Source organism: Podarcis melisellensis (genome assembly GCF_964234715.1).
Source record: "Podarcis melisellensis genome assembly, chromosome: 8".
NCBI classification, from domain to species: Eukaryota; Metazoa; Chordata; class Lepidosauria; order Squamata; family Lacertidae; genus Podarcis; species Podarcis melisellensis.
In genome coordinates this window covers 79092188-79163653 of record NC_138540.1, presented here as the reverse complement: position 1 = coordinate 79163653, position 71466 = coordinate 79092188, and the positions used below count along the sequence as shown (strand labels likewise).

At 43.9% G+C, this 71466-nt stretch overlaps 3 protein-coding genes across 4 annotated transcripts; all 3 read right to left on the bottom strand.

The window, feature by feature from the left end:
- Positions 1–29825: 29825 nt before the first annotated feature.
- Positions 29826–37437, bottom strand: LOC309376171 (phospholipase A2 inhibitor NAI-like). The gene is made up of 5 exons (XM_081922406.1): positions 37165–37437; positions 35804–35926; positions 32832–32984; positions 30994–31140; positions 29826–30087 (listed from the first exon to the last, which is right to left on the bottom strand). Exons 1-5 carry the CDS (start codon positions 37214–37216, stop codon positions 29930–29932), a joined length of 633 nt encoding a protein of 210 aa, XP_081778532.1. The 5' UTR covers positions 37217–37437; the 3' UTR covers positions 29826–29929.
- Positions 37438–49190: 11753 nt separating this feature from the next.
- LOC309375873 (phospholipase A2 inhibitor NAI-like) lies at positions 49191–54671 on the bottom strand (the record flags this gene model as incomplete). The annotated part of the gene is made up of 5 exons (XM_081921791.1): positions 54493–54671; positions 53460–53582; positions 50312–50464; positions 49478–49624; positions 49191–49261 (listed from the first exon to the last, which is right to left on the bottom strand). The coding sequence occupies exons 1-5, from the start codon at positions 54542–54544 to the stop codon at positions 49191–49193; spliced, it is 546 nt and encodes a 181-aa protein (XP_081777917.1). The 5' UTR covers positions 54545–54671.
- Positions 54672–57334: 2663 nt separating this feature from the next.
- Positions 57335–60950, bottom strand: LOC309376522 (uncharacterized protein). 2 transcript variants are annotated; one of them, XM_081922922.1, is made up of 2 exons: positions 58321–60950; positions 57335–57975 (listed from the first exon to the last, which is right to left on the bottom strand). In XM_081922922.1, the coding sequence occupies exons 1-2, from the start codon at positions 58913–58915 to the stop codon at positions 57401–57403; spliced, it is 1170 nt and encodes a 389-aa protein (XP_081779048.1). In that variant the 5' UTR covers positions 58916–60950; the 3' UTR covers positions 57335–57400. The 2 variants fall into 2 exon arrangements, with proteins under 2 accessions (XP_081779048.1, XP_081779049.1); XM_081922923.1 differs by having other exon boundaries at positions 58357–60950.
- Between the last annotated feature and the right edge of the window lie 10516 nt (positions 60951–71466).

Here is a 71466-nt window from a genome sequence, read left to right as displayed (position 1 = left end):
TCTAAACTTCTTAAGTTGCCGACAGGCTTACCACTGGCCGGCTTTCCTGTCTGGGGGCAGCCCGTTTCCAGGTTTTAAGCAGCGGATATTAACCTTTTTACCCCCATTTCTTGCAGGTATATATTCTCAACTCTTTCCCCCTCCCCTCCTGCAATCTGGAGGGGAATCGACTTTCTTGATGTGAGGATTTACGTCTTTTAAAAAGTCTTTCAAAGTTTCCACTTTACAGTCTCTTTCCTTTGATCTATTTACAAGCCGGGAAGGCAGACTTCCTGTTTGTACCTTCCCGTTTCGGTGTCAAATTTACTCTAATTATCTCCAGGAAAAAGTCAGGGCTCTCTGATAACGGCTGTGCAGCTTCACTCTGCGGAAGAAGCAGTCGACTCTCAGCACCGCACCTCACCCCCGTCCTGCTCCAGAGCCCTTAAAAGGGTTCCTTGGCAACTTGGGGGGGGTTGCAAATGGTGCCCGCCGAGTCCCCTACGATTTTTGAAGGGTCCGCGCTTTACTGCAGCGGCAAGACCCGATCCCACGGAGCTGGTCCCTCCGAGACTCAGAGGGAATCCGCCATTAATTGTTGGCACTGACCCGGAAGTCATTCTGGGGCTCAGGTTGGTGCCTCTGGTCACAGGTGTCTCCTCCTCCTCCTGCAACAGGCTACTCCCCTTCTCTCCCCCCAAAAAAGAATCCCAGGAGGGGCATGATAAGGGATAGAGTTGAGATCAGCTGCACACAGTCTCAGTCATGGGAAAAGCCCTGGAGACGAGACTTAGACAGATGCGAGGTGTTTGGGGATCTTTTGTCTTGGTAACTGATTTCACATACAGTAGAGGTTTGAAATTAAACTGTGACTATTTCTATACCCCTTGGAGGATGATACCTTATAGCTCTATACCCATTGAAGTACGATAAGAGGAAAGAAGATAAAATGGGGAAAACATCCTATACTGCTACTTTGTGAGGATTAAGCCTCAGGTGGCTGGAAATTTACATTCTGATCCCCTGAGTGGATTACAGTGGACCACAGCTATATTTGGAGTTGTAAGGATTTTTATGGACCTGTTTGGTTTTTTATTTGAGCTTATATTGGAACCTATATTTGAACTTATATGTGGGAGTGAGTATATAAGAGATGGAATAAAAGAAGAGTACAGAAGAGGACCCCCAAACTGAATAGTATTTGATGGTCAATATATGAACTAAACATTTTGGACTGAGTTGTGAAGGTGACATCTAAATGGTAACACTACATGGGACAATGTTTATATATTTTTTATGTACATCACTCCCTGTTTCTCTCTGTCAGCATCGCCCTTAAGCCAGTGTACCAACTGGACTCATGCACTACAGCCCCGACTGGGCTAGGCGAGCTGGGTAGCACTGCCGGAGACCTCCTTTCTCACAGGAACTGGTCACAGTGCTGTGGACTCACAGCTTGGAGCTGAGAGCACCGGATTCACTGTCTCAATAATGCAGTCGTTGCGCAGCAGCGTTTTGCAGAGTCTTGCAGAGTATAAACCACTCGGAGAGCAGCTCTGTAAAATATCTTCTTTTATTCTATAACTACAGCTATAATACAAACTATATACAGAGCTAAGTATTCTGAGCATACATCAATGCTACTCTGAGTGCCTGCAGCTGCTCTTAGCAGCAATCTTATCTCTAAATACTATCTCTTGCACTCACTCTCCGACACACTGACTGACTGACTCTCTCTCTCTCACACACAGAGAGACTCACTCACTTGACTAATTAAGTAGAGAGCAGTACATTGCTCCTCCTCTCTGTAGAGTCAGCAGAGACCTCAGGAGATTATCAGGAGATTCTTGGGTATGGGAGGGGTGAAATCTCCTCACTCTCCCCTTTCCTTTCTTCAAAATAATATTTGAGTACAGTTGTCATATAGCTGATATATGTTTAAAGGGGTGAATTTTGGAGGGTTTGGTTAAGAAAAGAACTGAAAGTCACTGTGAGGAGAAGGGAAAGAAAGCCCCCTAGAGGCCATAGTTTAAATTTTAAGCTCTGATAAATACGATCTCTAGCTCTCTGGAGTAATTACCCCCCCCCCGGGTGGTGAAAGTACTTAATATTGATTTTCTTGTCTAAAAATGTCAGGGGAAAATGGGGAAAAAATTGGAGGAACTCCAGGTGATAGAAGACAGTCAAAACAGGAGGAAATTAAGAATTTAGATATTCTCTGGTTAAAAATAAAGGAAGAATTTAAACAAAATGAACAACATATGGAGAAAAAAATTGGTCGAAGTGCAAAAAACTCTGGATAAGAAAATAAAAGGAGTGGTGGGGGAATTGTCAAGTAAAATTAAAGATTTGATGGTTAGATCTAAAACAACAGAAGAGCTAGCCAAATGAACTCAGAAAGAAGTTAAGGAAAATAGAAAAGAGACAGATAGAATAAAAGAGGACCTGGTTGAGGTCAGTAAAATGCAAGAAGAGATCTGGGACAATATGGCTCTGATGGGTATGAGGCAGAAACAGAAAAATTTAAAATTCAGAGCCAAATGAGGATATTGAAACAAAAATGATTAAGGAATTGGCAAGATGGATGGATTTGAAGGAAAAAGAAATTGAGTACACAATAGAGAATGTGTTTAGAATTAAGGTGAGTTCTGTAAAAGCCAAAACCAAAAAATTACCTGGAGGCTATTTGATAATTTTTAACTCATTAGAGATGCAGAATGCAATTTTGAAAATGAGTTATAATAGCAGGTTATTAATTGATGGAAGACCTATTATCATATTTAAAGAGATCCCGATTAGATTCCTTCGAAAAAGAGATGGATACAAACAACTGGTGACTTCATTGAAGAAAAATGGAATCCAACATAGGTGGGAGTTCCCTGAAGGAATCTCTTTTTATTACAAGGATAAAAAATTCAGATGAACAGATCTACAAGAGGTGAAGAAATTCTCCAGAAGATATGAGAAGGAATTAGGCAAGATGGAAGGAAGCCTTGTTGAGCCCAGATTTACCAGAGCAGACCTCTATGGGGAAGCTGAAAACAAAAAGAAGAAAAATAAAGCACAAAATAAAGAAGAAGAGGAAGAAGAAGGGGAGGGAGAGGAAGGAGAAGGAGAAGGAGAAGAAGAGGGAGAAGAGGAAGAGGACGAACAGGACATTAGCAAAACCACTAGAATTTAACTTTCTCTCTCTACAAATTAAAGAGAGAAATGACGTTGAAACTGATTACTTGGAATATTCATGGGTTTAATGAAAAATCTAAACGAAATAAAGTCAAACACATTTTGAAAACAAAGAATGCTTTGTAATCTGTTTACAGGAAACTCACGTTGCTAAAAAACATAGACATGTCTTGATTAATAGAAGACGGTGAAAGAGTTTGTAACCTCCGATGTTAATAAGAAAAGAGGGGTGGTGTTATATATAAAGGAGAGATTACATACTAAATTGATTTCCAAAGATGATGAGGGGAGAGTAATTGTGGTGCAAATTTCATTACAGGATGAGAAGATAATTCTTGTGGGAATATATGCCCCTAATGGAAATAAAGCTGATTTTTTTGGAAAATTAGAGGAAAGATTGATGGAGTTTATAGATCAGAAAATAATTCTGATGGGGGATTGTAATGGGTTGGTTAAGCCAGAAATGGATAGAATGTCAAAGAGAAAATATATAAATGAGGGTAAACTCCCCCAAAATTTCTTTGAATTGGTTGAAAACTTTGGTTTAATAGATCCCTGGAGCATGGCAGCTGAGAAAACATCAAAGTCAAAATTTAATTAATAAAATCAGGATAGGGGAACAGCTGATGGAAGATCCAAAAGAAATAATAGCCTTTCAAGGATTCTATAAGGAACTTTACAGGAAAGAAAAAGAAGATATAAAAAAGATAGAAAGATATTTGGAAATTTATAAAGGAAAACAGATATCATTGGAGGAAAGAGAACAATTAAACACCCCAATAACTAATTAAGAAATCCAAAAGCCAATAAAGAAGATGAAACAAGGCAAAGCCCCAGGACCGAATGGGTTAACCTCTAAGTATTATAAATCACTTGGTGAGCAGCTAGTACTGGTTCTAGGGGAAGTAATGAATGCTATTTTACAAGGAAAAGGGAAAGTACCAAACTCCTGGAAGGCGGCTTATATAACATTGATCCCCAAACAAGATACGGACCATCAGAGTGTTAAAAATTTCAGACCGATATCATTGTTAAACAATGACTATAAACTTTTTGCGGCTATCTTGGCCAACAGATTGAAGACAATATTCAATGATTTAATTCATAAAGACCAGGGAAATTTCTTGCCAGGTAGGCAATTGAAGGATAATATGAGACATATTATTAATATATTGGAATACCTGGAAGTAAGAAATGATAAGCCAGCCGTACTGATGTTCATCGATGCTGAAAAAGCATTTGATAATGTATCCTGGTCATTTATGAAGAAGAGTATAGAAAAGATGGGGATCTGTGGCACCTTTTTAAAAGGAATTGAGGAAATTTACTCAGAGCAGAAAGCAAAATTAATTGTGATCAACACCTTAACAGACTCATTTGACATTACAAAGGGCACCAGACAAGGGTGCCCACTATCTCCGCTGCTTTTTATCAGTGTATTAGAAGTACTAATAAATTGCCTGAGAGGAAGAACAGAGATAAAAGGGGTCAAAATAGGCGCCAAAGAATTCAAACTTAAGGCCTACACGGATGACTTGGTATTAACCTTAGAAGAACCTCAAGAAAGTGTAAAAATAGCATTGGAAGAAATGGGAAAATTTGGGCAATTGGCAGGATTTAAATTGAATAAGACAAAGATGAAAATGTTAGGCAAAAATTTAGAAAAAAGTGAAGTAGAAAGGTTAGAACAAGAAACTGAAATCAAGGTGTTCAAAAAAGTTAAATATTTGGGAATTTGGATGACGGCAAAGAACATAAACTTATTCAGTGACAATTACCAACCAGTCTGGAAGGAGATTAAAAGAGATTTAGAAATATGGGACAGACTAAAGCTGTAAATGACTGGAAGAATGTCAGCGATCAAAATGAACTTATTACCGAAAATGGCATTTTTGTTCCAGACAATCCCGATAATAAGAGGTTTAAGACAATTTAAAGAGTGGCAAAAGATTCTCTCTCGCTTTATATGGCAAGGGAGAAGACCAAGGATCAAATTTAAAATATTGACAGATAAGAAAGAAAGGGGGGGGGGGTTCGCTGTACCTGATCTGAAACTCTATTATGAAGCGGTGTGTTTATGTTGGATAAAGGAGTGGATAACCCAGGAGAACCCAGATCTGTTAGATTTGGAGGGGCACAACAATAGATGGCACTCCTATCTTTGGTATGGTAAGGCAAAAGTGCATAAAGGGTTTAGAAATCATGTGATAAGGGGTGCTTTATTTGAAGTCTGGGGCAGAAACAAGAATTTGTTGGAAAGCAAAACACTGTGGTGGGTGTCACCAATTGATATGTTAACAGTTAAAAAATTGAACATAGAAGGGAGAGGGGCCACCTATGAGGAGATTCTGATGAAGGCCGAAAAAGGTTGGAAATTGAAGCCTTATGATTGTATTGCTGGAAAATTGACAGGATGGTTGCAATACCATCAAGTCAATGATGTTTTTAAAGATGACAAAAAATTAGGATTTGAAGACAAAGAAATCGAAATTTCAAATAGATATTATAGAAAGTAGGTCTAAGCTACTTTCAAAAATGTATAATCTCCTATTAGAATGGAATACAAAAGACGAACTTATAAAAGAAGCTATGATAAAATGAGCTATTGATCTAGGACACAACATAGACTATGATGTATGGGCCAAACTCTGGAATGAGAGTATAAAATTCACCGCTTGTTCTGCCTTAAAAGAGAATGTTATGAAGATGGTCTATCGTTGGTATCTTACTCCCACCAAATTGGCAAAAATGTACAGAACTAGTAGTAAAACTTGCTGGAAATGCAGGGAAAAGGATGGTGACTTCTATCATATGTGGTTGTCATGTAATAAATTAAAAGAGTTCTGGGAATCAATTTATAACGAGTTAAAAAAGATGTTTAAGTATTGTTGTTGTTGTTTAGTCGTTTAGTCATGACCGACTCTTCTTGACCCCATGGACCAGAACACATGTCTAAGTATAGCTTTCCCAAAAAGCCGGAAGAATTCTTGCTAGGTTTGGTGGGAGAAGATATGAAAGATTATATCTGTATGCAACAACAGCAGCCAGAGTTCTGATAGCTCAAATGTAGAAGCAACAGGAGATGCCGACAATAGGAGAATGGCATATAAAGCTGGTTAAATAGGTTGAGATGGCTAAATTGACACAGGGAATTCACAATCAGGAGGAGACAATATCTAATCAAAGAAACTGTGAATTATAGAATAGGAATAGGGAAAATGATGGAAGGGAAGGATGGAAGTCAACAGCTCTACGGTGCATAAAGTAGGATATATGTAATAAGATATGATGTTTTATTGGTGTTGGTGGGTGTTGGTGGGTAATCTTAAATCTCAATAAAAATTATTTAAAAAAGAAAAGAAAATTGCTGCCAAAGCTATTTCCCATCTCCAAGCACTATTATTTTGCCCAAGAAATGTTGCTTTTGGTAAAATAATACAACACACATGATTAACCATATATATTTATTTTGGACATGATTCAATGACCTCATTTGCACCTGAAAGTCAAGTACAGTCTTTCTTTAAGGAGGAGCTTCTAGGAGACCTCCCCTGCTTCACCCACTAGGCCTCCAATTTCCATAAATGGTGGGTTCTTCTGGGCGGTGGTGGTTTGCCTTCTCTCAGCTACAGCTCATTGGAATCCTCGTCCATTGCTTCAGTGCACTCAAATTGAGTGATCTCAATTCCTAATGATTCAAGATCAGTCTCCAGCAACCCCTGAGTGTAGTCACAGAAACTAGCTGTTCCACAGCCTCTGAGAGCGCCCAGGATGCTGCTTAACCCTGTTGGGGAAAACACACACACATATTTTTTGAATCCAAAACCCACTCCCTCAAACAGAAGAGTGGGCAGCTTTTCTCAGACCTAGAGTCTTTTTCCAGTCTGGGTGACCTTCTGGGAGGTCCACATGCCAATAGAAACATATGTAAAATTCACCTTTACACTGCAGGCTATTTTATACATACATTCAAACCCCCCTCTCTGTCCTCCCTCCAGGTAACCAAGATTCAGGGGCAACAATCCAGCCAGGCCAAAGCATACAGGTAGGGTATGAAGTGGGGCTTGTGAGGGGTGTGGCCTATGGAGAGGAGGTGTGGCTAAGGAGGATCCCAAAGGCCAGAGAGAGAAAGTCCCAGAGGAATGCCTTTGGCCCCTAGGCCATCCTACCCCTCTCCCCCAATTTAAAGTGCAAATTTAAAGATGTATTTTTATTTAACAAAATCTATGTTTTAAATGTATAGTACAGATGGGGAATTAGCTGCACTCCATCATACATGACTCACCGATGTTCAGGCGAGCCCCAATGTAGAAGCATTGATCCTCCTCATTTCTGCAGCTGACGGTCTTATTGCCCTCACACTTGTCTGAAGTGATGGAGAAGCAACTTGAGCACTTCAGCCCATTGGGCTCCCTCGTCTCACTCTCAGGCACTGGAAAACAATCACCACACCACACCAACATTGCAATTAGTCAATGTATTTCTTTTGCAGATGCAAACCACAACTTGCTGTATGTGAGGGGTGGGAATTGTGCTTCTTCTTCCAAGATGGATGCGTACCACCTTCTAGCACTTCTGCAAGTGGAGTGCTTCAGCCATGCTCCATTCATCCAGGGCTACATTAATGCATGGTGCAAGAGATTTCTGACAGGGGCCACATTCACAGCATACATTTCAAGCACAGGGATACCACTTTAAGCAATTGGGCTTAGCACTGAGCAGCATTGGGGGGCATTCTGAGAGACAAAATGGTAGCCTTGGATGCACACAAATGATGATAAAATTCTACAAAATGGCCCTCGTAGAGTGGTAAAGAGAAAGAAAGCTCTTATTAGTTTTATCCTTAAAAAACACTTCTGGGACAACATGTGCTTAGTTAAATGCCAGCTAATAAGAGCTATTGTGTGGGGTTTCTTTGCTAATCCATAGTTCTGTGAGGGGAATAGGGGTTTTCCAATTAACTCTCCTTTCCAGAGCTATGATGAGTGCCAACAAGTGCTGGACAAATCACCAACTAATATGTTCCACGATGGCTAGCTATCAAATTTTACCTCAACGCCGGCTTCAAGGAAGGAAACCAAGGCGCAAAATGAGCACTCAAGCCCTTCAAGATCTCATTAAGTGGGATTGCTTCCAAAGGACTCTTAAGGACCATCTGCTTTCAGAATTCCTTGATAAGATTGAGGAACACTGGACCAAGCTAAAAACATCCATTATTGTAGCCTGTGAACAAACTATTGGATGCCAAACCAAGGAACACCAGAACTGGTGTGCTGTTATTCCTGTCTTCCTCTGCACCTGAGGGTCTCAGGATGCAATTCATGCTAGCTCACTAAGCCAGGCTCCAGCTCAGCACAGCTTCCAGCTTTGGGGTTCTTGGTTCAAATCCCAACCCTAGCTTCTGTCTCTAGTTTGAAAAGGATGGTGATAGAGGCCTGCGTCATCAGCTGGTGTACGCCAGGAGCCTAGCCGGGGCTTACAGATTGAACCTTCGTATTAACTGTTTCAGTGAGAGCCACATTTCCTTCTAGGCAAGCTTCTCAGGGCCACATGCCAGTGACAGGGCCTGTTGTGAAAGTGAGTGGAGCAACAAATGTAATTTTTCAAACTTTTTATTCTTTGCACCACCTGGTTCTTCTCCCCTTTGTGTAGATAGTGTTCCTCTATAGCCTAGTAATTAGGTGGCACTGGAGTCCATTGCATCTAATACATCTTTCTTAGCATTTGCTTTAACCTGAAGATATTACCGTATTTTTCGCTCTATTGGACACAGTTTTTCCCCTCCAAAAATTGAGGGGAAATGTGTGTGTGTCCTATGGAGTGAATGCAGGATTGTGCCATAGCCGTGCGCAACCCCTCTGGCAGGGAGAGGTTGTGTGCAGCCTGTACGTTGCTCTTTGGGGCTGGGGGGGGAAAAATGTTTTTTCTTAATTCCCCCCACCAAAAAAACCTGGGTGCGCCCTATGGTCCGGTTGTTGCTACCAAAGGGTTAAGAGGTAGCAAGACGCTCTAATCACTGAGCAGCTGGAAGTCATTAAGCTTCCAGGAATGTGAGTTTGTATAAATAGCCAGTCACCCGTGTGTTTGTCCCCTTGGGCGTGTTTGCTGATATGTGTGGTTCGTCACCAGGGTTTTTTTCTTTTGTAAATAAACTTTTTGTTTGAGTTCCAAACCGCTTGCTCCAAGATTCCTCTTTGAAAAGATACTGCCTCTCCTGCCCTTCTTAAACCGCTGCGCGAAATGCTCTGCTTTAATGGGACTTGTGATGATGGAAGCGCACTGGACATTTACTTAGCATTAAACTAATTAAAGTTTAATGGGACAGGTTATGGCTGTTTGTACGTCAAGAAGGAGATAAAGAGTGCAGTTCAGAGTGATTTAAGCAAGGACTGGAGTGAAGACAGAAGCGGTTGCCGACAACGAAAGCCTTCAAAGCAGCTTGAGTCCTGCAACGTGCCTAGAAAAAGTTTTAAACAGGCACTGCGCAGTTTGTACTCGCTGGAAGACGTCTTATTCCTCAAGGAGCCACCTCAGCAGCTGGGAGATGGTCTATAGGTGTGTGAGTATCGTTCCTAAGCCCCAGGGAGGATGGCAGAGTCCCAGGAAAGATTTACTGTCCCGTTTACACGACTCAATGGGAAAAATTGGCAAGATTGGAAGGCTAGAGTAAGGGTTTGGTTGCAAGCAAAGGAGTTGTGGAGTTGTACTGAAGCACAGCCTTTACAGGCAGCTGCAGATGCGTCTGCAGAAGACAAAGCAGCAGCAGCAGCTTCACAGAAACGCGACAGGAAAGCCCAAGGTCTACTAGTTTTGGCAGTGGGACCAGAGCAAATGCCTTATGTTTCTGAGTTAAAGAACACGCATGAGGTCTAGATGGTTCTGCAGCGGCTAAATTCCAGAAACACTGCGGGGGCCAAGATCCATGCTACAAGATGTTTGTTTGATTTACGTCTCCAACCGGGAGCGTGTGTGAAAGAACATATTGGCAAAATGGTGTCTGCCTTTAATCAACTAAGACAGCTGGGCATTCCTTTCTCTATGGAGCAGCAGTCATACATATTGTTGTCTTCTCTTGATAAAAGCTATGAGACTCTAGCTCTAACTTTGGAAGCTATGCCTTCAACTGAATTAACCCTTGAATACATTTCTTCTCGGCTTGCAGACGAACAGGATAAAAGGCAAAGAGAAAGAGGTTTGTCTTCAAAGGGGAGTTATGTTGTGCCTAAGAGTGGGGATGCTGAGTTTGAGAACACAGTAAATGCTTTTGCAGCTAGACACTGTTTTCGCTGTGGTTCCCCTTCCCATTTAATTAGGAATTGCACACGTGAACCTAGTCAAGACAGCACCAAGGCCGTTACCCCTAGTTACCAGACAAGGAGTTCCAGGGGACATCGAAGAAGAGGAGGAGGTTGTGGCTACTCCCACAGCACACAGCACATGGCTTCAGCAATGGCGTTGCTGCAAGGGCGTGGCCAAGGCAACAATCTACGCTGGTTGATCGACAGTGGTGCATCTCACCACCTGGTGGCGCCATCTAGTGTCCGTTTGCAGAATTGCAGACATTTGCAAACCCTTAAAGTTGTGACAATGGCAGATTCAACTAAATGTTCCTTAGAGACCGTAGGCACAGTGTTCCTGAATTGTTTGCAAACAGAAATTGATGCCTACGTGCTAAAGGGAATGAAAGGGTGTATTTTGTCTGTGTCAGAACTTGATAGAGATGGGTTTAAAACTGTGTTTGAAAATGGGGTTTGCACTATTTCAAAGAATAACGTATCTCTTTTACAGGTGGAATGCAGAAATGGGTTCTGCATTCAGTCCAGATGAAGTTGAACAGGTTCATGCTGGTTGTGTGAACTCGCCTACCCATAATTCTTGTGTTCATTTATGGCACCGCCATCTGGGACATATTAATTTTCAGTATGTTAAAAGGCAACCTGAATTATCAGAAGGGTGCAAAATGAACGAATGTACTAAGTATTTGGATTGTACTGCATGCAAAAGGGCGAAGGTTCATAGATGCAGCTATCCCAGTTCAGATAGGAAATCGGACAAAGTATTCCAACTTGTGCATATGGACCTATGTGGCCCAATGCCTGTTGCTAGTATGGGAGGTTCGAGGTATGCACTGTGTCTCTCAGATGACAAAACAAAGGTTACATGGTTTTTTCCTCTCAAAACAAAAGCAGATACTGCAGAAACAGTTAAAAATTGGGTTCATGCAGTAGAACTTGAATTCGGTACTAAAGTACTTGCTTTTCAGACAGACAGAGGGTCAGAATTTACCGGGTCTGTGTTGCAGAATTTCTTTAAGAAAAAGGGAATTAAGCATCGTCTGTCTACACCTTATTCCCCCCAAGAAGGAGGCGTTGCCGAACGTAAAAACAGGGTTCTGCAAGAGTTGGCAAACTCTGTGTTGTTTGATGCTAAACTCCCTCAAAGTTACTGGGCGGAAGCCTGACAGGCGGCTACTCATATTCTGAACTGAGTATATAATTCAGTAATTGATACTACCCCATATTTTGCTTTATATGGGAAGAAGCCCAAAGTTAATTACTTTCGGGTGTTTGGATGTCAAGCCTATGTACTTATCCCAAAAGCGTTAAGGAAAAAGGGAAGTCCAAGGGCTAGGAAACTCATCTTTTGTGGGTACGAACCACACTCCAAATCTTGGAGGTTCGTGAACCCAAATGGGGATACTACAAGAGTGGTCCTCAGTAGGAGCGCTGAATTTTGTGAGCAGTCCAGATGGACTCACTTACATGCTAACCCTGACATTTTGAGAGATGATTTAGGCATTTATGCTGAGAATGAAAGTCCAGAGGGTGGTGAGCCAGAAGGGGATGGTGCACATGGTTCAGATGCAGATTCTGACCAGGCACTAGGTTCTTCTCCTAAGGTAGAAAAGCCAGAATCTAGGAGTGTTCCAACATCGCCAGTCAGTAGGCCTAGCAGACAGCAAAAGCGAAGCAGGTCACCTGCAACACCAAGCCCAAGGGAGGTATCTGAACGGAGGTCTTTATCCCTAGGGGCGCGTCCAGATATAAAGTCTGAGACAGATTCTGACAGCCAACGGTCAGAGGGAGCACAAGAGGAGCAATTGCGCAGGTCAAACATGCCACAAAGGGCAAGCCGCCAGAGCGGTTTAAGGTGACAAGTGTATACGTAAATATGGCACAGTGTGAGCCAGATAGCTATATGGAAGTACAACAGCTTCCAAGCTCAGAAGCCGTAAAGTGGCCGGAAGCAATGGAAATGGAGATGGCTTCAATGAAGTCTCTCGGTGTGTTTACAAGTACAGAGCTTCCGAAAGGGCAACAAGCTGTAGGTTGTCGATGGGTATATCGTTTAAAGCCCACAACTACTGAGGAGTTGCAATATAAAGCCCGACTAGTTGCAAAAGGGTTTTCGCAGCGCAAAGGTGTTCACTATTCTCAAATCTATGCCCCTACTTCAAGATCGGAGTCATTAAGAATGCTTTTAGCCTCTTCAGCTAAGAAGGGAAATAAGCTGTTTCATTTTGATGTCAATGTGGCTTATTTAAATGCAGACTTACAGGAGGAAGTCTATATGACACCACCACCAGGTTTTGAAGGAGACAAGACAAACCAGGTCTGGCGCCTACACAAATCCATTTATGGGTTGAAACAGTCCACCCGTAATTGGAATTCCTGCTTAAACAATGCTCTAGAGAGCATGGGGTTCAGAAAGAGCGCAGCAGATGCGTGTCTTTATCTAAAAGGCTCGGGATGTGAACAAGAAGCAGTCTTGATATTTGTTGACGATTTATTATACAGTGGAAAGGATGATAAACTTGCACAACAATTTGCCACAAAGCTTGGAGAAAGGTTTCAGATAAAATCACTAGGCAATGTATCTGTTTATCTAGGAGTTAAAATTCAGCAAGATGAAAATGGGAACTATTGGCTCAGCCAAGAAGCTAAGATCCAGCAGTTGCTGGAAAGGTTTAAAATGGACAACTTGCTGGTGTTAAAACCCCAATGGAGTTAAGTTACACAAAGGATGCTCAAGCCGAGCAACAGGCAGAGTTCTGTAATCCCGGGGTTTACCAGTCAGCGATAGGCAGTCTACTCCACATTGCACAGTGGACTCGGCCCGACATAACATATGCTGTCAACATGCTGTGTAGACAAGCTGAAAAACCATCAATGCATGCTTGGCAAGGAGTAAAAAGAGTTTTAAGGTATCTCCAAACTACCAAAAGGTTTCGCTTAAAACTATCAGCAGAGGGCAGCACACAACTTGAATGTTAGGCCGACAGCAGTTGGGCAGATGCTGGACCAGATAGAAAATCAGTGTCAGGAATGGCGATAAAATTTGGAAATGCACTAATTGGTTGGAGATCAAGAAAGCAATCACCTATAGCTTTAAGTTCAACTGAATCTGAGTTCAATGCATTATCAGATGTATGTAGAGAACTGGAATTTTATAAGCAACTGGTACAAGAATTGTTTGGAGAATGTTCCCTACCTATCAGAGTGTGGGAAGACAATCAACCTTGTATTAAACTAGCTAAATCAGGTCAATTCAAGGCACACACAAAACACTTGGATATCCGTTATCAAAATGTATGCCAAAGTGTAAAACAAGGTTTAATTGAACTAAAGTATTGTCCAAGCCAAGAAAATCTCGCAGACGGTTTTACAAAAGCTTTGAGTCCGCAATCTCATAAATGTTTCTGTTCAGGTTTAAATTTGAATTAAGGTTGGTACAGCTCAGTGTTACGAGCGAGAGGGGGTGTTGCTACCAAAGGGTTAAGAGGTAGCAAGACGCTCTAATCCCTGAGCAGCTGGAAGTCATTAAGCTTCCAGGAATGTGAGTTTGTATAAAAAGTCAGTCACCCGTGTGTTTGTCCCCTTGGGCGTGTTTGCTGATATGTGTGGTTCGTCACCAGGGTTTTTTTCTTTTGTAAATAAACTTTTTGTTTGAGTTCCAAACCGCTTGCTCCAAGATTCCTCTTTGAAAAGATACTGCCTCTCCTGCCCTTCTTAAACCGCTGCGCGAAATGCTCTGCTGTAATGGGACTTGTGACGATGGAAGCGCACTGGACATTTACTTAGCATTAAACTAATTAAAGTTTAATGGTCAAAACAAAAAAAAATCCTTCCAGTAGCACCTTAAAGACCAACTAAGTTAGTTCTTGGTATGAGCTTTCATGTGCATGCACACTTCTTCAGATACACTGGTTGATGGACTTCCATTTCATGTGGCTCAATGTGGTGCCTTCCATAGTTCCAGTTACAGATAGGTAGCCGTGTTGGTCTGCCATAGTCAAAACAAAAAAAATTCCTTCCAGTAGCACCTTAAAGACCAACTAAGTTAGTTCTTGGTATGAGCTTTCGTGTGCATGCACACTTCTTCAGATACACATGAAAGCTCATACCAAGAACTAACTTAGTTGGTCTTTAAGGTGCTACTGGAAGGATTTTGTTTTGTTTTGACTATGGCAGACCAATACGGCTACCTATCTGTAACTAAAGTTTAATGGGACAGTTTAATGCGTCCTATGGTGCGGAAAATACGGTTACATTAATGCATGGTGCAAGAGATTTCTGACAGGGGCCACATTCACAGCATACATTTCAAGCACAGGGATACCACTTTAAGCAATTGGGCTTAGCACTGAGCAGCATTGGGGGGCATTCTGAGAGACAAAATGGTAGCCACGGATGCACACAAATGATGATAAAATTCTACAAAATGGCCCCTGAATGCAAACATAAAATAAATCAGTTCCTTCCTCTACAAGAAGGACAGAGGCCTGTCCCACAAATATATCCCTACAAGTGCAAATGCATCAAAGAAAATGGGTCACTCTGGGTTTGGGGGCTAGAACTCTGGGAAACCAATGAGACAGTGAGTTGTAGTGGTTAGAGGTTTGGACTAGAATCTAGGAGACCAGGGTTCAAATTCCACTGTAGCCATGACACTTGCTGAGTGGCCTGGGGCCAGGAACCATCTCTCAGCTTAACCTATTTCACTGGATATTTTGAGGCTAAAAAGGTGAGCAGGAGCTAAAGCGTTTTGGAGGAAAGCATAGGATGTAAACACCAGAAGCTGCTGCAGGAGAGGAACTGTGAGTAACATTATGGGAGGGGTGTTTCTGGCACTAAGGTAAAACTGTGATGCTCCCTTGTAATTTTTGCTAATAGATGCTGTATGTTGTTCAGGTAATCTTCTATATGGGATTTTAGGTTTTCTTCTATTAGTTCCCGCCACCCCCATACTATGGCTCCAATGCTTCCCTGCTAGTTCCCTCTGTCAGTGGCTCCTCCCTGTCCCACCAGTCTGAATTAGGTTTGAAATCTTCTTTCTTAGTGTCACCCTCAGGCACCTCCTGGAGCGACTGGCTGCCACCGCTCCTCCTTGTCTAGCCAGTCCCTGACATCAAGATACTGCCAAAAACTTGTTTGTCTTTCTTTGATCTCTCTCATTGCTTGAGTTTTGTGAGACCAGCTTTCCTCATGATGGTACTTACATTCAGGAGGTCCAGTGTTGCACATATCTGTCTTGCAGCAGGAGAGCTTGCTCCGGGTGTACAGTGATGAGGTTATGGAGACACTTGCATAGTCTGCATCACACAACTCTGTATTGATGCAGGACTTGAGAACCAGTGTTGACCCCAAAAGTGCTATAAAAGAAAGAATTGGAATAGGAAATAACTAGACCTGGGGATAGGGCTGGTCCACCCATGAGGCTTCTGCCCACCTAGCAGTTTGAAAGCATGTCAAAGTGCAATTAGATAAACCATAGGTTTCTACCACCCTTCTCCTTATTGAATGGGATCAGTTCAGGAGGTTTCATGGGAAGGAATTCATCAATGAAATAAGTTTCGTGGCTGCCCAGGTAACTGGACAGGGTGGATTAAAATCAATTATTATTTTTTAAAAAATCAAAATAATCAGATTTTTAAATTTAAATTAGAATTTTTAAAATTTAAATTGGGCATTTAATATTTAAAATGTATTTTTTTTTAAAAAAATGTTGTTGGTGGAAAAATCTTTCTAAAGATAGTTTTCTATTTAAGTTACATTATAGTCTAAAGGCTATCCTCATCAGGAAATGTGTGCCATAACTCCCTCCAATGTATTTCTTAAAAAAACATTTAACCACATCAGTTAACAAGCATGGATACATATGCTGTAATGTTATTGTTTTAGTTAAATAAATTATTTAAATTGTTATTAATGAAATGATTATTTTTTCCTTCCAATAAAGTACAGCAGAAAAGTTGTCCTAATATAAACCGTTAATTTATTAAACCTCACAAAAATTTCATAATTATCTGTCAATGTATTTCTAATAGTATAAGCAAATCAGTATTTTTTGATATAACTGTAAAAACTGCTCTGAAAATTTATTATTCCAAAAAGGAAACCTTCATCTCGCTGTAAATATTAATATTATACCAGCAAGAATGAGTCTTTCTGTAAAAATAAATAAATTAAATCAAGTCTTACTGACTAGTAATTGAAATCGTGATTTAAATCAAATCCACCCTTAACTGGACCAATGAGAGTCGGTGATGGAGCTCATAAAGGGAGCATGTTGTTGTTGTTGTTTAGTCGTTTAGTCGTGTCCGACTCTTCGTGACCCCATGGACCAGAGAACGCCAGGCACCTCTGTCCTCTACTGCCTCCCGCAGTTTGGTCAAACTCATGCTGGTAGCCTCGAAAACACTATCCAACCATCTCGTCCTCTGTCGCCCCCTTCTCCTTGTGCCCTCCATCTTTCCCAACATCAGGGTCTTCTCCAGGGAGTCTTCTCTTCTCATGAGGTGGCCAAAGTACTGGAGCCTCAGCTTCACAATCTGTCCTTCCAGTGAGCACTCAGGGTTGATTTCCTTCAGTATGGAGAGGTTTGATCTTCTTGCAGTCCATGGGACTCTCAAGAGTCTCCTCCAGCACCATAATTCAAAAGCATCAATTCTTCGGCGATCAGCCTTCTTTATGGTCCAGCTCTCACTTCCATACATCACTACTGGGAAAACCATAGCTTTAACTATACGAACCTTTGTTGGCAAGGTGATGTCTCTACTTCTCAAGATGTTGTCTAGGCCTGTCATTGCCCTTCTCCCAAGAAGCAGGCGTCTTTTAATTTCGTGGCTGCTGTCACCATCTGCAGTGATCATTGAGCCCAAGAAGGTAAAATCTCTCACTACCTCCATTTCTTCCCCTTCTATTTGCCAGGAGGTGATGGGACCAGTGGCCACGATCTTCGTTTTTTTGATGTTGAGCTTCAGACCATATTTTGCGCTCTCCTCTTTCACCCTCATTAAAAGGTTCTTTAATTCCTCCTCACTTTCTGCCATCAAGGTTGTGTCATCTGCATATCTGAGGTTGTTGATATTTCTTCCGGCAATCTTAATTCCGGCTAGGGATTCATCCAGCCCAGCCTTTCGCATGATGAATTCTGCATATAAGTTAAATAAGCAGGGAGACAAAATACAGCCTTGTCGTACTCCTTCCCCAATTTTGAACCAATCAGTTGTTCCATATCCAGTTCTAACTGTAGCTTCTTGTCCCACATAGAGATTTCTCAGGAGACAGATGAGGTGATCTGGCACTCCCATTTCTTTAAGAACTTGCCATAGTTTGCCGTGGTCGACACAGTCAAAGGCTTTTGCATAGTCAATGAAGCAGAAGTAGATGTCTTTCTGGAACTCTCTAGCTTTCTCCATAATCCAGCGCATGTTTGCAATTTGGTCTCTGGTTCCTCTGCCTCTTCTAAATCCAGCTTGCACTTCTGGGAGTTCTCGGTCCACATACTGCTTGAGCCTTCCTTGTAGAATTTTAAGCATAACCTTGCTAGCGTGTGAAATGAGTGCAATTGTGCGGTAGTTGGAGCATTCTTTGGCACTGCCCTTCTTTGGGATTGGGATGTAGACTGATCTTCTCCAATCTTCTGGCCACTGCTGAGTTTTCCATATTGAGTGTAGCACCTTAACAGCATCATCTTTTAAAATTTTAAATAGTTCAGCTGGAATACCATCACTTCCACTGGCCTTGTTATTTGCAGTGCTTTCTAAGGCCCATTTGACTTCACTCTCCAGGATGTCTGGCTCAAGGTCAGCAACCACACTACCTGGGGTATATGGGGCATCCATTTCTTTCTGGAATAATTCCTCTGTGTATTCTTGCCACCTCTTCTTGATGTCTTCTGCTTCTGTTAGGTCCTTTCCACTTTTGTCCTTTATTATGGAAATCTTTGTACGAAATGTTCCTTTCATATCTCCAATTTTCTTGAACAGATCTCTGGTTCTTCCCATTCTATTGCTTTCTGTTGCTATCAAAGGGTTAAAAGAGTAGCAGAAACGCTCTAATCACTGAGCAGCTGGAGGTCATTAGGCTTCCAGGAACATGAGTCTGTATAAATAGTCCCCCTGTTTGTTTGTTCTCCCCCTTCTCCCTTTTGGGTGTGTGTTTTTGCTGAGATGTGTGGTTCGTCGCCAGGATTGTTTTTTGGTGTTTTGTAAATAAACCTTATTTTTGATTTACAAACCGCATGCTCCAGGACTCCTTTTTGGGAAGATGCTGCCTCTCCTGCCCTTCTTAGCTGCTGCGCGAAATCCTCTGCCGTGGTGAGACTTTTAAAGAAGGAAGTGCACTGGGCATTTACATTAAACTAATTAAAGTTTAATGGGACAGGTTATGGATGTTTGTACGTCAAGAAGGAGATAAGGAGAGCAGTTCAGAGTGATTTATGCAAGGACTGGAGTGAAGACAGAAGCGGTTGCCGACAACGAAAGCCTCCAAAGCAGCTTGAGTCCTGCAACGTGCCTAGAAAAGTTTTAAAGAGGCACTGCGCAGTTTGTACTCGCTGGAAGACGTCTGATTCCTCAAGGAGCCACCTCAGCAGCTGGGAGACGGTCTACAGGTGTGTGAGTATCGTTCCTAAGCCCCAGGGAGGATGGCAGAGTCCCAGGAAAGTTTTACTGTCCCGTTTACGCGACTCAATGGGAAAAATTGGCAAGATTGGAAGGCTAGAGTAAGGGTTTGGTTGCAAGCAAAAGAGTTGTGGAGCTGTACTGAAGCACCGCCTTTACAGGCAGCTGCAGACGCGTCTGCAGAAGCCAAAGCAGCAGCAGCAGCTTCACAGAAACGCGACAGGAAAGCCCAAGGTCTACTAGTTTTGGCAGTGGGACCAGAGCAAATGCCTTATGTTTCTGAGTTAAAGAACACGCATGAGGTCTGGACGGTTCTGCAGCGGTTAAATTCCAGAAACACTGCGGGGGCCAAGATCCATGCTACAAGATGTTTGTTTGATTTACGTCTCCAACCGGGAGCGTGTGTGAAAGAACATATTGCCAAAATGGTGTCTGCCTTTAATCAACTAAGGCAGCTGGGCATTCCTTTCTCTATGGAGCAGCAGTCATACATATTGCTGTCTTCTCTTGATAAAAGCTATGAGACTCTAGCTCTAACTTTGGAAGCTATGCCTTCAACTGAATTAACCCTTGAATACATTTCTTCTCGGCTTGCGGATGAACAGGATAAAAGGCAAAGAGAAAGAGGTTTGTCTTTAAAGGGGAGTTATGCTGTGCCTAAGAGTGTTGATGCTGAGTTTGAGCACACAGTAAATGCTTTTGCAGCTAGACACTGTTTTCGCTGTGGTTCCCCTTCCCATCTAATCAGGAATTGCACACGTGAACCTGGTCAAGACAGCACCAAGGCCGTTACCCCTAGTTACCAGACAAGGAGTTCCAGGGGACGTCGAAGAAGAGGAGGAGGTCGTGGCTACTCCCACAGCACACAGCACATGGCTTCAGCAATGGCGTTGATGCAAGGGCGTGGCCAAGGCAGCAATCTACGCTGGTTGATCGACAGTGGTGCATCTCACCACCTGGTGGCGCCATCTAGTGTACGTTTGCAGAATTGCAGACATTTGCAAACCCCTAAAGTTGTGACAATGGCAGATTCAACTAAACGTTCCTTAGAGACTGTAGGCACAGTGTTCTTGAATTGTTTGCAAACAGAAATTGATGCCTACGTGCTAAAGGGACTGAAGGGGTGTATTTTGTCTGTGTCAGAACTTGATAGAAATGGGTTTAAAACTGTGTTTGAAAATGGGGTTTGCACTATTTCAAAGAATAACGTATCTCTTTTGCAGGTGGAATGCAGAAATGGGTTATATTATTTTGAGACAAGTCCAGATGAAGTTGAACAGGTTCATGCTGGTTGTGTGAACACGCCTACCCATAATTCTTGTGTTCATTTATGGCACCGCCGTTTAGGGCATATTAATTTTCAGTATGTTAAAAGGCAACCTGAATTATCAGAAGGGTGCAAATTGAACAAATGTACTAAGTATTTGGATTGTACTGCATGCAAAAGTGCGAAGGTTCATAGATGCAGCTATCCCAGTTCAGATAGGAAATCTGACAAAGTATTCCAACTTGTGCATATGGACCTGTGTGGCCCAATGCCTGTTGCTAGCATGGGAGGTTCAAAGTATGCACTGTGTCTCTCGGATGACAAAACAAAGGTTACATGGTTTTTTCCTCTCAAAACAAAAGCAGATACTGCAGAAACAGTTAAAAATTGGGTTCATGCGGTAGAACTTGAATTCGGTACTAGAGTACTTGCTTTTCAGACAGACAGAGGGTCAGAATTTACCGGGTCTGTGTTGCAGAATTTCTTTAAGAAAAAGGGAATTAAGCATCGTCTGTCTACACCTTATTCCCCCCAAGAAGGAGGCGTGGCCGAACGTAAAAATAGGGTTCTGCAAGAGTTGGCAAACTCTATGTTGTTTGATGCTAAACTTCCTCAAAGTTACTGGGCGGAAGCCTGGCAGGCGGCTACTCATATTCTGAACCGAGTATATAATTCGGTAATTGATACTACGCCTTATTTTGCTCTATATGGGAAGAAGCCCAAAGTTAATTACTTTCGGGTGTTTGGATCTCAAGCCTATGTACTTATCCCAAAAGCGTTAAGGAAAAAGGGAAGTCCAAGGGCTAGGAAACTCATCTTTTGCGGGTACGAACCACATGCCAAATCTTGGAGGTTTGTGGACCCAGGTGGGGATACTACAAGAGTGGTCCTCAGTAGGAGCGCTGTTTTTTGTGAGCAGTCCGGATGGACTCACTTACACGCTAACCCTGACATTTTGAGAGATGATTTAGGCATTCATGCTGAGAAAGAAAGTCCAGAGAGTGATGAGCCAGAAGGGGATGGTGCACATGGTTCAGATGCAGATTCTGATCAGGCACGAGGTTCTTCTCCTAAGGTAGAAAAGCCAGAATCTAGGAGTGCTCCAACTTCGCCAGTCAGTAGGCCTAGCAGACAGCAAAAGCAAAGCAGGTCACCTGCAACACCAAGCCCAAGGGAGGTATCTAAACGGAGGTCTTTATCCCTAGAGGCACGTCCAGACATAAAGTCTGAGACAGATTCTGACAGCCAACGGTCAGAGGGGGCACAAGAGGAGCAATTGCGCAGGTCAAAACGCGCCACGAAGGGCAAGCCGCCAGAGCGGTTTAAGGTGACAAGTGTATACGTAAATATGGCACAGTGTGAGCCAGAAAGCTATATGGAAGTACAACAGCTTCCAAGCTCAGAAGCCGTAAAGTGGCAGGAAGCAATGGAAAAAGAGATGGCTTCAATGAAGTCTCTCGGTGTGTTTACAAGTACAGAGCTTCCGAAAGGGCAACAAGCTGTAGGTTGTCGATGGGTATATCGTTTAAAGCCCACAACTACTGAAGAGTTGCAATATAAAGCCCGACTAGTTGCAAAAGGGTTTTCGCAGCGCAAAGGTGTTCACTATTCTCAAATCTATGCCCCTACTTCAAGATCGGAGTCATTAAGAATGCTTCTAGCCTCTTCAGCTAAGAAGGGTAATAAGCTGTTTCATTTTGATGTCAATGTGGCTTATTTAAATGCAGACTTACAGGAGGAAGTCTATATGACACCACCACCAGGTTTTGAAGGAGACAAGCCAAACCAGGTCTGGCGCCTACACAAATCCATTTATGGGTTGAAACAGTCCGCCCGTAATTGGAATTCCTGCTTAAACGATGCTCTAGAGAGCATGGGGTTCAGAAAGAGCGCAGCAGATGCGTGTCTTTATCTAAAAGGCTCGGGATGTGAACAAGAAGCAGTTTTGATATTTGTTGACGATTTATTATACAGTGGAAAGGATGATAAACTTGCACAACAATTTGCCACAAAGCTTGGAGAAAGGTTTCAGTTAAAATCACTAGGCAATGTATCTGTTTATCTAGGAGTTAAAATTCAGCAAGATGAAAATGGTAACTATTGGCTTAGCCAAGAAGCTAAAATCCAGCAGTTGCTGGAAAGGTTTAAAATGAACAACTGTGCTGGTGTTAAAACCCCAATGGAGTTAAGTTACACAAAGGATGCTCAAACTGAGCAAAAGGCAGAGTTCTGTAATCCCGGGGTTTACCAGTCAGCGATAGGCAGTCTACTCCACATTGCACAGTGGACTCGGCCCGATATAACATATGCTGTCAACATGCTGTGTAGACAAGCTGAAAAACCATCAATGCATGCTTGGCAAGGAGTAAAAAGAGTTTTAAGGTATCTCCAAACTACCAAAAGCTTTCGCTTAAAACTATCAGCAGAGGGCAGCACACAACTTGAATGTTGGGCCGACAGCAGTTGGGCAGATGCTGGACCAGATAGAAAATCAGTGTCAGGAATAGCGATAAAATTTGGAAATGCACTAATTGGTTGGAGATCAAGAAAACAATCACTTATAGCTTTAAGTTCAACTGAATCTGAGTTCAATGCGTTATCAGATATATGTAGAGAACTGGAATTTTATAAGCAACTGGTACAAGAATTGTTTGGAGAATGTTCCCTACCTATCAGAGTGTGGGAAGACAATCAACCTTGTATTAAACTAGCTAAATCAGGTCAATTCAAGGCACACACAAAACACTTGGATATCCGTTATCAAAATGTATGCCAAAGTGTAAAACAAGGTTTAATTGAACTAAAGTATTGTCCAAGCCAAGAAAATCTCGCAGACGGTTTTACAAAAGCTTTGAGTCCGCAATCTCATAAATGTTTCTGTTCAGGTTTAAATTTGTATTAAGGTTGGTACAGCTCAGTGTTACGAGCGAGAGGGGGTGTTGCTATCAAAGGGTTAAAAGAGTAGCAGAAACGCTCTAATCACTGAGCAGCTGGAGGTCATTAGGCTTCCAGGAACATGAGTCTGTATAAATAGTCCCCCTGTTTGTTTGTTCTCCCCCTTCTCCCTTTTGGGTGTGTGTTTTTGCTGAGATGTGTGGTTCGTCGCCAGGATTGTTTTTTGGTGTTTTGTAAATAAACCTTATTTTTGATTTACAAACCGCATGCTCCAGGACTCCTTTTTGGGAAGATGCTGCCTCTCCTGCCCTTCTTAGCTGCTGCGCGAAATCCTCTGCCGTGGTGAGACTTTTAAAGAAGGAAGTGCACTGGGCATTTACATTAAACTAATTAAAGTTTAATGGGACACTTTCCTCTATTTCTTTGCATTGCAATGAAATGAACGAGCAATGCAAGGGAGCATGTACCACAGGCAATTAGGAATGGGCAACATGTCAGTGTCAGTTTCTCTTGGTTTCTTATTTTAAGTTCATTTCTCCACATTTTCATATCAGTTTCCAACTCCTCATCCCCACCATCAACATTTAGTGTGAATGTAATTTTTACTCTTAGGCCCTATCTGCAGGGTCATACTGATTTAAGTAGTCATGGTTTCACCCGGGGGGGGGGGGCAGGATGTTTGTTGACTATATTGGCTGTGAATCCTGGCAGACTAGCTCTCTCCCTTGCAGGTCATTTTTCACTTGGCCTGGGAGATGGGAACCTGACAGACTCACTCCAACTACAAAAGCTGTTGTAGGTTATTCTATGCACACTTTACCCTAGTATGTGCATTTGTCTATTGATTACATGGCTGGACAACTGAACTGCAAAAATGGGAGAAGGGCAGATTCTGAAGGATGGCTTTGTTTTGCTCTGCCAATTGAGTAAATGCACCTTTAAATATGAACTGACTTGAATTTCTTCCCTGCTCCTACAGGCAATGCAGAACCTAGAACACTACTTTATGAAAAGTCATGTTCCGTGCCTTGTGGCTAAGATATGGCCTTAGAAAGTGAGTCAGGTGGTTTACGTTTTGGTGATCAAAGAGGATGAAAGTTCTTCTCACTTACACAGTTTGCCTACTGCACTGGCAGACAAGCAGGACTGGTCACTGGAATCGTCACACTCCTCAGTGGTGGGATTTATGCAATCTTTTCCTTGATTGTAACAAGCCTCACATATCAGAGATGCCACTGCAGACAGGGGGGAAATGGGTTTAGAAAACATTAGTAACTGTGTAGGAGGAATAGGTATGCATCAAGGTACATGAACACAACACTTTCTGCTCCAAACTTGATCTTACGAGAGGCAGCAAAGGCCACTGACTTGGATAGCTTCAAAAGCGGACTAGATACATACATGGTTACCATCCTCAATTGATATTTCCCCCCCCTGCAATATTGTAGGCACTATTTGTCTGAATACTAGTTACTGGAAACCACAGAAAGGGAACTGTTGCACTCAGATCTTACTTAGGGGCTTCCCATAGGACCCATGGCAAGAACAAGAGGCTAGACTAGATGAACCATTGTTCAGCTGCATAATGCTTTCTATATATATTCCCTCTGCAGTTCTTAAACTCTGAATGGGGGTGGGCCTTGCACAGACCAGAGAATGATTGTCCAAGATGGCTCCTGCAGTCTGAGGGAGAGGACCAGTAGAGAAGGTGTGGGGAAACCTTTAACCCTCCCGAAGCTGTTGTACTACAACTCCCATCAGCACCAGCAAACATGGCAGACTCTGGTAAGCACATCTGGTACCCCTGTGACCTGACTCCACTCAGAGATTGGAGTGGCATTTAACACCAGGAAACGTAAAGTTTGCATGGGGGGGAGGGTAATTCCGCTCCAAAATATGAGAAGAATAGTGCCTATACATTGTCTCCTATCATAAATTTCTACAAATGCAAGAAACTTACTCTTTGCTTTAAATATGAGCTAGGATTCTGGTTCATCGAAGAGTGAACTACTGCCTTTCTCGCTCCCCCAATGTACTTGGGGATGCCACAGCTCTCTGTACGCATTTGGTTAAATAAAAATTGAATATTGGGAACAAAACAATATATCATTGAGAATCCTTTGTAATCTAGCCTTGTGCTTTATTCCTCTCCCTTTCAAATGAACCACAAGTCCTGGTTCCTTCCTCATCCTGCTTTAATGGCTGACCAATCCCCCCCACCGCTTCGTTCCTTCCTGGAAACATGATGAACAGCACAGCAGTTGTGGTTCTGCTCAACTGGAGGAAGCAGGGCCAAGAGGAGGCAGGAGATCAGGAGTGTCTTCATCACTCTAGAGAGCTGAAGAGCCAGGAAGGAGTTTGAGAACAGCACTGGGCCAAGCAAGGAACTGATGCATGAAGAGGCTTAGTTGGAGGAATTTGTAGAGGATTGCAAGGAGTACTTTGCCAGCACCCCAGAATAATGGATTCAGGACAGTGTCATAAATTGCTAGAATTCTAATTATGCTATACCATAATGTAAAGCACAGTGTTGAAAAGCAATTAAATCTCTTCCCCCTTCCAATAACTCCAAGGACACGTCCCTCCTAATCTGTGCCAGCCTCAATTTCTCAACCCTGGATGTGGGGAAACGGGTCCCATCAGGTTACAGCACTGAAATTGGATTAGGCTTCTGGAAGCCAAGGCAGTATCCCTGACAGTATGAACTTTTTTGAAAGGGGGACAAATGTCTGTCCACAGTTTCCTTTGTGGTACAGTAATAAAATGCACAGTGACCTGGATCCCCTCCATCCCATTAAATGCACTTGTTTGGGGTAAAGAATTGGTCCACTTGCTCTTTAAAATAAGTTGATAAGAGTTAAAAGAGTCCCATGGACTGCAAAAAGATCAAACCTCTCCATTCTGAAGAAATCAGCTCTGACTGCTCACTGGAAGGACAGATCCTGAAGCTGAGGCTCCGATACTTTGGCCACCTCATGAGAACAGAAGACTCCCTGGAAAAGACCCTGATGCTGGGAAAGATTGAGGGCAGGAGAAGGGTACGACAGAAGACGAGATTGTTGGACAGTGTTCTCGAAGCCATTAACATGAATTTGACCAAACTGTGGGAGGCAGTGGGTGACAGGAGTGCTTAGGGTGCTCTGGTCCAGGGGGTCATGAAGAGTCGGACACGACTAAACGACTAAACAACAACAGAGTTAAGAGCAGGTGGGGTTGCAGGCCTGTGTGCAGAGGAGATTGCAGATTTAAGGGACTATCTTTTACTGGGGTTGGATATATGCAAGCACAGCTCCATGTCCTTTGCTTTGGTTTCTCTTGTGATGCTGATGAAACTCAAAGACATTCCTAAAAGCATTCACATTTCAATGACCCTGGTCCTCCCCCCCATCCTTCTTAGGCAAGCCTGTGCCATTTGAAACTGCGTCATACAACCTTCCTCCGTTCTCCGATGTTTACCAATCCTCTCTTTGATCAATAATTCACTCCACACAGTTCTTGAATTCCTGCTTGTGATTAATAAATTGCAAAGATTCTTCTTTCTGGGGTGGAGGGTTATTAATACTCACATAAAGCAAAGAAAAAGAAAAGTTTTTTTCCTCCACCCCCTTTCCATTTCGCACCAAACATACCAGTCTTTTAATGGTGATTCATCACTTGATTTATTTGTCCCGCCCATCGCTCCGCTCCCAGAGATCCATTAATCAGCAGTCTTATCTCCCAATCTTCACTTGATCTATGTGCTTTTGCTTCTTTCCAATTATATATTTCCAATTATATGTTTCAAGCTAAATCAACCAGTGCGCTGATTGGAGACAGCGTCCGGGAAGAGCCGACTTCACACTAGGGCTTGTGCCAAGTGTCCGCACCCCCTTCTTTCGAATCCGAGGGTGAATTATGCACACCGCTGGCAATGCAGTCCCCCCCATCCCCTGGGTGGGGCCAGGAAGACTGCATACTTCCCATAGCAGCCTCTTAATTACCTCATGTGGGTCACAGAGATGTTATTGTCAGCCATCTTCCAATGCGCCCCTGGTGGCCCCCTTGAGGTTAGCTCAAATGTATAAGAATGTACCTAATAAGTGTTGTAAATGTAAATATTGCAAGGGGTCATTCTGTCACATGGGATGGACCTGCAAGGAGGATAAGGTCTTTTTGAGCATGTTATACAATGATTTTTTAAAAATCAGAAATCAGACTGACTTTTCCAAGAGTCCAGAACCCTTCTGGCTGGGGATATTGATCAGCAAAATTCCAAATCAAGGAATCTTTATGCTCACAGCTGGAAAATTGTGAGAATACCCTGAAGTATGTTTTTAACCTGAGGTACCACTGTATTATGTATATATTTGTGTAATATATAATGCTGCTATATAATTTACTGTCAGCATAGATTCTTCACATTGTTTCTTCTAAGAAGAATGGGAGTCTGAGATGTTAGTAATCACAATGGAGGGGGTGGGGAGAGTGACATTGGGCTCATGTCATCTTCCCTCACCATCTTCTTCTTCATATTATAAGAGGGAATTATTATAAGATGATGTACCGATGTTATTTAACTCTGAAGAGCTTAGATCAAATATATAAGAATGTACCAAGAAAATGCTGCCACATCACATTCAAGGTGCTTATGTTTATTTCCACTGATCCCTGAGGAATGTGAGCCAAAAGTGCCTTGAGGAATGCACAAACCCTTATGCTACACCTCAAGCACTGAGATCCTTTGGCTGGGGCAATTCTTGTAGCTCCCTACACACCTGAGGTTTAGTCAGCTTTCAATTCAGAGGAAGCCTTTAGTGCAACAGGAGAGAGAAAAGCTTTTATTCCTTTCTCACAGTACTAGAATTTGTGGGCAGCCAATGGCTTGAGTGGCAAACCCACTTCCTGGTTTGCTACGTCCTGAACCCAAAAGTTAAATTACCCAAGGGTCCACTGTAGTGTTTGAAATAGCATATGGTTAAACTCTGGAATTTGCTCTCAGGAAGTAAAGATGGGTAGCAACACGGATGTGTTTGATTGAGGATTAGAAGAAAATCATGGAGGATAAGGCTATCAATGGCTACTAACCAATTTGGCCATGTTCTTCCTCAAGTGTTGGAGACAGTATTCCTGTGAATGTCAGTTGGTGGGAATCACAAGCGGGGGGACGGGATGGGGACAACTGGTGTTGCTGTCCAGTCCTGCTTTGAGGCTTTGCACAGGCATCTTGCTGGCCATTGCGACAACAGGGTTCTGGAACAGCTGGACTGGTTCAGCAGGCTGATGCAAGCTGTGCCAGTTGAAGCTTGTGGGAAAGCTAACATTAGCCCAAATTTTGATTGCCTCAAAGTGGTGCTCACCCAATGTACCTGCTGAAGACGAGGGGATTCACAATGTACCTGCTGAAGAAACATGGTTTCACAATTTCTTTCTAAAATCACCAAGCTGTTCATTTGTCTGAGTAAGGGAAGCCAAAGGAGAATGAAAATTGGGAAACTGTGGAGGCCTTTAGTAATCTATACCAGGAGTGGGGAACCGCTGACCTGGGGGCCAAATGCAGCCACTGCCTGCCCCTCCACAGGGCCTATGGGGGGGAGGTAGTACGTCGTTCTTCTGTTTGGGATCACAAGGGGGACATCAGAAAATATTTGCCTATATTGTGTGAAGACTAGCATTTATATTTTTGTAAGACTACATAGAATTCCATGGGGCCTCTTCCTCCGTCTGCTTCCTCATCTGCTAGCATGCCCCTGCCTACTTCTCCCCATGGATCTAGAGATGTGGTGCTGAAGTCCTGGTGAAAGATAGTGTGAGTGCTCAGGGTGCTCAGGTTGAGAGGTGAATGAGAAGGCGGATTTTCCTTTCCTCTCCTGCGGGTGATGTGCTCTGCCTTCTGAGGGGACTGCCACCCACCTGTGAAGTGCGGGATATTTACCATGCAACCAAATCAACAATGAATGTTTGCTAGATAGGCAAATGACAGGAGCTGAAGCCCTCTGAGTTTATTCCTGTAAGATTCCAAGAATGAACTCTCACTGTTATGGACTGAGTTGAGTATGATCCAAAATAAAGCAGTCTGATTGGTCCTAGAACAATATTTACATGGTTTTGCAGAAGAAAATATGTTGTACTCATTGACTGAGTCTTAAAGAAATTCCTGAAGTGTTAGCTTTGGTGGGGGTTGCGCAGCACATCTGCTGTGGCACTCCCCATTTTACCTCTAGTGGCGAAATGGGATAGACCACTCTTGACAGCAAGGCAGCCCAAAGTCTGCCATTCTTCTCAGGTAGGGACTTTATCTTCCCTCCATTTCTTTTTTCTCCCCATTTTACCTTAAGTGGAGAAATGGGATGCACCACCCAAAGTCGGCTAATATTAATTGATTAAAATTGGACCTGAAAGTCTGGCCAGGGATTTCACCCCTGCCCGCTGCCAAAGCTATTTCCCACCTCCAAGCACTATTATTTTGCCCAAGAAATGTTGCTTTTGGTAAAATGATACAACACACATTATTAACCACATATATTTATTTTGGACATGATTCAATGACCTCATTTGCACCTGAAAGTCAAGTACAGTCTTTCTTTAAGGAGGAGCTTCTAGACTTCTGGAAAGACAGCCTGGGTGTCCTCAGGCTGAGACCTCCCCTGCTTCAACCACTAGGCCTCCAATTTCCATAGATGGTGGGTTCTTCTGGGCGGTGGTGGTTTGCCTTCTCTCAGCTACAGCTCATTGGAATCCTCGTCCATTGCTTCAGTGCACTCAAATTGAGTGATCTCAATTCCTAATGATTCAAGATCAGTCTCCAGCAACCCCTCATAGTAGTCACACAAACTAGCTGTTCCACAGCCTCGGATAGCGCCCCTCAGGCTGCTTCCCCCTGTTGGGAAAAACACACACATATTTTTTGAATCCAAAACCCTCTCCCTCAAACAGAAGGGTGGGCAACTTTTCTCAGACCAAGAGCCTTTTTCCAGTCTGGGTGACCTTCTGGGAGGTCCACATGCCAATGAAAACAGAAGTAAAATCCACCTTTACACGGCAGGCCATTTTATACATACATTCAAACCCCCCTCTCTGTTCTCCCTCCAGGTAACCAAGATTCAGGGGCAACAATCCAGCCAGGCCAAAGCATACAGGTAGGGTATGAAGTGGGGCTTGTGAGTGGTGTGGCCTAGGGAGAGGAGGTGTGGCTAAGTAGGATCCGAAGGGCCAGAGAGAAAGAGTCCAAGAGGAAAGCCTTTGGCCCCTGGGCCTGTGGGTCTCCATCCTGCCCCCCCCTCCAATTTAAAGTGCAATTTTTAAGATTTATTTTTATTTAACAAAATCTGTATACCGCTTGTTTGCAGTAAATACTGCTAGGGGTTAACAAGAAATATTTATATTAGCAGTTAAAACCATTAAAACATTTAAAACTCATTGGAATAAACAGCAAAAGGGAATAGAGAATGTGTCTATCTGAATGGGCTTTAAAGGTGTTGCTGGGGGGAAAATGGAATAAAGAGGCATAGGGTTCCAGACAAGAACCGCAGAAATCACTAGCCCCTTCCCTGTATTCTCCTCCTCCTCCCACCTCCCTGCGCACACATCCCTCCTCCTTGGGCTCCTGCCCATCCCATTACTCTGTGAAGGCAATGTAGGTCTCCTAATAACTTTCAGCACCCTTAATAAACAAAGTATTCTAGCATCTTTTAGAGGAAGCCATGACGGCTCAAAGTGGCGTGATACTGCTTTAACTGCATAGTACAGATGGGGCACTAGCTGCACTCCATCATACAAGACTCACCGAACTTCATGCGACCCCCAACGTAGAAGCATTGATCCTCCTCATTTCTGCAGCTGACGGTCTTCAAGCCCTCACACTCGTCTGACAAGATGTTGATGCAACTCGGGCACTTCAGCCCATTGGGCTCCCTCGTCTCACTCTCAGGCACTGGAAAACAATCACCACACCAACATTGCAGTTAGTCAATGTATTTCTTTTGCAGATGCAAACCACAACTTGCTGTATGTGAGGGGTGGGAATTGTATTCCTTCCAAGATGGATGCCTACTACCTTCCAGCACTTCAGCCATGCTCCATTCATCCAGGGCTACATTAATGCATGGTGCAAGAGATTTCTGACAGGGGCCACATTCACAGCATACATTTCAAGCACAGGGATACCACTTTAAGCAATTGGGCTTAGTACTGAGCAGCATTGGGGGGCATTCTGAGAGACAAATAAGAGCAATTGTGTGGGGTTTGTTTGCTAATCCATAGCTATGTGAGGGGAACAGGGGTTTCCAATTAACTCTCAACACCCTTAAAAATCTAACACTCCCAGAATTCTTTGTCCTAGTGTTGATATAGCTTTTACAAAAAAGCTTACACCAGGGTGTTGTGAATGCTAAGGCGAACCATAAAATGGTGCCTCCTCCCACCAAGGAAGGAGGGGTGGGTGAAGAGCTACATCAGGAACAAGGGAATGTGAACATCTGGTGATATATGAACATCTGTGAACATCTGGTGATGGTGATACAGGCCTGCGTCAGCAGCTGGTGTACGCCAGGAGCCTAGCCGAGGCTTACAGACTGAACCTTCGTATTAACTGTTTTCATTGAGGGCCACATTTCCTTCTAGGCAAGCTTCTCAAGGCCACATGCCAGTGGCAGGGCCTGTTGTGAAAGTGAGTGGAGCAACAAATGTAATTTTTCAAACTTTTTATTCTTTGCACCACCTGGTTCTTTTCCCCTTTGTGTAGATAGTGTTCCTCTATAGCTTAGTAATTAGGTGGCACTGGAGCCCATTGCATCTAATACATCTTTCTTAGCATTTGCTTAATTTGCTTAATAATTCCTTGAATGCTTAATTTGCTTAATAATTCCTTGAATGCAAACCTAAAAGAAATCAGTTCCTTCCCATACAAGAAGGACAGGGGCCTGTCCCACTCAAAATATCTCTACAAATGCAAATGCATAAAAGAAAATGGGTCACTCTAGGTTTGGGGGCTAGAACTCCGGGAAACCAATGAACCAGTGAAGTGTAGTGGTTAGAGGGTAGGAGACCAGGGTTTAAATTCCACTGTAGCCATGACACTTGCTGAGTGGCCTGGGGCCAGGAACCATCTCTGTTTAACCTATTTCACTGGATATTTTGAGGCTAAAATGGTGAGCAGGAGCTAAAGCGTTTTGGAGGAAAGCATAGGATGCAAATACCAGAAGCTGCTGTAGGAGAGGAACTGTGAGTAAAATTATGGGAGGGGTGTTTCTAGGACTAAGGTAAAACTGTGATGCTCCCTTGTAATTTTTGGTAATAGAGGCTGTATGTTGTTCAGGTAATCTTCTTATTGGGATTTTGAGTTTTGTTCTATTAGTTCCCGCTACCCCCATACTATGGCTCCAATGCTTCCCTTCTGGTTCCCTCTGTCAGTGGCTCCTCCCTGTCCCACCAGTCTGAATCAGGTTTGAAATATTCTTTTCTATTGTCACCCTCAGGCACCTCTTGGAGCGACTGGCTGCCACCACTCCTCCTTGTCTACCCAGTCCCTGACATCAGGATACTGCCAAAAACTTGTTTGTCTTTCTTTGACCTCTCTCATTGCTTGAGTTTTGTGAGACCATATTTCCTGATGATGATACTTACTTTCAGGAGGTCCGCTGTTGCACATATCTGTCTTGCAGCAGGATATCTTGCTGTGGATGTACATTGATGAGGTTATGGAGGAACTGGCATAGTCTGCATCGCACAACTCTGTATCGATGCAGGACTTGATAACCATTTTTGACCCCAAAAGTGCTATAAAAGGAAAAATTGGAAAAGGAAATAACTAGACCTGAAGATAGGGCTGGTCCACCCATGAGGCTCCTGCCCACCTAGCAGTTTGAAAGCATGTCAAAGTGCAATTAGATAAAAAGGTACCACTCCGGTGGGAAGGTAAACGGCATTTCCGTGCGCTGCTCTGGTACGCCAGAAGCGGCTTAGTCATGCTGGCACTTGAACCGGAAGCTGTACGCCGGCTCCCTCGGCCAATAAAGCGAGTTGAGCGCCGCAACCCCAGAGTTGGTCACAACTGGACCTAATGGACCCTTTACCTTTATGTAGCACGATCCATAGGGGCATGCGATCTGAGCACCAAGAAAAGCATTGCCTGATGCTGCTGCCTTTGAAGCTGTGGTGTGATCCTTGGAGGCAAGATCTGCCACCTCCTCGTCAGTTCCTCTCCCCCAGCTGAGCCGCCCCATGTCCCTGTTGTTCGTGACAGGGACCTTGGAGCTTCTTCCTTTTTCTTTTTTAATATGTTTATTAAAATTTCTTTTTTCCTTTATAACAACCAAATAAAATTTCCTCATCACATATATCTATGCTCAAATTGAGCTTTGACTTCCTCCCGTCCCCCTCCCTGACTTCCATATGCAATCACTTTTATCTTCTCATTTCTAAATCACCCTGTTTACTTTACCTCCATACTTAAAAGACTTACTTCTAATATTTATATCCAGGTATCAAATCATAACCTAACAAAATATTTTAAATCAATCCTGTAAATGTTTTAAAAAGTTTGTAATGTTCATTCATATATTGCACAAATTTACTCCAGTCCTTTTCAAACACTTTGTCTCGCTGGTTTCGGATTTCTCCCGTCAGTCTCGCCAGCTCAGCGTATTCAATCATCTTTGTCTGGCATTCTTCCAACGTTGGAAGTTCCTGCTGCTTCCATTTCTGGGCTAAAAGTATCCTTTCTGCTGTGGTAGCATACATAAATATATTTATGTCTTTTGGGGAATTTTTTCACCTATTATCCCTAATAAAAAAGCCTCTAGTTTTTTACAAAAATTATTTTTGAAAATCTTTTTCAGTTCATTATATATCAATTCCCAGTAGGCTTTAATCTTAGGACACATCCACCACATATGAAAGAAATTCTGTTCCCCCTCCTTACATTTTTAACATACCTTATCTTGAATTCTATGCATTTAAGCAAATTCCACCTCGGAGCTCCTTTCTGAGGCTCCCTCCGCCTTGCGGGTGTCCGTGCAGGCACAGTGCCTCTTTCTTTGTGGCGTGGTCATTCGCAAAGCGCAGGCTGCAAAGCCACCCTACCTATCCCTTGCAGGGCTGCCTGCACTGCTTGGCTGCCTTCGACTGGCAGAGTGTACTCCGTCTTTCCTCCTGTGCTGAAAAAGGCAGCCAGGTGGCAGCCAAGGCTGTCTCTGCCTGGAGCCTGCACTCCACCCAGGCTCTTGCAGCTGGGGAGGGAGAGCACTTTAACTGAGTCCCCGCCCCACTACTGGCTCATGTGAGCCAGTGGTCATTTGTGTTTTTTGCAAAATTGCTTGGCTGAGGCGAGGGTAGCGGTGTGCTCTTAACCCAAGCAGTTTAAGGAGGGAGGGAGGGAGGAATAACCTTTATAACCCTCGTCATGCAGCTTCTTTCTCCCACTTCCGGTATGAGAGACAGACCATGATGGTGATTTCACTTAGTGATATATCTTTAATGCAACTGCCACCCCTCCTGAGTCCCTCTGCCTCCAGCTCCAACCTGCAGCTTGCTTAGTTTTTCCTCAGCGTGCTAGGTGCTGGAGGCAGAGGGACTCAGGATAGGTGGGGTTTCCTCCACCGATTTACTGCTGAGTGAATCTGTCATCACGGTCTGCCCCTCATACCAGTCCTGGGGTGATATATCAATAAATCACCCAGGCCTAATTTTCAGTCACCCTTTCTTCCAGGTCTGCGGGGTGGGGAGCATTTTATGGTTTGCCTCAGGTATCCAGTTGTGTTGAGCAGGACCTGCTTGGAGCAGAAAGAGATTTCTCCAGTTTTATCTATTTGTTGAATGTATCAGGACAGGAGAACCTTTGGCTGTCCATAGGTTTCTACCACCCTTCTCCTAATTGAGTGGGACCAGTTGAGGAGGTTTCATGGGAAGTTCATTTCTCCACATTTTCATATCAGTTTCCAACTCCCCCCCCCATCAACATTTAGTGTGAATGTAATTTTTACTCTTAGGCCCTATCTGCAGGGTCATACTGATTTAAGAAGTCATGGTTTCCCCCATGGGGATGGGGGGATGTTTGTTGACCATATTGGCTGTGAATCCTGGCAGACTAGCTCTCTACCTTGCAGGTCATTTCTCACTTGGCCTGGGAGATGGGAAACAGACAGACTGACTACAACTACAAAAGCTGAGGCTGCTGAACGGAAACTTGGTTTGGGGTATTGGTTGGCTTGTATTGTTGCTGTTACTGATATCCATCTTTTCTCTCTTTTAGCTCTTATGAATTAGGTGACTGTTGCTTGATTTTGTTGTAGTTTCTTATATGCACACTTTACCCTAGTATGTGCATTTGATTACATGGCTGGACAACTGAATTGCAAAAATGGGAGAAGGGCAGATTCTGAAGGATGTTTTGTTTTGCTCTTCCAATTGAGTAAACACACCTTTAAATATGAACTGACTTGAATTTCTTCCCTGCTCCTACAGGCAATGCAGAACCTAGAACACTACTTTATGAAAAGTCATGTTCCGTGGCTTGGGGCGAAGATATGCCCTTAGAAAATGAGTCAGGGGGTTTGTTTATGTTTTGGTGCTCAAAGAGGTTGAAAGTTCTCACTTACACAGTTTGCCTACTCCAAGGGCAGACATGCAGGACTGATCACTGGACTCGTCACACTCCTCAGTGGTGGCGTTTTTGCAATCTTTTCCTTCATTCCAACAAGACTCACATGTCAGAGTTGCCACTGCAGACAAGGGAAAATGGGTTTAGAAAACTTTAGTAACTGTGTAGGAGGAATAGGTCTGCATCAGGGTACATGAACACAACACTTTCTGCCACAAACGCCATCTTGCGAGAGGCAGCAAGGGCCACAGACTTGGATAGCTTCAAAAGCAGACTAGATAAATACATGGTTACCATCCTCAATTGATATATTTTTTTTCTGGGACATTGGAGGCACTATTTGTCTGAATACTAGTTACTGGAAACCACAGAAAGTGTGCTGTTGCACTCAGATCCTGCTTTCGGGCTTCACCCATGGCACGAACAAGAGGCTAGACTAGATGGACCATTGCTCATCTACATAATGCTTCCTATATATATTCCTTCTTTAGTTCTTAAACTCTGTGAATAGGGGTGGGCCTTGCATAGACCAGAGAATGATTGTCCAAGATGGCTCCTGCAGGTTGAGGGAGAGGACCAGTAGAGAAGGTGTGGGAAAACCTTTAACCCTTCCGAAGTTGTTGCACTACAACTCCCATCAGACCAGCAAACATGACAGACTCTTGTAAGCACATCTGGTACCCCTGGAACCTGACTCCACTCAGAGATTGGGGTGGTGTGTAACACCAGGAAACTTAAAGTTTGCATGGGGGGGGGGCAGGATAATTCCGCTCTGAAATAAAAGGTTAACAACTTTGGTTTTTCTCTTCATCAAATCTGGCCCTCTTTGAAAAATTTTGGACACCACTTCTTTAAATTTAAGCTAGGTCTCTAGTTTATTGAAGAGTGAACTACTGCCTCTTTTGCTCCCCCAATGTACTTGGGGATGCCACACCTCTGTATGCATTTGGTAAAATTTAATATTGAGAACAAAGTTTCAGGAGGAAAGGGCAGAATTTGAGTGGACGATGAGGTAAGCAAACAGGAAAAAAGTTCAAGAAACATACTCTTTGTTGTAGATGAAACCTAGGATTCTGGTTTACCCAAGAGTGGGCAAATGCCCCCATTGCTCCCCCAATGGACTTGGGTTTACTGCACCTCTCAGTGTGTATTTGGTTAAAAAAAACAAATATTGGGAACAAACTATCCTGATTGAAGATCCCTTGTAGCTTGACCATATGCTTTATTCCTCTCCCTTTCAAAGGAAGCACAAGTCCTTGTTCCTTTCTTCTTCTGCTTTAATGGCTGACCCACCCCTCACTTACCATAATTCCTTCCTGGAAACATGATGAACAGCCCAGCAGCTGTGGTTCTGCTCACCTGGATTCAGAAGGGTCAAGAGAAGGCAGGAGATCAGGAGTGTCTTCATCATTCCTGAGAGGTGAAGAGCCAAGAAGGAGTTCGAGAACAGCACGGAACTGAGTTTGAGAACAAGCAAGGAACTGAGGCTTAGTTGGAGGAATTTGTAGAGGATTGCAAGAAGCACTTTGCCAGCACCCAGGAACAATGGATTCAGGGCAGTGCAACAAATTGCTAGAATTCTAATTGTGCTATACCATAATATAAAGCACAGTGTTGAAAAGCAATTAAATCTCTTCCCCCTTCCAATAACTCCAAGGACACGTCCCTCCTAATTCGTGCCAGCGTCAACTTCACCATCCTGGATGTGAGGAAACGAGTCCCATCAGGTTACAGCACTGAAATTGGATTAGGTTTCTGGAAGCCAAGGCAGTTTCCCTGACAGCATGAACTTTTTTGAAAGGGGGACAAATGTCTGTCATCAGTTTCCTTTTTGGTACAGTAATAAAATGCACAGTGACCCGGATCCCTTCACTCCCATTAAATTCAGTTGCATTTGGGGTAAATCAATCTCTTCCCCCTTCCAAGAGCTCCAAGGACATTTCCCCCCTTTAACCTGTGGCACCCTCAATTTCACCACCCCGGAAGTGAAGCCCCATCAGGTTACACCACAATCCATACCTCAGCAGTGAAATTGGATTAGATTTCCAGAAGTACAGGCAATTTTGCCAGATTTCTCTGATAGTCAGAACACGAATTTATTTATTTTTTGGTAAGTGTCTTTCCAGTTTCCTTTGTTGTACAGTAATAAAATCCACAGTGACTCACAATCTAGATTTCCTCTGTCCCATTAAATGCACTTGTTTTTGGGCTAAAGAATTGGTCCACTTGCTCTTTAAAATAAGTTGGTTACATTTAAGAGCAGATGGGATGGGGGAATGCAGGGCTTTGTCCAGAGTAGCTTGCATATTTAAGGGACTATCTTTTACTGGGGCTGGATATACACAAGCTCAGCTCCATGTCATTTGCCTTATATACGCAGCTGTATTTAGATATGCAGCGACAGTGGCAAGGGGTCTTTATGCTAAGAAGTGGAAAGTTGTGAGAATACCCTGAAAGGAAGAATGGATGGTGAAAGCCTTAGAATTGTGTTTTAATATTCTGCTGGAAGCCGCCCAGAGTGGCTGGGGAAACCCAGCCAAATGGGTGGGGTATAAATAATAAATGATTATTAAATTATTATTATTAATAATAATGATAATATTAATAATTGTGGGAGTTTACTATAGATCCCCAAGCCAAATGGAGGACATAGATGATGCCTTCCTGAAACAGATAGCCAAGCATGCAAAAGGAAGGAGGGATAGTAGTAATGGGGGACTTCAATTACCTGGATATTTGTTGGATGTCAAACTCAGCCAAGAGCATAAGGTCAAACAGATTCCTCACTGGCCTTGCAGACAACTTCATTGTCCAGAAAGTGGGAGAAGCAACAAGAGGAACAGCCATTTTAGATCTGGTCCTAACCAATGTTGATGACCTGGTTAGTGGGGTAGAAGTGGAAGGATCATTAGGCGCGAGTGATCATGCTCTTCTGAAGTTTACTATACAGCGGAAAAGAGCAGCCAAGCATACTAGGACTCAATTTCTTGACTTTAAGAAAGCCGACTTCATAAAACTTAGGGAAGTGCTGGGTGAGATCCCATGGACAGTAATACTAAAAGGAAAGGGAGTTCATGATGGCTGGGAGTTTGTTAAGAGGGAGATAGTAAAAGCACAACTTCAGGCAATACCAGTGAAACGGAAACAAGGAAGGTGCCTAAAGAAGCCAGGGTGGCTATCTAAAGAACTTTTAACTGAGTTAAGATTTAAAAAAGGATGTGTACAAAAAATGGAAAAGGGGGGAAACCACCAAAGAGAAATTCAAACAAATAGCCAGCACGTGTAGACACAAAGTCAGAAAAGCTAAAGCACAGAATGAACTCAGGCTTGCTAGAGAGGTTAAAAGCAACAAAAAAGGCTTTTATGGGTATGTTCGTAGCAAAAGAAAGAACAAAGAAACAGTGGGGTCACTCAGAGGAGAAGATGGTGAAATGCAAACAGGGGACACAGAAAGGGCTGAACTCCTCAATGCCTTCTTTGCCTCAGTCTTCTCCGATAAAGAAAACAATGCCCGACCTGAAGAATTTGGAGCAAATGATTCAGCATAGGAAACACAGCCCAGAATAACTAAGGAGATAGTACAAGAATACTTGGTGAGTTTAGATGTATTCAAGTCTCCAGGGCCAGATGAACTGCATCCAAGAGTATTAAAAGAACTGGCAGATGTGAACTGGCAGTCATCTTTGAGAATTCCTGGAGAACAGGCGAAGTTGTGGTAGACTGGAGGAGGGCAAATGTTGTCCCTATTTTCAAAAAGGGGGAAAGAGAGGACCCAAATAATTACCGCCCAGTCAGTCTGACATCAATACCAGGGAAGATTCTGGAGCAGATCATTAAGCAAACAGTCTGTGAGCACCTAGAAAGGAATGCTGTGATCACCAATAGTCAGCATGGATTTCTGAAAAATAAGTCATGTCAGACTGACCTGATCTCATTTTTTGACAGAATTACAAGCCTGGTAGATGAAGGGAATGCAGTGGATGTAGCCTACCTTGATTTCAGCAAGGCATTTGACAAGGTGCCCCATGATATTCTTGTAAAGAAGCTAGTAAAATGCGGTCTTGACTATGCTACCACTCAGTGGATTTGTAACTGGCTGACTGACCGAACCCAAAGGGTGCTCATCAACGGTTCCTCTTCATCCTGGAGAAGAGTGACTAGTGGGGTGCCACAGGGTTCTGTCTTGGGCCCAGTCTTATTCAACATCTTTATCAACGACTTGGATGATGGACTCAAGGGCATCCTGATCAAATTTGCAGATGACACCAAACTGGGAGGGGTGGCTAACACCCCAGAGGACAGGATCACACTTCAAAACGACCTTGACAGATTAGAGAACTGGGCCAAAACAAACAAGATGAATTGTAACAGGGAGAAATGTAAAGTATTGCACTTGGGCAAAAAAAATGAGAGGCACAAATACAAGATGGGTGACACCTGGCTTGAGAGCAGTACATGTGAAAAGGATCTAGGAGTCTTGGTTGACCACAAACTTGACATGAACCAACAGTGTGACGCGGCAGCTAAAAAAGCCAATGCAATTCTGGGCTGCATCAATAGGAGTATAGCATCTAGATCAAGGGAAGTAATAGTGCCACTGTATTCTGCTCTGGTCAGACCTCACCTGGAGTAGTGTGTCCAGTTCTGGGCACCACAGTTCAAGAAGGACACTGACAAACTGGAACATGTCCAGAGGAGGGCAACCAAAATGGTCAAAGGCCTGGAAACGATGCCTTATGAGGAACGGCTAAGGGAGCTGGGCATGTTTAGCCTGGAGAAGAGGAGGTTAAGGGGTGATATGATAGCCATGTTCAAATATATAAAAGGATGTCACATAGAGGAGGGAGAGAGGTTGTTTTCTGCTGCTCCAGAGAAGCGGACACGGAGCAATGGATCCAAACTACAAGAAAGAAGATTCCACCTAAACATTAGGAAGAACTTCCTGACAGTAAGAGCGGTTTGACAGTGGAATTTGCTGCCAAGGAGTGTGGTGGAGTCTCCTTCTTTGGAGGTCTTTAAGCAGAGGCTTGACAACCATATGTCAGGAGTGCTCTGATGGTGTTTCCTGCTTGGCAGGGGGTTGGACTCGATGGCCCTTGTGGTCTCTTCCAATTCTATGATTCTATTATTATTATTATTATTATTATTATTATTATTATTATTATTATTATTAGCAGAGATGGCAAAGGTAAAGGAGGAGAGGCTACTACAACTGAGGCCCTTCCCCACGTAATGCATTGGATCTGAGGGGTAGGCAGAGGGCAAAGCCTCCCTGGACGGCATGGAGGGGGGGTGAAAGGAGTCTAGATTCCCCCTCCCCCCCCACAGTGGTACCTCTGGTTACGTACTTAATTCGTTCCGGAGGTCCGTTCTTAACTTGGAACTGTTCTTAACCTGAAGCATCACTTTAGCTATGGAGCATTCTGCTGCTGCTGTTCTCATCCTGAAGCAAAGTTCTTAAACCGAGGTAATATTTATGGGTTAGCAGATTCTTTAACCTGAAGCGTATGTAACCTGAAGCATGTGTAACCCGAGGTACCACTGTGTGTGTGTGTGTATGTGTGTTTGTGTTTGTCTAATGTTGCCACCTTCTAAAAATTATTTATTAATGCATGCTTTTCTTTTTGTAAATGTACCAAAGCATGAAATAAAATAAAATTGGGATTATGAGGTTTTCTCTGGTCAGTGGAGGCTGTACGTGCTGTGTCCTGTGCATGATGTGGTTGTGGAACTTGCCATTCTTCTGACAGAAGATGCTGTATGTGGGCATGGGGGGACAAAAATGGTGGGAGTGTCAGTTGTGGGGAGTGAGAAATGTCCCTATTTTCATCTGAGGAATGCTGGAGGGTATGCAGTGGCTATTGAACATCAATATGAAGGTGTTGGGAACAGTCATTTGGAGTTCTGGAGTGAAGTGTCTTCCATATGTTGAAGATACCCAACTCTAGAAACTCTCTGTATCTAGAAACTCCATAACACAAACTCTGGATTGGTGCCTGGATGCCATGGTGCATAACAGCCTATAAACTGAGCTTGACCCATGAAAAACTAGAGGCTTATGACTAAGTGATTTCTGGGTCTTGGAGATAGGTCAATTGCTTGGCAGCCTGGACACAGGGGTTCATGCACTGGTAACCTAAAGACTTGACATTGGCAGTATGCAGCAGGCTACTGGCCACATGTCACTCTGTTGCTGAGAAATTGGCACTGGTTGCCAATTTGCTGCCAGGTCACATTGAAGGTGCATATGTCTATTTCCACAGATTCCCTGAGCAATGTGAGCCCAAAGGGCCTTGAGGAGTGTGCAAACCCTTATGCTACACCTCAAGCAGTGAGGTTTCTTTGATGGGGCAATTCTTGTAGTGAGGCATCTGATCAAGGCCTGTATTTAAAAATGAGCTTAAAGATGTTTTAATGCCAGGCAGAAGAACAGCTGTCTAAAAGACTTTTGGCAGATGTTTATCCTCCTGGACAAGGGGCCCCTGATTTATAGCAGGAGCCAAAATTCTCAAAGTTGTAAAAAGGGAATTACAGGCTGAGACCAAAGGTTATTAGGTTACTGACCCTACAGAATACAATCAAGCTGCAAAAGCACTAATTAAGAGTTGGTAAATAGTAGGATTCATTGTTTAACAAAATATAATACCATGTGTCTCCCATTAGAGACTTTAGCCACATTTTCATAAGGTTAAAGGGCAAGAGCTAATGGGAAAAGCAGCTGGCCAGGAAAGGGGGGTTGCTTTTGGAAAGTGTTTTTACTAAGTTCCCTTTTACTTAGAAAAGGCCTTTGCTTCTAAAAATCTATATATGTTATGTATGAAATATATTGGCTTAAATGTAATTATGCAAAGGATTTAGAAAGTAAGAAATGTTAGATTCTTATGTTAGATTCTTATTTCATAGAATCATAGAATCATAGAGTTGGAAGAGACCACAAGGGCCATCGAGTCCAACCCCCTGCCAAGCAGGAAACACCATCAGAGCACTCCTGACATATGGTTGTCAAGCCTCTGCTTAAAGACCTCCAAAGAAGGAGATCTTTCATTGATGGTGTGTGAGAATGTGAACCCAAGATCTCTGACCTCTGTTTAAGATAAAAATTTAAAACCATTAACCATCTGTTTTGGAGGGCAAAAGGGCAAGAAGGGGAAGAGGTGATCTGGTAATTAAGGTGCCTTGTTGAGGCAAATGTAAGATATATGGCTACTTGTTTGCGATTTATAGATAGAAGGAAATATAGCTCTTTGTCTCCCATAAAAGGTAATAGGAAATGGTTGTATCTTTTATGATTGGTTCTAGCAAACAGCCAATAGGAATTTCAACCAGGCTGATTGGACAGAGGCAGCCAAAGGAGGAGCAAGGGGGCTGGGCTGAAGAAATATAAGTGCTGACCATCAGGGCTGGAATGGGGAGAGCTTTGGTAACCATATACCACTGTGTCTCTCATTTATTTGTCTGACAAATATATTATTTTAATTTCTCTATTGCTGCATTGAATATTTCATTCCAGCTAAGCGTTAACCACAAGCAGGGTGCTACAGTAGCTCCATACACATCTGGGTTTTAGTCATCCTTCAATTCACAGGAAGCCATTAGTGCAACAGGACAGAGAAAAGCTGTTATTCCTTTCTTATAACACTAGAATTTGGGGGCAGGCAATGGCAGTGAATGCCTGAAGATTTGAGAAAGATGGAAGAAAGTACAGTGGTTACAAATGGGATCTTTTCCAGAGGCCTGGCCATATCCCCAAATCTTCATAACCTGAGGCCCCCTTTCTGCACATGCATGCGGTGCTGCGGAGCACTTCTGCTGAAGAAACATGGTTTCACAATTTCTTTCTAAAATCACCAAGCTGTTCATTTGTCTGAGTAAGGGAAGCCAAAGGAGAGAGAAAAACGGGAAACTATGGAGGCCTTGACTAATCTATACCAGGAGTGGGGAATCACTGACCTGGGGGCCAAATGCAGCCACTACATGCCCCTCCACAGGGCCTATGGGGGGGTGGAAGGTAGTACATCCCTGTTTGGGATCACAAGGGGGACATCAGAAAATGTTTGCATATATTGTATGAAGACTAGCATTTATATTTTGACTACATAAAATGCCACGGGGCCTCTTCCTCCCTCTGCTTCCTCTTCTGTCAACATGCCGCTGCTTTCTTGACCCCATGGAAATATAGAGTTGCCGCTGAAGTCCTGGTGAAAGGTAGCGTGACTGGGCATGGTGAGAGGTGAATGAGAAGGCGGACTTCCCTTGCCTCTCCTGTGGACTATGTGCTCTGCTCTGTGAGGGGACTGCCAGCCGCCTGTGAAGTGTGGGATATTTACCATGCAGCGAAACCAACAATGCATGTTTGCTAGATAGGCAAATGACAGGAGCTGAAGCCCTGTGAGTTTCTTCCTGTATGGTGTGTGTGTGTGTGTGAGTGCAGGTGGTACATTGTTTCTCGGCTTGGGGTCACAAGAGGGACCTCCGAAAATGTTTGCATATATTGTGTGAAGACTAGCATTAACATTTTGTGTAGAACTACATAAAATCCCATGACACTTCCTCTGTCTGCTTCCTCTTCTGCCAACATGCCCCTGCCTACTGGCCCCCATGGTGAAAGTGCACAAGGTGAGAGGTGAATGACAAGGCGAACCTTCCTTGCCTCTCCTGTGGGTGATGTGCTCCGCCTTTTGAGGGGACTGCCATCCGTCTGTGAAGTGTGGGATATGAACCATGCAGCCAAACCAACAATGCATTTTTGCTAGATAGGCACATGACCGGAGCTGAAGCCCTGTGAGTTTCTTCCTGTATGGTTCCTAGAAGGAACTCTGAAAGACACTCCCACTGTGCCCCATTTGTTGAGGGTGTGGGCACTTCCTTTTCCTTTTTGCTCTCTCATCATCATTCTTCCAGCAATGTAGAACCATTTGCTTGTCTGAGCTCCAAAGCTCAGACTCCACCATCAGCTTGACCAAAGTATGTCTTTGTAACTGGATCACCATTTTAAGCCTCTGGACAAAGCTGCTGTATCAGTTACTCTTCAACAAGTATTCTGAATGAGTATATGTTATATTTACCTATGGCAAGCAAGAATTTGTGTGATTATTGTTTTAAGTGGGGAGGGGAGGAAAGACTTTTTAAGCAGCAAGGGGATACACTCTGCCGAACTTACAAACGTGAGGAAGGGAGGATAATATCTAATAAATACAACTTTTCCGAGCATCAATACACATTTCTACTTGAAGGGCAGCAGGTGATGGCCTGACGTGATGTCATACCATCATGTTGTGCTTGTGTGTGGGGGGGCTCAGGTTGGTGTGGGGGAAACCACCAAAGAGGAATTCAAACAAATAGCCAGCACGTGTAGACACAAAGTCAGAAAAGCTAAAGCACAGAATGAACTCAGGCTTGCTAGAGAGGTTAAAAGCAACAAAAAAGGCTTTTATGGGTATGTTCGTAGCAAAAGAAAGAACAAAGAAACAGTGGGGTCACTCAGAGGAGAAGATGGTGAAATGCAAACAGGGGACACAGAAAGGGCTGAACTCCTCAATGCCTTCTTTGCCTCAGTCTTCTCCGATAAAGAAAACAATGCCCGACCTGAAGAATTTGGAGCAAATGATTCAGCATAGGAAACACAGCCCAGAATAACTAAGGAGATAGTACAAGAATACTTGGTGAGTTTAGATGTATTCAAGTCTCCAGGGCCAGATGAACTGCATCCAAGAGTATTAAAAGAACTGGCAGATGTGAACTGGCAGTCATCTTTGAGAATTCCTGGAGAACAGGCGAAGTTGTGGTAGACTGGAGGAGGGCAAATGTTGTCCCTATTTTCAAAAAGGGGGAAAGAGAGGACCCAAATAATTACCGCCCAGTCAGTCTGACATCAATACCAGGGAAGATTCTGGAGCAGATCATTAAGCAAACAGTCTGTGAGCACCTAGAAAGGAATGCTGTGATCACCAATAGTCAGCATGGATTTCTGAAAAATAAGTCATGTCAGACTGACCTGATCTCATTTTTTGACAGAATTACAAGCCTGGTAGATGAAGGGAATGCAGTGGATGTAGCCTACCTTGATTTCAGCAAGGCATTTGACAAGGTGCCCCATGATATTCTTGTAAAGAAGCTAGTAAAATGCGGTCTTGACTATGCTACTACTCAGTGGATTTGTAACTGGCTGACTGACCGAACCCAAAGGGTGCTCATCAACGGTTCCTCTTCATCCTGGAGAAGAGTGACTAGTGGGGTGCCACAGGGTTCTGTCTTGGACCCAGTCTTATTCAACATCTTTATCAACGACTTGGATGATGGACTCAAGGGCATCCTGATCAAATTTGCAGATGACACCAAACTGGGAGGGGTGGCTAACACCCCAGAGGACAGGATCACACTTCAAAACGACCTTGACAGATTAGAGAACTGGGCCAAAACAAACAAGATGAATTGTAACAGGGAGAAATGTAAAGTATTGCACTTGGGCAAAAAAAATGAGAGGCACAAATACAAGATGGGTGACACCTGGCTTGAGAGCAGTACATGTGAAAAGGATCTAGGAGTCTTGGTTGACCACAAACTTGACATGAACCAACAGTGTGACGCGGCAGCTAAAAAAGCCAATGCAATTCTGGGCTGCATCAATAGGAGTATAGCATCTAGATCAAGGGAAGTAATAGTGCCACTGTATTCTGCTCTGGTCAGACCTCACCTGGAGTAGTGTGTCCAGTTCTGGGCACCACAGTTCAAGAAGGACACTGACAAACTGGAACATGTCCAGAGGAGGGCAACCAAAATGGTCAAAGGCCTGGAAACGATGCCTTATGAGGAACGGCTAAGGGAGCTGGGCATGTTTAGCCTGGAGAAGAGGAGGTTAAGGGGTGATATGATAGCCATGTTCAAATATATAAAAGGATGTCACATAGAGGAGGGAGAGAGGTTGTTTTCTGCTGCTCCAGAGAAGCGGACACGGAGCAATGGATCCAAACTACAAGAAAGAAGATTCCACCTAACATTAGGAAGAACTTCCTGACAGTAAGAGCGGTTTGACAGTGGAATTTGCTGCCAAGGAGTGTGGTGGAGTCTCCTTCTTTGGAGGTCTTTAAGCAGAGGCTTGACAACCATATGTCAGGAGTGCTCTGATGGTGTTTCCTGCTTGACAGGGGGTTGGACTCGATGGCCCTTGTGGTCTCTTCCAATTCTATGATTCTAGATTCCCCCTCCCCCCCCACAGTGGTACCTCTGGTTACGTACTTAATTCGTTCCGGAGGTCCGTTCTTAACTTGGAACTGTTCTTAACCTGAAGCATCACTTTAGCTAATGGAGCATTCTGCTGCTGCTGTTCTCATCCTGAAGCAAAGTTCTTAAACCGAGGTAATATTTATGGGTTAGCAGATTCTTTAACCTGAAGCGTATGTAACCTGAAGCATGTGTAACCCGAGGTACCACTGTGTGTGTGTGTGTATGTGTGTTTGTGTTTGTCTAATGTTGCCACCTTCTAAAAATTATTTATTAATGCATGCTTTTCTTTTTGTAAATGTACCAAAGCATGAAATAAAATAAAATTGGGATTATGAGGTTTTCTCTGGTCAGTGGAGGCTGTACGTGCTGTGTCCTGTGCATGATGTGATTGTGGAACTTGCCATTCTTCTGACAGAAGATGCTGTATGTGGGCATGGGGGGACAAAAATGGTGGGAGTGTCAGTTGTGGGGAGTGAGAAATGTCCCTATTTTCATCTGAGGAATGCTGGAGGGTATGCAGTGGCTATTGAACATCAATATGAAGGTGTTGGGAACAGTCATTTGGAGTTCTGGAGTGAAGTGTCTTCCATATGTTGAAGATACCCAACTCTAGAAACTCTCTGTATCTAGAAACTCCGTAACACAAACTCTGGATTGGTGCCTGGATGCCATGGTGCATAACAGCCTATAAACTGAGCTTGACCCATGAAAAACTAGAGGCTTATGACTAAGTGATTTCAAAAAACCCAGGAGGGGCATGAAAAGAGTAGAGGTGAGATCCGTTGCACACAGTCTCAGTCATGGAAAAAGCCCTGGAGAGGAGACTTGGGCAGATGTGAGGTGTTTGTTAATCTTTCATCTTGGTAACTGATTTCATGGAGTAAAACCCACAGGAAATGAGCTGTTGTATTCATCAGGCCTGACACTCTGTGAAAATTGTGTTTTTACTAAGAAAGAATTAACTCAAACTTTTGTGGAACCAGGAGAAACCCGAGTGCCCCTAAAAAATGGAGGCAAAGCTTGCTGGCTCTCTCTAACTGTGAGGCCAAATCGTCTGCCTCAACATTCAGTCTGAGCTGTTACATGACTGAAATGTGTCCCAGTATAGGGCTGTCATTGATTAATCTCCCCCAGGAATTTCAAAACGATACTTTAAAAAGTATCTGAATTTGTACAAGAGGGACAGGCCACAACAAACTTTAAAGTAAATACCTTAGATTATTTACATGGTTTTGCAGAAGAAAATATGCTGCACTCATTGACTGAGTCTTAAAGAATTCCTGAAGTATTAGCTTTGGTGGGGGTTGCGCAGCACATCTGCTGTGGCACTCCCCATTTTACCTCTAGTGGCGAAATGGGATAGACCACTCTTGACAGCAAGGCAGCCCAAAGTCTGCCATTCTTCTCAGGTAGGGACTTTATGTTCCTTCCATTTCTTTTTCCTCCCCATTTTACCTTAAGTGGAGAAATGGGATGCACCACCCAAAGTCGACTAATTATTGATTCAAATTGGACTTGAAAGTCATCCCTGCCCGCTGCCAAAGCTATCTGCCATTTCCAAGCACTATTATTTTCCCCAACAAATGTTCCTTTTGGTAAAATGATACAACATACATGATTTGCCATATATATTTATTTTGGGCATGATTCAATGACCTCATTTGTGCATAAAAGTCAAATACAGCCTGTCTTTGAGGAGGAGCTTTTAGACTTCTAGAAAGAAAGCCTGGGAGCCCTCAGGCTGAGACCACCCCTTCTTCAACCCCTAGTCAAAACGGTGGGGTTTTCTGTGTCATCATCGCCCATTGCGTCAGTGCACTCTGTTTGAATGATCTCAAATCCCAATGATCCAACATCAGTCTCTTGCAACCCATCAATGTAGTCACACACACTAGCTGTTGCACAGCCTCGGACAGCGCCCAGGATGTTGCTTCCCCCTGTTGGGAAACACACACACACATATTTTTGGAATCCAAATTCCACTCCCTCAAACAGAAGGGTGGGCAACTTTTCTCAGACCAAGAGCCTTTTTCCAGTCTAGGTGACCTTCTGGGAGGTCCACATGCCAATGGAAACATATGTAAAATTCACCTTTACACGGCAGGCCATTTTCTAGATACATTCAAACCCCCCTTTCTGTTCTCCCTCCAGGTAACCAAGATTCAGGGGCAACAATCCAGCCAGGCCAAAGCATACAGGTAGGGTATGAAGTGGGGCTTGTGAGGGGTGTGGCCTAGGGAAAGGAGGTGTAGCTAAGGAGGATCCCAAAGGCCAGAGAGAGAGAGAGTCCTAGAGGAATGCCTTTGGCCCCTGGGCCTGTGGGTCTCCATCCTACCCCCACCCCAATTTAAAGTGGAAATTTAAAGATGTATTTTTATTTAACAAAATCTATGCTTTAAATGTGCAGTACAGATGGGGCATTAGCTGCACTCCATCATACAAGACTCACCGAAGTCCAAGCTAGCCGTAAGGTAGAAGCATTGATCCTCCTCATTTCTGCAGCTGACCGTCTTATTGCTCTCACACTCATCTGAAAAGATGTTGATGCAACTCGGGCACTTCAGCCCATTGGGCTCCCTCGTCTCACTCTCAGGCGCTGGAGAACAATCACCACACCAACATTGCAATTAGTCAATGTATTTCTTTTGCAGATGCAAACCACAACTTGCTGTATGTGAGGGGTGGGAATTGTATTCCTTCCAAGATGGATGCCTACTACCTTCCAGCACTTCAGCCATGCTTCATACATTCAGGGCTACATTAATGCATGGTGCAAGAGATTTCTGACAGGGGCCACATTCACAGCAAACATTTCAAGCACAGGGATATCACTTTAAGCAATTGGGCTTAGCACTGAGCACCACTGGGGGGCATTCTGAGAGACAAAATGGTAGCCACAGATGCACACAAATGATGATAAAATTCTACAAAATGGCCCTCTTCCCAAGAGCGGGAAAGAGAAAGAAAGCTCTTAGTGGTTTTATCCTTAAAAAACACTTCTGGGACAACATGTGCTTAGTTTTGGTAAAATCATGATTTCACCTAAGAAAAAATGCCAGCTAATAAGAGCTATTGTGGGGGGTTTGTTTGCTAATCCATAGCTCTGTGAGGGGAATAGGGGTTTTCCAATTAACCCTCAGCACCCTTAAGAAACTACCACTCCCAGAATTCTTTGTCCTAGTGTTGTTATAGTGTTTACAATAAAAGCTGCTTGTTTGTCTTTCTTTGACATCTCTCATTACTTGAGTTTTATGGGACCAGCTTTCCTAATGATGATACTTACTTTCAGGAGGTCCGCTGTTGCACATATCTGTATTGCAGCAGGTTGACTTGCTGTGGAGGTACAGGGCTGAGCTTATGGAGACACTGGAATAGTTTTCCTCACACAACTCTGTATCGATGCAGGACTTGAGAACCAATTTTGACCCCAAAAGTGCTATAAAAGAAAGAATTGGAATAGGAAACAACTAGACCTGGAGATAGGGCTGGTCCACCCATGAGGCAAGGATTGACGATCACCTTATGCGGCAGCATCCAGAGGGGCAGGGGATCTGACCACCAAGAAAAGCATTGCCTGATGCTGCTGCCTTTGAAGCTGTGGTGTGATCCTTGGAGGCAAGATCTGCCACCTCCTCGTCAGTTCCTCTCCCCCAGCTGAGCCACCCCATCTACTTGTACTTTGACGTGCTTTCGAACTGCTAGGTTGGCAGGAGCAGGGACCGAGCAACGGGAGCTCACCCCATCGCGGGGATTCGAACCACTGACATTATGATCAGCAAGTCCCTAGGCTCTGTGGTTTAAATAACAGCGCCACCCGCATCAAATACCACCTCGGAGCTTCTTTCTGAGGCTCCCTCCGCCTCGCTGGTGCCCATGCAGGCACACTGCCTCTTTCCTTGTGGGGTGGTCATTCGCAAAGGGCAGGCTGCAAAGCCACCCTACCTGTGCCTTGCAGGGCTGCCTGCACTGCTTGGCTGCCTTTGACTGGCAGAGTGGCTTCCGTCTTTCCTCCTGTGCTGAAAAAGGCAGCCAGGTGGCAGCCAAGGCTGTCTCTGGCCAGAGCCTGCACTCCACCCAGGCTCTTGCAGCTGGGGAGGAGGAGCACTTTAACTGAGCCTCTGCCCCACTACTGGCTCATTTGGGGTTTCCGCATAACTGCTTGGCTGAGGCAAGGGCAGCAATGTGCTCTTAACCCAAGCAGTTTAAGGAGGGAGGGAGGAATAACCTTCATAAGCCTCATCATGCAGCTTGTTTCTCCCACTGCCGGTATGAGAGACAGAACACAATGGTGATTTCACTCAGCGATATATCTTTAATGAAACTGCCACCCCTCCTGAGTCCCTCTGCCTCCAGGCTGCTGCTTGTTTTGTTTTTCCTTAGCGTGCTGGGTGCTGGAGGCAGAGGGACTCAGGATAGGCAGGGTTTCCCCCACCGATTTACTGCTGAGTGAATCTGTCATCACGGTCTGCCCTTCATACCGGTCCTGGGGTGATATATCAATAAATCGCCCAGGCCTTATCTTCAGTCACCCTTTCTTCCGGGTCTGCGGGGTGGGGAACATTTCATGGTCTGCCTCAGGTATCCAATTGTCTTGAGCAGGACCTGCTTGGAGCAGAAAGAGATTTTTCCAGTTTTATTTATCTATTTGTTGAATGTGAGTCAGGAATGGAAAACCTTTGCCTGTCCATAGGTTTCTACCACCCTTCTCCTTATTGAATGGGACCAGTTCAGGAGGTTTCATGGGAAGGAATTCATCAATGAAATAAGTTTTGTGGCTGCCCAGGTAACTGGACAGGGTGGATTAAAATCAATTTTTTTAAAAAAATATCAAAATAATCAGATTTTAAAATTTAAATCAGAATCTTTAAAATTTAATTTGTATTTTTTTAAAAAATTGCTTTTGGTAGAAAAATCTTTCTAAAGATAGTTTTCTATTTAAGTTACATTATAGTCCAAAGGCTATCCTCATCAGGAAATAAGGATTTGTTTTAAATTTTTCAGGGAAGTTTTTAATATGTGACATTTTAGTGTATCTTTCATCTTTGTTGGAAGCCGCCCAGAGTGGCTGGGGAAACCCAACCAGATGGGCGGGGTACAAATAATAAATTATTATTATTATTATTATTATTATTATTATTATTATTATTATTATTATTATTATGTGTGCTATAACTCCCTCCAATGTATTTCTTAAAAAAACCATTTAACCACATCAGTTAACAAACATGGATATATATGCTGTAATGTTATTGTTTTAGTTAAATAAATTGTTTAAATTGTTAATAATTAAATTATTATTTTTCCCTTCCAAGTACAGCAGAAAATTGTCCAAATATAAACAGTTAATTTATTAAACCTCACAAAAAATTCATAATATCTGTCAATGTATTTCTAATAGTATTACCAAATCAGTAATTCTTGATATAACTGTAAAAACTACTCTGAAAATTTATTATTCGAAAAAGGAAACCTTCATCTCATTGTAAATATTAAGATTATACCAGCAAGAATGAGTCTTTCTGTAAAAATAAATAAATTAAATCAAGTCTTACTGACTAGTAATTGAAATCAAATCCACCCTGTAACTGGACCAATGAGACTCGGTGATGGAGCTCATAAAGGGAGCATGTACCACAGGCAATTAGGAAGGGGCAATATGTCAGCCCGGTTCAGGGAAGTTTGTAACGTGTGATATTTTAGTGTATTTTTGGTTTCTATGGAAGCCGCCCAGAGTGGCTGGGGAAAGCCAGTCAGATGGGCGGTGTACAAATAATAAATTATTATTATTATTATTATTATTATTATTATTATTATTATTATGTCAGTGTTAGTTTCTCTTGGTTTCTTATTTTAAGTTCATTTCTCCACATTTTCATATCAGTTTCCAACTCCCTCCCCCATCAACATTTAGTGTGAATGTAATTTTTACTCTTAGGCCCTATCTGCAGGGTCATACTGATTTAAGTCGTCATGGTTTCCCCCATGGGGGTGGGGGGATGTTTGTTGACCATATTGGCTGTGAATCCTGGCAAACTAGCAAACTCCCTTGCAGGTCATTTTTCACTTGGCCTGGGAGATGGGAACCTGACAGACTCACTCCAACTACAAAAGCTGTTGTACGTTATTCTATGTACACTTTACCCTAGTGTGTGCATTTCTCTATTGATTACATGGCTGGACAACTGAATTGCAAAAATGGGATAAGGGCAGATTCTGAAGGATGGCTTTGTTTTGCTCTGCCAATTGAGTAAATGCACCTTTAAATATGAACTGACCAATTTCTTCCCTGCTCCTACAGGCAATGCAGAACCTAGAACACCACTTTATGAAAAGTCATGTTCCGTGGATTGTGGCTAAGATATGGCCTTCGAAAGAGAGTCAGGGGGTTTGCGTTTTGGTGATCAAAGAGGATGAAAGTTCTTCTCACTTACACAGTTTGCCTACTGCAGTGGCAGACAAGCAGGACTGGTCACTGGAATCGTCACACTCCTCAGTGGTGGTATTTCTGCAATATCTTCCTTGACCAAAACAAGACTCACATATCAGAGATGCCACTGCAGACAGGGGGGAAATGGATTTGGAAAACATTAGTAACTGTGTAGGAGGAATAGGTCTGCGTCAAGGTACATGAACACAACACTTTCTACTCCAAACTTCATCTTATGAGAGGCAGCAAAGGCCATCGACTTGGATAGCTTCAAAAGCGGACTAGATAAATACATGGTTACCATCCTCAATTGATATATTTTTTTTCTGGGACATTGGAGGCACTATTTGTCTGAATACTAGTTACTGGAAACCGCAGAGAGGGAGCTGTTGCACTCAGATCTTTCTTACGGGCTTCCCATAGGACCCATGGCAAGAACAAGAGGTTAGACTAGATGGACCATTGTTCAGCTACATAATGCTTTCTATATATATTCCCTCTGTAGTTCTTAAACTCTGAATGGGGGTGGGTCTTGCATAGACCAGAGAATGACTGTCCAAGATGGCTCCTGCAGTCTGAGGGAGAGGACCAGTAGAGAAGGTGTGGGGAAACCTTTAACCCTCCCGAAGTTGTTGTACTACAACTCCCATCAACACCAGCAAACATGACAGACTCTGGTAAGCACATCTGGTACCCCTGGCATCTGACTCCACTCAGAGATTCGGGTAACATATTGTTTGCATGGGGGGCCGGGTAATTCCCTTCCAAAATATGAGAAGAATAGTGCCTATACATTGTCTCCTATCATAAATTTCTACAAATGCAAGAAACTTACGCTTTGCTTTAAATATGAGCCAGTATTCTGGTTTATTGAAGAGTGAACTACTGCCTTTCTTGTTCCCCCAATGTACTTGGGGATGCCACAGCTCTCTGTACACATTTGGTTAAATAAAAATTGAATATTGGCAACAAAACCCCCCCGCTTCGTTCCTTCCTGGAATCATGATGAACAGCACAGCGGCTGTGGTTCTGCTCACCTGGAGGAAGCAGGGCCAAGAGGAGGCAGGAGATCAGGAGTATCTTCATCATTCTAGAGAGCTGAAGAGGCAGGAAGGAGTTCGAGAACAGCACTGGGCCAAGCAAGGAACTGATGCATGAAGAGGCTTAGCTGGAGGAATTTATAGAGGATTGCAAGGAGTACTTTGCCAGCACCCAGGAACAATGGATTCAGGACAGTGTCATAAATTGCTAGAATTCTAATTATGCTATACCATAATATAAAGCACAGTGTTGAAAACCAATTAAATCTCTTCCCCCTTCCAAGGACACGTCCCTCCTAATCTGTTCCAGTCTCAATTTCTCAACCCTGGATGTGGGGAAACGGGTCCCATCAGGTTACAGCACTGAAATTGGATTAGGCTTCTGGAAGCCAAGGCGGTTTCCCTGACAGTATGAACTTTTTTGAAAGGGGGACAAATGTCTCTCCACAGTTTTCTTTGTGGTACAGTAATAAAATGCACAGTGACCTGCATCCCCTCCATCCCATTAAATGCACTTGTTTGGGGTAAGGAATTGGTCCACTTGCTCTTTAAAATAAGTTGATTAGAGTTAAGAGAGTCCCATGGACTGCAAAAAGATCAAACCTATCCGTTCTGAAGAAATCAGCCCGGAGTGCTCACTCGAAGGACAGATTCTGAAGCTGGGACTCCAACACTTTGGCCACCTCATGAGAAGAGAAGACTCCCTGGAATAGACCCTGATGCTGGGATAGATTGAGGGCAGGAGAAGGGTACGACAGAAGACGAGATTGTTGGACAGTGTTCTCGAAGCTATTAACATGAATTTGACCAAACTGTGGGAGGCAGTGGGTGACCGGAGTGCTTGGTGTGCTCTGGTCCAGGGGGTCATGAAGAGTCGGACACGACTAAACAACAACAGAGTTAAGAGCAGGTGGGGTTGGGGTTGCAGGTCTGTGTCCAGAGGAGATTGCAGATTTAAGGGACTATATTTTACTGGATATACACAAGCACAGCTCCACGTCCTTTGCTTTGGTTTCTCTTGTGATGCTGATGAAACTCAAAGACATTGTGAATGATGTGGATTTGGCATTTGGACAATGAGAGATGGAGAGTGGCAGCACCACAGATGTCCTGGGAGAGTTTTCTTGGTGCAATGTTAGTACAGTGGTACCTCGGGTTACAGATGCTTCAGGTTACAGGCTCTGCTAACTCAGAAATAGTACCTTGGGTTAAGAACTTTGCTTCAGGATGAGAACAAAAATCAGGTGGCAGTGGCTCGGTGGAAGCGGGAGGCCCCATTAGCTAAAGTGGTACCTCAGGTTAAGAACAGTTTCAGGTTAAGAACGGACCTCCGGAACAAATTAAGTTCTTAACCAGAGGTACTACTGTATACTATATCCAATTGCTGACACAGCTTAATTAACACAACTTAACAGCATCTGCTATACTGTTTCACAGCTATAAAACTAGGTCATGATATTTACTCTGGCCTTTAAAGAGATACACATCTTGTAAAACAATAAGGAACCTTAATATTTAAATCAACCATTCAACACAAAGAGGTTAGCTCAAATGTATAAGAATGTACTTAATAAGTTTTGGAAATGTAAATATTGCAAGGGGTCATTCTGTCACATGGGGTGGACCTGCAAGGAGGGTAAGGTCTTTTTGGACATGTTATATAATGATTTTTTAAAAAATCAAAAATCAGACTGACTTTTCCAAGAGTCCAGAACCCTTCTGGCAGGCGATATTGATCAGCAAAATTCCAAACTCTGTTTATGTATGCAGCTACAGTGGCAAGGGATCTTTTCTTTATGCTCAGAGGTGGAAAGTTGTGAGAATACCCCGAAAGGAAGAATGGATGGTGAAAGCCTTAGAATATGCAGAGATGGCAAAGGTAAAGCAGGAGAGGCTGATAAAACTGAGGCTCTTCCCCACATAATTCATTGCATCTGAGGAGCAAGCAGAGGGCAAGACCTCCTTGGGTGGCATGGAGGGGGGAGTGCAAAGAGTCTAGATTTCGCTTCTACCCCAAAAATCTTTTATGTTTGTGTCTAATGTTGCCCCTTTCTAAAATTTATTTATTGGTGCATGCTTTTCTTTCGTAAATGTACCAAACATGAAATAAAATAAAACGGGGATTATGGGGTATTCTCAGGTCAGTGGAGGATATACATGCTGTGTCCTGTTCGTGATGTGGTTGTGGAACTTCCCATTCTTCTGATAGAAAATGCTGTGGGGGGGCATGGGGTGGGGGACAAAAATGGGGGGAGTGTCAGTTGTTGGGGAGTGAGAAATGTCCATGTTTTCATCTGAGGAATGTTGGAGGGTATGCAGTGGCTCTTGAACATCAATATGAAGCTGTTGGGAAGAGTCAACTGGAGTTTTGGAGTGAAACTCTGGATTCGTGCTTGGATGCCATGGTGCATGACAGCCAACAAACTGAGCTTGAACCGTGAAAAACTGGAGGCCTTGGGTCTTGGAGATAGGTCAATTGCTTGGCAACCTGGACACAGTGGTTGCATGGCAAGGCCCAATCCCCCATGTGAAATGAAGACACTGGACACATTATTTAAGGTTAATGGGCATAAAAAGGCCACAACTTTTATTGATTACAGAATTGAAAGGTATTGGCCTTAGGCATTGGCTCCTATCGACTACCCGGCATGGAGACCGGGAAGGGTTATCCACAAGCTGTTGAAGTACGCCTACTAGGATCCCATGGGTGTCACTGCTCGGGGGTGTGCCGGAGGCCCTTACCTCCCTAGGTTTTGGACAAGGCAACGCCCCCCGGAGACCTCTACCGGACTACGCTTTTCATTGGGGGAAGGTGAGGGCGCTTCCTTCCCCCCATTCATTTGCATAACAATCAACCCCTGCCAATGCCTAACCGCCACTCGAGCAAAGCTCGCCGCCAATACCTTCAAACCTGTAACCAATTCCTAATCCCTGCTATGTTGTCCCCCAACCAAATATCGTTTCCAGCATCTGACAGATGCACGCCATCCCATCTGCAGAGGGCCTCATTGCTGTACTGGATGCTTGGGTGGCCAATGATGCACCCGCCCAGAGCCGCCACTCTACGCTCCACAGCCCGCTGCAAGCCCTTTCTTGCTTTATTGATTCCAACCGGGCTCAAACAATCCCTCCATGTCCTCCTCTCGAGCAATGAGGACCACAAGATAGTAATGTTTGGGTAAACCGCCATCAGGTCAGCAAAATCGTCAAAAATGTTCCATCTCAAGTCAATAGCTTTGTGGTACGCTAGGTCGTTTTCCCCCAACTGGATAACCAGGGCATCAGGTGGGCCCTCAGAGGCGGCTCTCGCCATCACGGCTGGCTTGAATTTGCTCCAGCGCATCCCTCTTCGCACTATCCACGCCAGCTCAACATTTGCAGGTAAGTTCAAGTTTTGCCCCAACCCGGTACTCATGGCACGATTCTTGGCCCAATACACAATGCTGTGGCCCACCAACCAAATGCGCACCTTCCTGAATTCTGAAAAGCAAATAGACAGAAAAACCAAGGTCAGGAGTACAACTGCTAGTCATAGATTCTTTCTTACGTGAGCTCTGTATGCATTAGATTTCCACCGGCCCAGGTCCTTTATCCTCTCTGTTGAGAGCCCGAGGTGCACAGCAGTGGTAGCGGCCCCAATCCGAAAAGAGTGAGCCGCAAATTCGGCCGCGGGCAGACCGCATGCTGCCAAAGCCATGCGCATCACCCGTGTAAACTGGTGTCTAGCCAAGAGTGATCTATCCACGTGAATCAAAAAGGGGCCGGGGCTATTGGGTCTTAAGTAGAGGAAACGCCTTGTATCCCTAACCGGGCAGGGACCAGTACCTTGTGCAGCTGGTAACCGGATGAGGACCCCCCTACCCTGTTGGTCCGTCTTAGAGCTCCTTACTTGAACGATTAGGTCGTTCCTTGATAGGGTCAGATCACTTAAGAGGATGCCACTCTGGCAGTGGGCAACCCCTCCCTGACAAACTACCTCCCCTATGCACAGGGCACCAAAGAAGGCTATGGAATAAGCGGCAGAGAATAGGCGAGCTTCATATTTTGACCAGCATATTGCACGTAATTTTTTGTGAATCTGGGTCAGAATATCATAAGTTATGGGCCTCCTCTTGTCAGAGCTGGGGGGCTGGAGCCGGCCCCAACCCTCTAAAGTCTTGCGCACTATAAATTCAGCGCATGGGTCGGTGGCGAAAAAGGTTTTACAAAAATATGACATCCCTGCGGACTGAATATTGAGAGTCTTTGGTGCCCTGCCCAGCTCCTTCAGGTGGGCTAAGTAGCGGAGGACCTCCCTCATTGAGGGAATGAAGTTCTGGCTCGTGCTGGGTATTCTATTGCAGAACTTTAGGAAGTCAGCCCACACTTTATTGTATGATCTCATTGTGGAAGGGGCAACTGCACCGAATACTTCCTTCATCACTTCTTCCTCCCAAGACTCCAGAGATGCTCCGGGAAAGGCATCGATGATTTTTCCACATCTGGCGCTAATGAGCGGAAGCGCTCCATCTGAAAGCGAGACAGAGCATCCGCGATGTCATTATTAATGCCAGGTTCGAATTTGGCTGAAAAATATATATTCTGCTCAAGACACAGGAGGACGAAGGACCATAACAAGTTTCCCACCCTGGTGGATCACGCAGACTGTCTGGAAAGAACCGCTACTACTGCCTAGTTATCTGTGTTGAAACAAACCCTATGATTGCGGAACTGCTCTGCCCAAAGATGTACTGCCACTACAATAGGGAAAAATTCCAAGAATGTAAGGTCCTGAGTAATGGGCTGGCCCTGCCAGTCTGCAGGCCACTTTTGGGCACACCACTGCCCCCTGAAATAAACTCCAAAACCCAAGGACCCTGTCGCATCTGACTGGACTTGGAAGTCAGCATTGAGTGCCATGGAATCTTGCCACACGGATATACCGTTGTACTTGTCGAGGAATTGTAGCCAGACTCCCAAATCTGCCTTGACTTCTTTGGAGAGGCGCACCCTATGCTGTGGTGCCCTGAGACCTGCCGACAATCTGGCCAGGCGGCCGCAAACGGGTCGACCCGGCACCACTACCCTACAAGCGGAATTTAGGTGACCTAGCAGGGATTGAATTTGCCTTAGGGTAACCTTCTTTAGGGGCAATAGCTGTTGTATCAGTGCCTTAAGAGCGAACAGTTTTTCCAGGGGCAACCTAGACGTTTGGGCCACGGTGTCTAACTCAATGCCTAGATAGACCAAGGAAGTGGCTGGACCCTCCGTTTTCTCGGCGGCCAGTGGCACCCCCAGCTCCCCTGCCAGGGCTGTGAAAGCCTCCAAGAGGGCGGAGCATCGTTGCCTGTTATCTGCCACCAAAATAAAGTCATCCAGGTTACGCGATACGCCCAATGACCCTGTCCTAAAGCGTAGGGCCCAATCAAGAAACGCACTGAACAACTCAAAGGCTGAGCAAGCCATGGAGCAGCCCATAGGCATTGCTTTGTCAATGAAATACGCCCCCCTCAAATCTAAAGCCCAACCAACGGAAGTCAGCTGGATGGACGGGAAGAAGACGGAATGCCGACTCAATGTCACATTTGGCTAGAAGTGCCCCTTGCCCGAATCTGTGAATCATTTTAACTGCTTGGTCAAAGGAGGCGTATTTCACTGTACAAAGTTCCTGAGGGATCGCGTCATTGACCGAGCCTCCCCTTGGGTAAGAGAGGTTGTGGATCATGTGGAATTCCCCTGGGGTCTTTTTTGCTACAATGCCCTGAGGGGATAGGTGAAGTCCTTCCAAGGGAGGTTCGGCAAAGGGACCTGCTACCCTACCTGTACTGATTTCTTTCTCTATCTTTTTCCTGACTATCTCGGGCCTTTTCCTAACTGATTTTTGAATTTGTTGGTCCCCGGTATTAGGGGGGAAAGCCACGGGGATTCTGAACCCCATAGAGGACCCCTTCCAAAGGTATTGTGCGGCTTTTCGATTGGGATATTGATCTAGCAGGGTTTTGAGGGGCTGAAGACGGATAGGGGAGGAGGCCAAACCAAGATACAAGTTACTGGCGGTTACTGGGTCCCTGGTGGGAGGATTCGGGGGCACCTCTGTTATTGTTGTGGAAGAACCCCCTGCCCCCTCGAAAGGGCTGCTGTTTATTCTTATAGCATGCAGAGGCGGGGTGGTTTCCCAAGCACCACTCACATTCATGAAGATACTTACAGGAGGGTCATGAGCATACACCCCTGTTGAACTCCCAGCACTGCCGGCGCCGTTTCGCCTCTGTCTTACCCACCTTGGCTGATTCCTGGTTTTTCTTTTTGATGAAGGGATTGACGTCCTCGCCCCAGTAGTTAGGATCGCTTAGATCCCATCGGGTGGAAGGCAGGAGAGAAGCATTTCTACGGAAATTCTCATCATATGTTAAAGCGGCATTTTTCCCTGCGAGCGTGTGAGCCCACCTCACATGAGCCAAATAAGCAACCAAATCCATGGAGTGCCAAGGATAAGCCATGCAAACAACTCCCATGAAAACCTGGTACCCATCCAACCAATTCTCAAAGGTGCGCTCCACCCTAGGTGTCCTATACCTCTGCTTACCAAAAGAGTGCCTCTTTTCACCTTTCCCCGTTACCTTAGTAGGAGGGAGAAGGGTAAACATGTCCACATAGTCCCCGTTGAGGATCTTATTCCTCTTCTGGGACAAATGGTTCCCCAGTAGTGGACTGATTGGTGGAAACCTTAACATCCTCGACCAACACCCCATCCTTCCATTCCAGTACCCCATTGAGGTCTTACAATGGGAATTGGCCCTCCTCTCATCTGCCCAAAGAGGGATCCCGTGATTACCTTCACCAAAACCCCAGTAACCATCCATGGGGCCCTCGCTATCCGAATCAGAGGATGATGTACCTGACTAGTCTTCCGTCTCAGACTGCTTACTTCTTTTCTTCTTTGCAGACGTGTGCTTCTTCTTGGACTTTATTTTACCTCCTTGGACCTCTACGTTGGCCGGGTTCACACTGGCCGCTGGCTGAGCAATTTGAGGTTCCATGTGCTCCTCCTCCAAGCCGGAACCCGCACTGTCATCGGTGGAGCTGTGTTGGGGCTGCTGTTCCTGAAACACACTAGGAATGTATACCACCTGTGAAAAGGCATTGCTGCTGGTCCCTTTGGCAATAGCCTTCCCCTTCCTGGGACCTTTTGCCGGTGTCTTACCCTTTCCAGCGCTTCGGTTGGCATTCTTAGTAATGGCTGCCTGAAATAACAATATAAGCCACAGTGTTTGCTAATTGCACCAATTAATTTCAAAGGCAGTCAGCAGTACTCAGCATTTCCAAAGACCCCTTTATTATATTATTATTTTTAAAAGTATTTCCCCCAATAACCACACTTTAAAAGCCTGTCGTTCAGAAACCTGCTACAGCAATAGATTCTCCCCTGTAATGCTGCAGACCTGGTAGCCAGCAGCGGGAGGGATCACAACAATGTAGCTGCCTCCTGCACAGAGCAGCTTAGCCTATGCTGGCAATTTATAATAAGCGTCAGCCTAAGCTAAGCCTAAAGGGTGGGTGGGATGGGAAAACCGCTCAGCTGGAAAGGGGAAAGAGGGTGGTCCCCGGGCGTGCCTGGCCTTAAATAGGCTAGGCCCCGCCTCCCCAGCCCGCCGATTGGCAGGCAGGGTCGAAGGCATGCCCGGGGATTCCCTATTCTCGTGGGAGCAAAAGGCCAGCCCCCGTGTGTGTGGGAGGGGGTAGCCCGCAACCCCCTCTCCTCTCCTAGCTCAGAAATGGCTTTCATGCACTGGTAACTTCAAGACTTGATTATGGCAGCATGCAGTGGGGCTGTCTTTGTATCAGGTCCAGAAGCTGCAGCTAGTGCAGAACACAACAGCCAGAGTGCTCATAGCAGCAGGCTACTGGCTACGTGTCACTCTGTTGCTGAGACAGTGGCACTGGTTGCCAATTTGCTGCCAGGTCACATTCAAGGTGCTTATGTTTATTTCCACTGATTCCTGAGCAATGTGAGCCAAAAGTGCCTTGAGGAGTGCACAAACCCTTATGCTACACCTCAAGCAGTGAGATCCTTTGACTGGGGCAATTCTTGTAGCTCCCTACACACCTGAGGTTTAGTCAGTTTTCAATTCACAGGAAGCCTTTAGTGCAACAGGAGAGTGAAAAGCTTTTATTCCTTTCTCACAGTACTAGAATTTGTGGGCAGCCAATAACAGTGAATGTTGGAAGCTTTGAGAAAGATGGAAGAAAGTACAATGGTACCTCTGGTTATGAATGGGATCTGTTCCGGAGGCCTGGCCGTATCCCGAAATCTTCGTAACCTGAGGCGCCTGTTCTCCACATGTGTGCAGCGCCATGGAGCACTTCTGCGCATGTGTGAGGTGCGCAGAGCGCTTCTGCGTGTGCTTGAGTGGCAAACCCACTTCTTGGTTTGCTACGTCTTCAACCCAAAAAATACATTACCCAAAGGTAACGTAACCCGAGGGTCCACTGTACTGTTTGAAATAGCACATGGTTAAACTCTGGAATTTGCTCTCAAGAAGTAAAGTTCGGCAGCAACGTGGATGTGTTTGATTGAGGATTAGAAGAAAATAATGGAGGATAAGGCTAACAATGCCTACTAACCAATTTGGCCATGTTCTTCCTCAAGTGTTGGAGACAGTATTCCTGTGGATGTCAGTTGGTGGGAATCACAAGCGGGGGGACGGGATGGGGACAACTGGTGTTGCTGTCCAGTCCTGCTTTGAGGCTTTGCACAGGCATCTTGCTGGCCATTGCGACAACAGGGTTCTGGAACAGCTGGACTGGTTCAGCAGGCTGATGGAAGCTGTGCCAATTGAAGCTTGTGGGAAAGCTAACATTAGCCCAAATTTTGATTGCCTCAAAGTGGTGCTCACCCAGTGTACCTGCTGAAGACGAGGGGATTCACAATGTACCTGCTGAAGAAACATGGTTTCACAATTTCTTTCTAAAATCACCAAGCTGTTCATTTGGCTGAGTAAGGGAAGCCAAAGGAGAATGAAAATCGGGAAACTATGGAGGCCTTTAGTAATCTATACCAGGAGTGCGGAACCGCTGACCTGGGGGCCAAATGCAGCCACTGCCTGCCCCTCCACAGGGCCTATGTGGGGCGGGGAAGGTAGTACATTGTTCTTTTGTTTGGGATCACAAGGGGGACATCAGGAAATGTTTGCCTATATTGTGTGAAGACTAGCATTTATATTTTTGTAAGACTACATAAAATGCCATGAGGCCTCTTCCTCCGTCTGCTTCCTCTTCTGCCAACATGCCCCTGCCTACCTCTCCCCATGAATCCAGAGAGATGGTGCTGAAGTCCTGGTGAAAGATAGCATGAATGGGCAAGGAAAGAGGTGAATGAGAAGGTGGACTTTTCTTGCCTCTCTTGTGGGCAGTGTGCTCCACCTACTTAGAAGACTGCCATATGCCTGTGAAGTGTGAGATATTTACCATGCAGCCAAACCAACAATGCGTGTTTATAGAGAGGCACATGACAGGAGCTGAAGCCCTCCGAGTTTTCCCCTGTAAGTTTCCAGTAAAGAACTCTGAGAGACACTCCCACTGTGTCCTGTCAGGGGGAGGACATAGGCACTTCCTCTCCATCTTTGCTCTCTCATCATCATCCATCCAGCAATGTAGAACCATCTGCTTGTCTGAGCTCCAAAGCTCAGACTCAGACTTGCTCAGACTCAGACTTGTCTGAGCTCCAAAGCTCAGACTCCATCATCATCTTGACCAAAGTATGTCTTTGTTAACTGGATCACCATTTTAAGCCCCCCCCCCCCGACAAAGCTGCTATATCTCTTACTCTTCAACAAGTATTCTGAGTTAGTAAATGTTATTTTTTCCTTTTACAAGCAATGATCTGTGTGATTATTTTTTTTAAGGGGTAGAAAAAGGGGAAACACCAGGAGAATCCATTCTTTCTCCAAGAATTCTGGATTATTTAAACTAAAAGATGCTTCTAGAAAACCTAAGTTTGAAATTGTCTGACAGCAAATTACAGATTCACTTCAGTAGGAGGTTTATACTTCCAGCATATGACTTCTGCTATGATGAATAATATGATTCTAAGTACCTGTGTACTTTTAGAATTATAGAATCATATATCGCTATATGTCCCTGAGCATAAATAGCATTGAGGTTTCAGATCTCCTCCTTGGTTGCCCATACACAAACATTGTAGTTCCAGTGCAATATTCATTTCCCTAATGTACATTGTAGATGGTTACAATCAGGATCACGAACCGTGTTTCAAAGAGAAAGCAAGGAGAATGCAGGTGTCCTGCCTGAAGCACTTATTGACTCCAACACTCAGATTATGCGTCAGGGTGTACAGGGCTGGGCTGCACTTCCTGTTTTGTCTCAAGCAGCGAAACGGAAGGTGCTATCCCTGCCATTATATGGACCTTATTTTCATTATTTTTCACATTGTTTAGTTGGAGAACTGCACCACAAAACTTGAGGAGGTGTGAATTTCAAAGCATAACAGAGATCCGGTGTGAATTATATTGTTAAAATGCAAATGGAATGGAATTTCTCCAGCATTCCTACATCTGGAAGGCCACAGGTTCTGCACCTGTTCTAAATGTTTCTTCTCTTTAATTGTTGAAAGTTGTGCAGTCCCCTTTACTGCACACAATCCAGTTTATAGATGTCTTTCTCACAATGAGTTAGTATCCCATGGGTGGCAGAGAAATGGTCTCTCGCCATCTTCCGGTGAGCTTTCGCTAAAATCTCATGAGATTTAGCCAAAACCTGCTGCCGCCATGCCACTTTGTGCTGTTGCCACACAACCTAGGGAAGGGATGCTTTGGTGGGGGTTACACAGCACAGCACAGCAGCTGTAGCACTCCCCATTTCACCTCAATGTAATGGTGACAGAAGCGAGACAACAATTAACTCAGGTTTATTGCTCAAAACACACAAATCACTCTGGAGCTCAGTCGCTCAGCATCTGCTTCCAAATTAGCTGTTGCCAAGTCTGAGTTCCACCCCTTCCTCTTCCTCCATATAAAGCCCCACTTTCGTTTCCTTTCCTGTTCATGCCTCTCATTAATTCTTGCTTGCCTGTGCGTCATGGGATGGGCTATTTCCGGTGGCCCTCCCTCTGAGTCCGAGCTTAAACTGTCAGTCTGTGTCTTCCCCCTTGAACTTGCCCCTTCCTTCTCCATGTTCTTCGGAGCTAGGGCTTCTACTGCAACTAGGCTGCTCCTCCCTCGTTCCGCATTCCGTTCCTCGGCCCCAGACATACTGACCAGTTGTCTGAAAGCTGTGGCTGGATGGTTACGTGGGAGCCGGTTGGAGTTAAATCCTTCGAAGACAGAGGTCCTCTGGCTGGGACGGGGCGATATGGGATTGAGGGGGCAACTCCCATCTCTTGCGGGGGTGCATCGTCCGTTAAGAGTTTGGGTGTAATCTTTGATACCTCCCTCTCTATGGAGGCGCAGATTACAGCTATAACAAAGGCGGCATTTTTTCATCTCCGCCAAGCTAAGCAGTTGGCTCCTTATCTCTCTCGCCCTGACCTAGCCACTGTGATCCACGCAACGGTCACCTCCAGACTGGATTATTGTAACTCGCTCTACGTGGGGCTGCCCTTGAGACTGACCCAGAAACTCCAGCGGGTGCAGAATGCTGCGGCGAGACTCCTTGTGGGGTCTTCACTGCAAGATCACATTCATCCGGTACTATACCAGCTGCACTGGCTCCCAGTGGAGTACAGGATCAGGTTTAAGGTGCTGGTTTTAACCTTTAAAGCCCTATATGGCCTAGGACTCTCGTACCTACGGGACCGCCTCTCCTGGTATGTCCCACAGAAGAACTTACGGTCTGCAAATAAAAACATTTTGAAGATCCCAGGCCACAGAGAGGTTAGGCTGGCCTCAACTAGAGCCAGGGCTTTCTCGGCCGTGGCTCCAATCTGGTGGAACGCTCTGTCACAAGAGACTAGGGCCCTGCGGGACCTGACATCTTTCCGCAGGTCCTGTAAGACAGAGCTGTTCCACCAGGCCTTTGGTCAGGGCGCAGCCTGACCCCCTCCTCTGGCAATCTGCACAGAATTTTGCTTAATGGTTGCCATCAATTTGATTTTAATTAATTTTTATAATTGAAAGGTTTTTAGAATGTTGGATTATTTTGATTGTTGTTAGCCGCCCTGAGCCCAGCTTCGGCTGGGGAGGGCGGGGTATAAATAAAATTTATTATTTATTATTATTATTATTACCTCCTCCTGTAACTCCATGCTCTCCCCCTCTGTCAGCAATGGGACGTAGCTGACACTCAAGTAGCAAAACGAGATGTACCACCCCTATAAAGAAAGCAGCTCAAAGTCAACATGATTGATTAAAACTGGACCTGGAAATCTGGCCAGAGATTTCATCCCTGAAATATATCTCCCATCCCCAAGCACTATTATTTCCCCCAACAAATGTTGCATTTTGAAAAACAATACAACACACATTATTTGCCATATATATTTATTTTGGACATGATTCAATGACCTCATTTGCACCTGAAAGTCAAATACAGCCTGTCTTTGAGGAGGAGCTTCTAGACTTCTGGAAAGAAAGCCTGGGAGTCCTCAAGCTGAGACCACCCCTGCTTCAACCACTAGGCCGCTAATTTCCGTAAATGGTGGGTTCTTCTGGGTGGTGGTGGTTTGCCTTCCCTCAGCCACACATATTAGCTGTTGCACAGCCTCGGACAGCGCCCATCAGGGTGCTTTCCCCGATGGAAAACAACAACAACATGCTTTTGGAATCCAAAACCTCTCCCTCAAACAGAAGGGTGGGCAACCTATTTCGGCCCAAGAGCTGTTTTCCAGTCTGGGTGACCTTCTGGGAGGGTCGGATGCCAATGGAAACATGTAAGATTCACCTTTACATGGTAGGCTATTTTCTAGATACATTCACACCCCACTCTCTGTCCTCCCTCCAAGCAACCAAGAGTTTAGGGGCCACAATCCAGCCAGGCCAAAGCATTCAGGTTGAGTTTAAAGTGATTTTAGCTTATGAATTTTATTGTCTAATGTTCTTATTTGTACATGGGGGTACTTTTATAGCTCTGTTTAGAGTACGTAATGTTTTAATAATATGAATGTTGTAAGTCTTTTTTATCAATTCAGTATATTTTCTTTTAATTGTCAAATAATTCTGTGTACATTGTGGCAGCCTTTGGCTATGTGCAATAAAACTGACTGAGACTGAGACTGAAGTGGAGATTGTGAGGGGTGTGGCCTAGGGAGAGGAGGTGTGGCTAAGGAGCATCCCAAGGACCAGAGAGAGAGAGAGATTCCAGGAGGGGTGCCTTTGGCCCCTGGGCCTGTGGGTCTCCATTCTGGCCCCCACAAAATTAATGTGCATTTTTAAAGATTATTTTTATTAAACAAAATTTATATGCCTTTTGATTGCAGTAAAAACTGTTGGGGTTTACAAGAAATATTAACATTAGGATGCTTTTAGCCCGGGGATGGAAAGATGATAAGGTCCCTACCAGAGTGGATTGGCGATGACTGGGAAAATCAGAAACCAAGAAGATCAACATTTTAACAAAGAATGGGGGGAATTTATATTATATTTGGGAGACCACTGTAAACAATTGAACTCTTTTTTTTTTTTTCTATTCGTTTTTATTAAGTTTTTGATAACACAGAAAGATAAAAGCTTTTTTTACATCCAAGTACATATCGTAGCTCTTCCCTATTTGGACCTCCCTCAACTTTCCCGACAATCTTCCGCAATTTCTATCATATCTACACATTTCTTAATTTCAACATTACCATTAGGTCTTACAGTAATATCTTTATTTGTTCTCACGTAATGCTCCTCACTCTTTTACAAAGCTTCTTTTAGGCACACTAACGTTGTATGTTCCTCACATACTGTTTCCAAATAATCGGTAAATTTCCCCCAGTCCTCCAAAAATTTCTGATCTTTTTGATATCTTATTTTGCCTGTTAATTTGTCTAGTTCTACATAATCCGTAAGCTTTGCCCTCCACTCTTCCAAGGTCGGGACCTCTTTTCCCTTCCAATTCTGGGCCACCAGCACCCTTGCCGCCGTGGTGGCGTATTGGAAAAATTTACAGTCTTTCCTTGTTATAACTTTTCTTGTTATTCCTAATAGGAAAGTTTCGGGTTTCTTATCGAAGTTATATCTTAGTATTTTCTTCAGTTCGCTATATATTATCCCCCAAAACTCCCTTATTTTACTGCACTCCCACCACATATGCATGAATGTACCCTCCTTCTCTCCACACCTCCAGCATTTATTACTAATTTTGTACATTCTGGCTAATCTCACTGGCGTCAGATACCATCTGTACACCATCTTCATTAGGTTCTCTTTTAGGGAGACGCAAGCTGTAAATTTTATGTTTTCATTCCATATTTTATACCACTCGTCTATTTCTATATTATGTCCCAAGTCTCTGGCCCATTGGATCATCGTATCTTTCACCCCCTCATCCATCGTGTGCCAGTCTAACAGAATTTTATACATTTTTGAGATCACCTTGTGTTTGTTGTTCACTATTTCTGTTTGAAATTCCGAGTCTCTTTCTCTATATCCTTTTTCCTTTACATCCTTCTTAAACATTTCATTTATTTGTAGGTAATGTAGCCAATCGTAAACCTGTCCTTTTATTTGTTCGTAGGGTTTTATCCTCCATTTTCCCCCTTCCTTCACCACTAGTTCTCCATATGTCGCCCAATTGTCTCTCATGTTAACTTTTTTAACTGCTAACACCTCCAATGGGGATAGCCAATGTGGCACTCCTACCTCCAAGATGTTTTTATATCTATCCCATACTTCCAGCAACGCTCTCCGGAAAATATGGTTTTCAAACGACTTATAACCCTTTTTCTTCTCTTTCCATAGATGGGCATGCCATCCTGCTCTATTATCGAAACCTTCTAAATCTAACAATTTTGTGTTTTTGAGGTTGATCCATTCTTTCAGCCAACAGAGGCATGATGCCTCGTAGTACATCCTAAGGTCTGGCAGGGCAAACCCCCCCCTCTCCTTCGCATCTATCAATAATTTATGTTTAATTCTAGGTTTTTTCCCCTGCCAGACGTAGCGTGCGATCATCCTCTGCCATTCTTTGAAGGTCGTCGTTCCTTTTAATATCGGTAACATTTGAAATAGAAATAGCATTTTAGGTAGTATCGACATCTTGATTAGTGCAATTCTACCCCAGAAGGAAAGTTTTAGTTTGTTCCATACTATCAAATCTTTCTTAATTTTATTCCATGTCGGTATATAATTATTCTGATACAGGTCAATATTTTTGTAGTCAGCCAAATTCCTAAGTACTTCACTTTTTTGACAATTTCAATTCCTGTTTGTTGCTGTAATTCTTCCATCGCTGATTTCTCCATATTTTTGACCATAATTTTTGTTTTCTTCCTATTTATTATAAATCCCGCCACTTCTCCAAATTTCTCCATTTCTTCTAGTATTTCTGTTGCTGATTCCAACGGATCTTCTGCCGTCAACACTAAATCGTCCGCAAAGGCTCTAACTTTGTGCTGATCTTTTCCTACCGTCACCCCTTTTATTCTTTCCTTTTTCCTTATTGAATCCAATAGCACCTCCAGAACCATGATGAATATCAATGGAGACAGTGGGCAACCTTGTCTGGTACCTTTAGAAATTTTTATCTCTTCTGATATCACACTATTTACTATCAGTTTGGCTCTTTGTTCCGTGTATATCGCCTTTATTCCATTCAGAAAATCGTTACCCATATCTCTCTGTTCTATATTTCTCACTAAGAAGTCCCAAGATACATTATCAAATGCTTTTTCCGCATCCACGAACATTAACATTGCCTGTTTCTCATTCCTGGCAGACAGATATTCCACAATGTTTACGATGTTTCTTACATTGTCTCTCATCTGTCTGCCAGGTAGGTAAACAATTGAACTCTTTAGTAGGACTTAAATAACACTTGTAAGGTAACAAGGACTTAATATATAATTGATAATCAAATAATTGGACTTAAAATATGCAGTAGAAAAGGACAAGTATGGAACCCATTGGGGGTAGAGGCAAGTAAAAAGATTCAGGAGAATCTTGTGTATTTTTATTTATTTATGATTTTGAATGTAAACATTACTTTGTAATACCAAATAAAAACTAATATAAAAAATATTAATATTCGCAATAAAATCCCTTAAAACCATTAAAATATTTAAAACTCATTAGACTGAACAGCAAAAGAGAATAGAGTGTATCCATATCTGAATGGGCTTGTATAAACAAAAACCTTTTAAGGTGTTCCTTGGGAAAAATAGAATAAATAGGCACAGGGTTCCAGACAAGAACCCCATAAATCACTAGCCCCTTTCCCCAAATCATCCTCCTCTGCCCACCTCCCCGCCAATACACCCGTCCTCCTTGGTCTCCTTCCCATCCCCGACACTCTGTGAGGGCAACATGGGTCTCCTAATAACTTTCAGCACCCTTAATAAACTAAGTATCCTAGCGTCTTTTGTGGGAAGCCATGACTCTTCAAAGTGGCGTGATACTGCTTTAAATGCATAATGCAAATGGGGCCCTAGCTGCACTCCATTATACAAGACTCACTGAAATTCATGTGACCCTAAAGAGGTCTTACAGGTTATGTGTCCATGTTTAACGTTGCCACTTAAAAAAAATTCTTTATTGGGGCATGCTTTTCTTTTTGTAAATCTACAAAAGAATAAATAAAATGAAATCGGGATTAAGGGGCTTTCTCAGTACAGTGGAGGATGTATATATGTGTATCCTGTTGGTGAATTGGTGGGTCTATCTTCTGATAGAAACTGCTATGGGTTGGGGGGGACAAAAATGGGGGGGGGTGTTGAGTGTCACTGGGGAGTGAGAAATGTCCCTATTTTCTTCTGAGGAATGCTGGAGGGTTTGCAGTGGATATTCAACATCAAGCTGTTGGGAACAGTTTTTTGGAGTTTTCGAGTGAAGTCTCATC

Coding starts and splice junctions, on each gene's coding strand:
- LOC309376171 (XM_081922406.1), bottom strand. CDS start 37,216: ATGATGAAGACACTCCTGATCTCCTGCCTTCTCTTGACCCTTCTGAAT. Junction 32,985..35,803: donor CCTTGGAGTAGGCAAACTGT/GTAAGTGAGAAC, acceptor TTCCTTTTATAG/CACTTTTGGGGTCAAAAATG. Junction 30,088..30,993: donor TGGGGGTCGCATGAAGTTCG/GTGAGTCTTGTA, acceptor TTTTCCCAACAG/GGGGAAGCAGCCTGAGGGGC.
- LOC309376522 (XM_081922922.1), bottom strand. CDS start 58,915: ATGAAGGAAGTATTCGGTGCAGTTGCCCCTTCCACAATGAGATCATAC. Junction 57,976..58,320: donor CCGGTTACCAGCTGCACAAG/GTACTGGTCCCT, acceptor TTTGCTTTTCAG/AATTCAGGAAGGTGCGCATT.